We start from the raw sequence: 70,831 nt of genomic DNA, 5'->3' as shown, positions 1-70,831 counted from the left end.
TCACCCTTCCCTGCTCCCAACATCCCCCTCCCCTGCTCCCTGCTCCCCCTCCCCTGATCCCAGCATCCCCCTCCCCTGTCCCAGCCATGCTGCGCTCCGGCTGCTCCCAGCATCCCCCGTCCCTGCCCCAGCATCTGCCCTCCCCTGCTCCCAGCATCACCCTCCCCTGATCCCTGCGATCCCCCCCCTGACCCAACATCCCCCTCCCCTGATCCCAGCATCCCCCTCCCCTGCTTCCAGATCCCCCCCCCTGCTCCCAACATATCCCGCCCGCTCCCAGCGGGGCATTCACCTCCTTCCCCTGCTCCCTGATGCCCCCTCCCCTGATCCCCAGCGTCCCCCTCCCCGCTCCCAAGCATCCCCCTCCCCTGCCTTCCCAGCATCTGCCTCCCTCTGCTCCCAGCATCCCCCTCCCCCTGCTCCCAGCATCCCCTCCCCTGCTCCCTGCATCCCCCCTGTTCCCTGATTCCCAGCATCCCCCTTCCCCTGCTCCCAGCATTCCCCCCTCGCGCTCCCAGCATCACCCTTCCCCTGCTCCCAACATCCCCCTCCGCTGCTCCCAGCATCCCCCTCCCCCTCCGCTGCTCCCAGCATCCCCCTCCCCTGCTCCCAGCATCCCCTCCCCTGCTCCCAGCATCACCCTTCCCCTGCTCCCAACATCCCCCTGCCCTGCTCCCAGCATCCGCCTCCCCTGCTCCCAGCATCACCCTTCCCCTGCTCCCAGCATCCCCCTGCCCTGCTCCCAGCATCCCCCTTCCCCTGCTCCCAGCATCTGCCTCTCCTGCTCCCAACATCCCCCTCCGATGCTCCCAGCATCCCCCTCCCCTGCTCCCAGCATCCCTCCCACCCCGAGGGCAGCTGACACTGTCTGGGAGGAAAGAGCAAAGGGGAAGCCCCTGGAAAGACACCCATTTCTCAGAAGCTCTGGGTTGGAAGTCAGGGGGCCTGGGTTCAAGTCCAGCGTCTGCCTCTGACTCATAGTGTCACCTTTGGCCACTCACTTCCCCTCGTCTGGACCTCAGGTTCCTCATCGGGGAGTCAGGGGGTGGACCAGCTGGTCTGCCGAGCCTTCCCCATTTGACAGGCGCTGTTGAAATTGGGGCAGGTGATACCATTCCCCTTCCCAGCAACACCCCCCACAACTCTCCCAATAAGCGCCAAAGTCCAGAGACATTCCCAGCTGACAAACTCACGTTCCCATCTAACAGACTGCGATGACCTGTCCCCTTTGTATTTCTTGAAAACAGAAAAGCTGCAGGGAGGGGTGGGCAGGTGCTTTTCTTTAAGGTGCCAGTTCCAAAGGGCCCAGGCTCTGGGCTGGAAGTGAATCACCATGAGTTTGCACTTTGTATATTGTAGTCACTCATAACTGCAGTCTTTGTTTATAATAAACACCGTTCGAATGAAATTCAGATTCCTCCTGCCTCCGAGGCCCAGAAGGGCCCACCCCTCCCTCCTTCCCGACCCTCTGCCTCTCCCCTGCTCTGGCCGTGCCTTCCTATACTCGGAGCCCCTAACTTGTTCCCACCTCAGGGCCCTGGCCTCGGGGGTTGCTTCACCATGAACAGCCCTCTTTCAGGTCACAGCTGCTTCTCGGGGAGACACTCTCCGGCCACCCTACTTCAAGAAGCCCCTCTCCGTCACGCTGCCTGGCGTGTTTCGCCTAAACAGGCCCCACGGTCTGAAATGAGGCTGTTTGCTCACTCGTGCGCTGTCTGTCCAAAGGTGGGGATTGTTCTGTCTGTTCTGCAATTGGACCGTGACCTTCTGCCCAGGACCTGACACTCGGTAGGGTCTCAGTACATCCTGCTGGAGTGAATGAGCGAATGAAACCCGAGTCATAGAACTCATCGGCAGCGGAGTCTGCAGTCCAAAAAGCTGGCATTTGGTGAGCATCTACTGAAGCTCCAATACTCTGGCCACCTGATGCAAAGAACTGACTCCTTGGAAAAGATCCTAATGCTGGGAAAGGTTGAAGGCGGGAGGAGAAGGGGATGACAGAGGATGAGATGGTTGGGTGGCATCACCGACTCAATGGACATGAGTTTGGGTAAATTCCAGGAGTTGGTGATGGACAGGGAGGCCTGGAGAGCTGCTGCCATGGGGTCGCAAAGAGCCGGACAGGACTGAGCGACTGAAATGAACTGAACTGTATGCCAGTCACCACACTATTGCCTCATCCTCCCAGACGGTGGTTTTATGGTCTCCATTTTGCAGTTAAGGTCAGGAGTCCCAGGCTTCAGGGCCTTCAAAAGGACAGAGCTGGCCTTGAGCTCAGCCTGGGGCCTCCAGGGCCTGGGCTCCGTCTTCCCCGTTAGTGAGAAGGCTGGGGGAGGGGAGCCAAGCCCCGCCCTGCACATGCACCCCTTGTCTCAGACAGCGCCTCTGGAGGGCCTCACTGTCCCCTCCACCTGGTGGAGCCCCGGGGACCAAGCTGGGAGCCAGGTGTGTGGGCAGCCTGGCCTTACGCCAGTCGGTGCCGGGAACCAGCTTGGGGAGCAAAGGGTATGGACCCGTCCCGGGGCTGCTGACGGGGGCCACGGGCCCCAGGTGAGCTCCCGGGGGTCCCTGGGGCTCGGCCGGCGGCAGCGGGCACAGGGTGCTTCTGGGGACCCAGAGGCTCGGGGCCACCTGCCTTCCCCTGAGGGCAGAGCTAACCTCTGGGGCTCTAAGCGGAGGAGGGCAGGTAAACAGTGGCCGACAGGCAGCCTGTAAATCCCCAGTGCAGGCCCCTCCTTCAGCGCTTGCTAGCTGTGTGTCCCTGGGCAGGTCTCTTCACCTCTCTGGACCTCCATCTCTGGCGGGAGGGTGGTGTGGCTGATTCCAGTGGAGTCGCTGTATTTAAGGTCTGCTCGGGCAGCAAGGAGGAGAGAAGACAGCTGAGGAGTTGAAGGACAGGCTCCCGCTCAGGTGGAGGAAGCCCCCCCAGTCCACCTCCCATCCCAGGAGGAGGGGTCTGCCCAGCCGGACCTGGAACAGGGAGTGGGAGTTTGGCGCAGAGAAGTGGAGAGAAGGGTGCCCCGGGCAGAAGGCACAGCCTGGGCAGACAGCGGGCATTCTGCCCGGGGAGCCTCCTTCCTCACTCAGGTCTCAGCTCAAACGCCACCTCCTCAGAGGGGCCTCCTGCTGCCTCCAAGGGAGGGAGCCTGCCATCCAAGCAGCTTCCTTTCCTCCTCGCTCTTAGGGCCGTCTCCCGCATGAGTTTATTGCTCATCTGCCCTGCCAGCATCCCCGGGGCAGGGACGCGTCCGTCCTGCTTGCTGCTCTGCCCCGGGGTCCAGCACAGCAGCGGGCGCCCGGCAGACATTGGCGGGCGCCAGGCCCCCACTCCGTGCCTCACTCTCCTCGCCCGTGAAATGAGCGCCGTGACAACACACCCCTTCCTGGGGTGTTGTAAGAACTCACTAGTCCGCATTTGTGGAGCCCTTAGAAAATCCTGGCCCCCAGTAGGTGCTCTGCATAAGTGTATAAATAGAAAATATGGTCACTGCCTTAACACAATCACAGATGTGTAGATTAGAAAGTCAAAACACTGCAGACCACCAACCTGTATAACCTAACATGCTACAGTTTATGTTTACATTTCAGTCTCTGTTTTACCTTTTGCCAGCTTTTTATTTTGACAGATTTTAAATGCATAAAAAATAAATAAATAGAAAGAAAACACGGGGCCATGAAAGCCTACCATCTCACCAGTCGATTGACATGGCTCAGAAGGTGATGAATCCACCTACGATATGAGAGACATGGGTTTGATCCCTGGGTTAGGAAGATCCCCTGGAGGAGGGCATGGCAACCCACTCCAGTATCCTTGCCTGGAGAATCCCACGGACAGGCTCCTCCTCCCAGAGGAGCCTGGCGGGCTACCGTCCATGGGGTCACAAAGAGTCGGGCACGACTGAGTGGCTAATGCTTTCAACACCGACTTTTAGCCTCACGTGCTTCCTCTCACTAGACAGAACGAGAAAGACGGATATTTATACTTTTATTTTCTTGTCTTTTTCTTCCTTTCTGACCCATATGGGAGCCAGTTGAAGACACAAAGATAATTTATCCCTAAATTCTTCAGCTGTTGCAATTTTTTTTTTAACCTCTTGCTCAAAGAATGTATGAATTCTCTGGAACCAATTGTAACCAATTCTCTTACATATCTGTAATTCTACAAACCTGCTAACATGTGAATCCTTGAACCTGGGAACATTTGGTTCTAGAAACCGTCATCTGCTGCTTCTCGGAGTCCACGCATGCTTGAGGCTCTCTACCTCTTGCTCCCCTGGGATTCCCGGAGCCCTGCCGCTGTGGTCCAGGAAATCTGCAAGGCGTCTGATGCCTCTGAAGCCAGATTCCCACTTCCCAGAAGCCAATACCCGGGACTGAGCAAGGGGAAAACCCAGCCAGCCCCGACATGATGCCAAGCCCCAGGGATGCCAAGTGGCACAAGGGCCTGGGTCACAAGCCCAGGGGTGAGACCCCGGCCTGGCCGCACCCACTAGCCCTGCAGGGCCTCCCCAGGGTGCTCAGGCCTCCTCGGGCCAGCCCGGTGAGGGGCAGATGGGCGGCCCCCACCCCCGCCCTGCTCATGGAGCAATCTTCTGAGTCACCCCCACCCCATGACTGGCCTGCCCGCCACCACGGAGGCCTGTAATTAGCCTCCTCCGAGGCTGGGTCTTATCAGCCCATCGGGGCAGGCCAGGGAGGGGACGCCCCAGAGGTCCCTGCAGACGCAGCCTGTCCTGGGGCTCACTGGCACGCAATCCGGGTGTCAGCCAGTCCCAGGTCCAGGGGCTCACTTCAGGCTCCCAGCAATCCCCCTGTCTGTTCCCCAAAACTTGGCCTCAAGTTCCACCATTCAGGCCATGTTCCTGCAAAATGTAAGTGGATCACTCGCGTGTCAGAGTGATTTTGCCAAACCCCAGCTAGAGAACCACCGGTGTTAGCACCTGAGGGGTCAAGGAAGACCCAGTGGAGAGCCACCTGTGGTTGTGACTGTCATGCAGCCCTTGCAGGGGGTGCTGGAGAAGAGAGGAAAGAAAGGATGTCCCCTTACCTCCTCCCCTGGTTGGAGGCCCTAACCCTGCTGCCCATTCTACAGATGAGGAGACTGAGGTCCAGAGACAGTCCAGACCAACTCCCATCTCCCGGGGTGTGCTGACGTTGGGGGAGTGGATAGGGGCCTCTTCCAGGGAAGGGGGATCTCTCTACTCCCAGCAGAGAGGGCAGTGAGAGCAGTCAGGCTGCAACCCAACACTCTGAGTTCAAATCCACTTAAACCCTTGTGCCTCAGTTTCTTCAGTGGCGTCAACTGCAGATAAAAACACCATCCTCCTCATGTGACGCTGTGAGAATTAAATCTGGCACAGACTCAGGCGCCTCCTGAAGACCCAGAGTGGGCTTCTTCCTGCCTCGTCTTGATACTGGCCGACTCCTCTAACTCAGGTTGATGGGAGGCAGGGAGGCCCCTGTGAGCCCCAACCCGGGCAGGCTAACTCTGTCTCCCATCACTGTGCCTCCCACACACAGGCCCCTGGGAAGCTGCAGCCGATCCCCAGACTTCTCCCACTCCAGGATGGGGGTCCCTAGAACTAGCACCCCCAGCCCCACACCTTCACAGACACACACAGACACATCTCCAGGCCTGCAACAGGGCAGGTGACTTTGTGATTATTAATAATTTCCTCCCTCCATCCCTCCCCCAGACCTGCTCAACCAGTCTCCCCACAGGCAGCAGAGCTGGCCTGACATTTGAACCGACTATTATTCTCTCACTTGTGGGAGAAGCCAGAGGGAACATGGGCGCTGTGTCCTGAATCCTGGGGTGGGGGAGCACCCAGGCCATCCGTAGTCCCCCCCCCTCGCCATCCCGAGGTCCTGGGAACAGCATTCAAGCTCCCCAGGGCAAAGGGTTCACTGACCCTGAAGACCAGGTAAGATAGAGAGATTAAGCCCCTGGCAAGGGGCAGACTGGAAAACCCTCTTAAACAGGGCCAGGAATGTGGCGTGGTTAAGAGTCAAACTCAGGGTCTGGATTCACATCTTGGCTCTGCCTTTGACTCGCTGTGTGGCCTGAGACAAGTCTCTTGCACTCTCTGATCCTCTGTTTTCTCCTTTATAAAATGGGGTGGTGAATCCCCACATTGCAGGGTCAGTGAAATTTACAAAGCCCCAGGCCCGGTGCCCACCTGGTTCCCTGGGGCCAGGGCCTGCTCACTGTCTTTCTTCCTGGGAGCCCAGGGAGGCTGCACCCAACTGTGGCCCCTGAGACAGAACCCTGAGGCCTTTGGCCACTAAGACCTTGAGGTCTAGGCCCATCTCCAGCCATCTCTAAACTCCACCAGTGGGAACAGGCCAGGATATGTGTCCCCCCGACGACTCCCTTGCTCCATAATTAGCATTCATGGCTTCTTCCTTATAGTTAGGCAGCGCCTGCAGAACCCAGCACACAGGCCAGACCCGGCAGGGCCCTGGGCTGCCCACGGCACCCACGCTGGCCGGAAGAGCAGAGGCGGGCTCGGCACAGAGAGTCCTGGGGCCGTGGGAAACCACTGAAGGCCTCGGAGAAGGGGCGAGACCTGACCTGGGCAGGCCAGACAGTCGAAGCTGAAAACTCAGGGCCTCCCAACGGTTCCTCTCACCCTACGGAATAGCAGAATAGCCAAGCATGCAAGCTGCCTGGATTCAAATCCAGACTCAGTACCTGGAGCTTCGTGGCTATCCATGAGCAAGTCACGGTGCTCTGCGCCTCAGCCTCCATCAGTCAGAGAGGGGTGCTGACAGCCTAGAGGTGGGGGTTTACATGCAGCAACGACTCATGAGCACACGTCGTAGGTGATCGATAGATGGAAGCTGGTAGCTGTTTCTGCACCTGGCAAGTGTCACTCTTCATGTTCTTCCCTCTGCCTGATAACGCCCATCTCCATTCGTCTCATGTGAACTCCCAAGCATCCCTATGGCTCCACCTAAACATTCCCTCCTCAGAGGAGCCATCCCTGACCCCCTACACACACACACACACACACACACACACACACACACACAGAGGAAGTCCTCTCTTCTGGGCTCTCTGGTACCACCCTCAGCGCCTCCTTCAGCAGCTTGGCCACACTCTGGGCAGAATAGCTGATACTCTGGGGTTCACCATGGATCACCATCACCTGGCATGCGGGGATTGTGGGTAGAAGGAGTCCTCTCTTTCTCTCTCTCTCTCATTCACTCTCCCTCTCTCTCTCTCCCTCTCTTTTTATTTCTTTTATAATTTCAAGCAAAACAGACTCAAAAAAATCCCCGCAGAAGTGGGAAAAGGTTATAGTTTCCAGACAAACTGGAAAACTTTTCTCTGACCACCTCCAGAGCAAAGAACAGCAAAGATTCCAAAAAGGTAAATTCGAGATTGAAAAGCCCTTTAATGAAATGTGTTATAGATTAGACAAAAAGTAAGAAATACCGTGTGGAAAGATAAGAAGTATAGAGTAGATCTATGTGTGCCGATCTGGAACAGGGTCCAAGATAAGCTGTCAAATAAAACAAAAATAAAACGAGGGGCAGACTGAGGTATGAAAGACATTGGCTACCATTTGTGTGGGTAGGAGGGAGACAGGAAAGGACAATTTATAAATTTGTTTGTATTCCATAAATTAGCTCTGGGGGGGGTGGAAATTGGTAAACTGGCTGCTTCTTGGGGGAGAAAGTTGGAGACTGGGGGTCAGGAAGAGCGGAGACTTATTTTTCACTCCATATTCTCTTGTACTTTCTGGAGTTTGTATCTTTTACTCACAGGAGCTATTCAAAAGTAAGCACGTGAATAGAGTTTTGGGCTTTGGAAACATACACCCGCCTGATTCAGGAACACACTTCAGCACCCCTGACAGGCTCTCCTGCCTTGAATGCTCCCAGCGATGGGGAGCTCAGTAACTCACTAGCCAGTTAATCCATCCTGGGGTGGCTTGGAACGGGGAGGGGGGTTGGGCTCAAGGAGAGAAGGCAGAAATGTGCATCCGGGGCTGCAAATAGATGCCTCTCTCATGTCCCTGAAGGTGGATAGAAATGTGACTTTCCGACTAGGGACCTGCTCCGAGGGCCCGACTGTCCCGAGGCCCAGGCGGGAGGTGGGCAGGGTGGCAGGGCGTGCTCTACCGTGACTCAGGCCCCACGGGTGCCCGGGGCGCAGACAGCTTCCCAGGGCTCAGGGCTGTGACTCAGGGCCGCAGAGCAGGGCCAGCCCAGGTGGCAGCTGGCGGGCCACCAGCACACCCGCGCCCTTCTCAGCCTCGAACCCGAGTGCTCGGCACCCGGCTCAGCGCTGGCCCCCGGCGGAGGGTGGGACAGGGAGATGAAGGCTCCGGCACCAGGAGACCTGGGCTTAAGCCCTGCGTCAGTGTCTCCCTCTGTACCGGAGAGAGTCCCGTCGCCCTGCCTCCTCACGAGGCTGGTACAGAGATGCTCCGAATTCATCAGGTCCACGCCCTGGGCAGCCCCAGCGCGGAGCCTGCACTCAGTAAATGTCAGCCGTTACTGCTGTGGGTGCCCAGACTCTCGTGAGGGTCACTGACCCTGGAGCCTCCCAGGGAAGCCTGGGCACCCCAAGTTCACCCTGCATGGCCCGGTGAGCAGACCCAGAGGGAGCAGGCCTCCAGGGGCACCCGGCAACCCTGAGGGACTCCTAGGTCCCCACACAGATCGTCAGTCCAAGGAAGGCAGAAGTTTCCTCTTTCATCAGCTGTGTCCCGTGCTAGGAGTGGTATCTGACACACAGTCAGGGTGGGCTTCGTGGGCGTGCGACCAGGCCCCTCACATGGGGCCCCACGTTCAGACGCTCCCTTGCTGGCACCATCTTGAAATTCTTCCTTTTGAATAAGAGGCACTGCATTTAATTTTGCACAGGGCTCCCCCCCGCCAAATTCTATAACTAGTCACGTACATAGTCGACACCCAGTATGGACTTCTGGACTTCCCTGATGGCTCAGAGGGTAAAGAGTCTGCCTGCAATGCAGAAGGCCTGGGTTGGATCCCTGGGTTGGGGAAATCCCCTGGAGGAGGAAATGACAACCCACTCCAGTGTTCTCGCCTGGAGAATCCCATGGACAGAGGAGCCTGGTGGGCTGCAGTCCATGGAGTCGCAAAGAGTCGGACAGGACCGGGCAACCGACACAACATGGACTTCTGAATAAATGGACGGCCGGGTGAAAGTTGCCTGGGGCATCACTTTGTACCTTTCACCCCAAGAGTCGTGGATTCCAAGGCTCCTTTTACCGGCAGGGAAACAGACTCATGGAGGTGAAGAGACGCACCCCAAATCATCCAGAACCAGAGCCCTAAAGCCCTGGTGCCCGCGGCCACCTCAAGCGCGGCAGGCCGGCTTCTCTGTGACAGTGAGGACAGAGCCCTGAGGATCTCGGGGGAAACTGAGGCCCGGCTCAAGGTGGGAGCTGGCCCCGCTTGGCGCGAGTGCCTGCCCGGGAGGCGGCCTGGCCAGGTGCCCGGTCAGGAGGCGGGAACCTCTGTGAATCGCTCCTCAGTCCCCGCGACCACAAGCGGGTTGGGTGAAAGGCGGCGGCTCCCCGCCCGCTTCCCCGCCGACGTGGGCCCAGACAATGGGCCTTTGTGCCCAGCGTGGGCGGGTTGTCAAGGTGCGCGGCCCTGGCCCGGAGCCCTGGCCCCAGCCTCCATGCGGGCCAGGGGGCCGGAAAATCCAGCAGACAAGGAAGCAAGGCCTCTCCCCGAGACAATCACAGCCAAGGAGATCAGGGCACAGAGCAGGTGTGCCAGGCCCCCAGGGCCACACAGCGCAGGAGCGTCAGAGGCCGGGTGGCAGCCTGCAATGCCAGCCTCCCGGTCACGTGGCCGGAGGGTGCCTACCCTGCAGCCAGGGGCTTGCACGATCCTGCTGCTCAAACCCACCCTCAGGGGGTCGGCAGAGCCGGGCGCCCCCCTCCTCACTCTCCCCATGTCCCCTTCCCAAAGGAGCTCAGCTGGAAGTGACAATCCCCCCCCCCCAGTCTCTGGGAGATGCCCCCCAGACTGCCACAGCCTCAGTCCTGCTAGGAAAACCGTGACCCCTGGGGGCTCCATCGGACCCGCTCTAGAGCTCTTTCTCCTTTTGAGACCACATGCCTGGTGGGAAACCACCTGGTCAGGCCAGCACTGCCAGGAGCTCCATTTTACAAGAGAAAATAGAGGCTCTGAGAGGGGGCTGGGCTCTCCCAAGGGCCCCCAGCATGCAGCAGTAACGCGTAGCTGGACTCCAAATGTTTCCACTGACCTCCAGAGAAAGATGGGGGCAAAAGATGGGAGCCTGGCCCTCCCAGCACCTACCGTCTAGTGGGAAAGACGGAAGCCAACAAGAGGGACAGTGATAATACAGAGCAGCTACCAGTTACCAAGCATTCAATAAGTGCTTTACGTACAGAATCGCATTTCACTGTTGCAAAATCATGGGGAGGCGGGTATTATCCTTGTCCCCATTTTACTGATGAGGAAGCTGAGAGGTTCAGAAGACACAATTTACCCAAAGCCAATCAGCCAACGAACGGATCTAAACCCTGACCCTGAATGTCTCTGCTCACTCAGCCCCTGCCAGGCGGAACGAATGATGCCAAATTACAGATGAAGACGCCGAGGCTTTGGGCCGCAATGTGACATGTCCAAGGTCACACAGCCAGAAAGTGGGAGGAGGGCTTCAACCCCGGGCTTCTGGGCCCCAGAATCCAAGTCTGGTTTGCTTCCTCCTCTACCTCAACCGGGTCTGTGAAACGTCCCTCGGATCCATCTGCACCAGCGGCTTCTCCTCCTCATCTCCCACCTGATTGGATGCAGCTGCCCCTCTGCCCCCATCCCCGCTGGCCTCTCCCAACACAGAACAGATGCTTATGAAAATCCGGAAAGAGAATCCCAGTCAGGAGCGAGCTAAACGTCCATGCGCGAGAGCTTGCAGGAGAGCGCTGTGGTCTGTTCGCAGGACAGATCCTACACCAAAAATAAATAGAGGCACCCGAGCTGCTGTACCAACGGGGACGGATCTCGAGAACAGAACACTGAGTGGAAAAAAAAGCAAGTTGCAGAAGCAAAAGTACAAGTGACACCATCTGTTGAATCACACCCACAACCAAAACAGCACCCCAGATCCCTAAGGTTGTGTGTGTGTGTGTGTGTGTGTGTGTATAGAAGCAGAAAGATGTTGTACAACCACTTTGGGAAATTGGCCATAGCTATGAGGACTAAATATGTGCATCTATAATCTCACTCTTGAACATACACTAAAAGAACTGTGTTCTTATGTCTGCCAAAAGATATGCATAAGAATGTGCATAACAGTGCTATTTGAAATGCTGGAAACCAGGGAAAAAATGTACATCTCCATGGACAGTACAGTGATTGTATGAACTGTGGTTTATTTAACCAGTGGACTACGACACAGCAGTGAAAAGGAATGAACCACTGACACAAATACAGATAGATCTCACAAGGTTGAGAGAAAGCGCCAGGTACAGAAGCGCACACACAGAATGATTCCATTTGTATGAAGTTCGAGAATAGCGAAACCAAAGGCTCAGAATGGCCTGTGACTGGATCCGGGTAGTGATCCTACAGGCCATCAAATTACATGATTAAGATTTGTGGATGGTACTGTGTATACATTATACCTCCATCAAACAAACAACAGAAGGACAAAGACATCAGTGGAATCACGAACACCAAGCCAGGTTTGCAGTATCTTCTAGGAGAAATGTAACTGGGCAGGGGCAGGGGCTGGAAGTACCATCTCTACTGGGCTGTTTTCTTCTTAAGCTGAGGCGTGATGGCTGCATGAAAGCTGATTTTATTATCTTTTAAACGTTTTTCTGAATGTCTGAACTATGTCACTGAAAAAGCAAACCAAAACCAAAACCCATTTCCAAGGCTTCTCCTGCTCCAGAAGGCACCCTGGCTCCCCACTGCCTCCAGGCTGAGGCCCACCCTCCTTTTGCATGCCATTCAAGGCCTCATCCTGGGCCTCAACCTGTCTTTCCAGCCTCCTCTCTCGCTCCTCCCCACCAGCCAGGCTGGTCTCTGCACTCTGTCCCTAACACACCTTAAACATTCCCAGCTCCACGCCTTTCCTCCCACCTGGAATGCCCTCCCCATTCCTGTCTACTTGCTCTGTGCCAGGCACTATGCTTTAAGCTATTAACTCCTGAAACCAGAGGCTGAGCCCTGGGGAGATTAGAGCCCTGCTTTCAGCCCAAAATAATCTCCATTGTCACCCCCCAAAAGCTATCCCGGAGATCTCAAGCACAAGGAGTGGGCCTGGTATGCCACAGTTTCCAGACAAATTCTCCCACACCCCATTCCCAGAGTCCACCTCCCCGGTAGAGGAATTCTGGCCCACTATAGGATCTCATCTTCACTCATCCCTAAGGGCTGGGTCTTTATCATTCTCATTTTACACTGGGGGAAACAAAGGCTCAGAGTGGGCAAGTGACTCGCTCAAAACACTCCGCAAAGACTGTCTTTGAGGTCTTTGCATCCCCTGAAAGCTTGCAGTCATGACTGGCCCCAAGCTTGTTCCTGCCCCATGACCTCTGCACATGCTGTTCCAGCACCTGGAATGCCCTTTTCCCAGATCGTCCTGTGCCCAGCTCCTTCTCATCTTTCTGGTTTCTGAATTCAGAGCAGCCTTTCCAGATCCCACTCCCCGCCACCAGGGCAAAGTCCATGCGCGCTAAGTCGCTTCAGTTGTGTCTGACTCTTCGTGACCCTGTAGACTGTAGCCCGCCAGGCTCCTCTGTCCAAGGAATTCTCCAGGCGAGAATACTGGAGTGGGTAGACATTCCCTTTTCTGGGGATCTTCCCGACCCAAGGATAGAACCCGCATCTCCTGCATTGGCAGGCAGATTCTTTACCACTAGCACCACCTGGGAAGCCGGGGGCAAAGTAGTCCCACCCTCGTTTTATTCTAGTCCCATCACTTAGCATTATCTGAAATTGCCCTGGGTGTTTATTCACCCACTTCTCTTTTATCTGCCACACGCACAGCCCTAGGATATAAGGGCCACAAGGCAGGGTTTTTGTTGTCCAGTGTTGGGTACTGGGGTCTGACATTGTGGGTGCTCAGTGAATGGGTGAGAACACCCGTCATTGACTGATGGTGCCCACCGGCATCACCCAGGAGGATGCAACAGAGAAGGGACTTCGTGACCGCGAGGACCAGAATCTCTGCTCCTCATCACTCGGCTCTACCCAGGGCCCAAGGCTGCATGTAGGCCAAGGAAGCAGGAAAGAAAGGTGACGATGCTCTGGGCCAGACGTCCTGACAGATCCCATCCCAACCACCAAGCAGGTTGAAGGACCCCACATCCCGCTGAGAACATGTATTTTTTCTCTTGATATCTCTGAGTTTTATGTAATGGTATGATTTTGCCCTTATATTGTTGTTAATTTTTAGTTTGGGGTTTCTTCTTTGTCTTGTAGCCCCATTCCCCCAGGTTTTTAGCATTTTCATAGATGCTTATAAAGCCTGTATGGCCCCCAGAGGGTAAAGATAAAAAGAGAGAAACACTAAGAAATGGGGAGAAAGAGACAGAAATGAAAGAAGGGACACAGAGGCAGAATAAAGAGAAACAGGTGGACATGGAGAGGCAGGTACAGAGAAAGAAAGACAGACAGAAGGATGACAGAGACAGCTAGAGGAGAGACCAAAAGGCAGACGGAGGCAGGGCCTGACGCCCGCACCTCCTCAGTATGTGTGCGCCTCGCGAACGACGACAGTGTTTACTGAACACTTCCCACGCGCAAGCACGTGCTACCCACGGTGACGTGAACAATCGTGTTGGATTCTCACTCACCGTGAGGTGAGTGTTACTCTCATCCCTGTTGTAAGGATGGGACGCAGAGAGGTCCCCAGCTCATGCCCGGTCACACAGCCAGCAGATGGTGAAGCCAGCTTCAAGTCTGCCCCAGGCCGAAGGCCGAGCCCCTTCCTCTAGTAACGGGTCTTGGGGTTTCTAGATTTGTTTTAGGGCAGCTCTTCTCAAACTCGGCTGTGCCAGCCAAAGATGGCACAAGTCCTGATTCGACAGGGCTGGGGCCCAAGACGGCGTTTCTCACAGCCTCTCAGGTGGGCCCGAGATACCGTGCATCCCAGATCACACTCGAGCCGCAGAGGCCTCTGCTAATCCGAGGATCTGATCGGCAGCCCCCGGATCCCCGTCCAGGCCGCAGGCCCTGGGGCTCCCTCGGCCCCTTCGGGTCAGTCTTCTGTTCTCAGCGCTTCCTGTTGCTCTGCCTTCAGATGCCTGGGAATTCCCCATAAGCCAACTGCTGCGGCACACAAAGACAGCTGCACAAAGATGTCCATTGTGGCGTTGTTTATGGGAAAGACAAACTGGAACCACCTCAACGTCCACCAGTCGGGGACTGTTCAGTCACACCGGGATTCACGCAGCCATTGAAGACGGTGGCAGAGCAAAGCTGAAAACATGCGTGACACCTGACCCACAGTTCCACTTCTAGGAACACATCCTCCAGACTTGCACATGGGCACACAGAGGTTTGCACAAGCCTATCTGTTGCAATTTGTAGTGGTGAAAGCCTACAAGTAACTTGATATCCCTGAATAAGGAACTGGTTCACCAAACAGTTCATTTCCATAAGGGCCTACCACATGGGCTTAAAAACAAACAATCAAAAAAGCCAAAAGGACAGTCCTTTATGCACCTATGTGGTCCTTCTCCAAGGTCTACTGTTTGGTGAAAATAACAAGGCATAGAAACAGCGTGTAGGGTCTTCCAATGTCTATAAGGAAAACAAGAAGAAAGAAATTATATGTTTCTTGTTTATCTATGCATAGAACTCTTCTGGAAAGCGAAACAAGAAAACATCTCAGCGAGGAAGTGAGGGAACAGAGACAGGAGGGAGACAGTTTACTGCGCATTGCTTGTATCTCTGGAATTTGGCACCATATAGATGCATTATTGATCAACAAAAATTAATAAATGTTTAAAGAAGTTTAAATGATAGAGAGTGCTACATTTGGGGATGTGGGGAAATGCTTTGGATGAACTATTGAGGGGAGAAAAAGGAGACGACCCAATCTTTATAAGACAGTGTTCACATAAACCCATGGACGTAGATACAGGGCGAAATGTCTGTCCGGAAACTGTTAACAAGCAGAGTCGCTGCTGTTGATGCACTCTGTTAATTCAGTAATCCTCACAAAGGTGGGGGGAGGAGGATGGGCTGGTGTTGACCCCATTTCACAGATGGGGAGACTGAGGCCCAAGAGGGGTGGTCTCCCGGCCAAGGTCTCACCGTCAGGGCAGGCAGAGCGAGATGAGAGCCGCAGTCACAGGGCCACAGGGCCCCTCAATTCCACTTGGGTGATTTTTAACTTTTGCTTTGAATTTTTCAGCATTGCTGGAATCTAAAACAACGAACCTGCTTATCTGTCTCTCTGTCTGTCTCTTTTTCTCTTCCTACCTCCCTCTCCTTTTAAACAAAACTTTTAAGAAAAGGCCTTCAGAACTCCTATGTCCCCATGGCAGCCATCCCCCTCGCCTAGCACTCATGTCCCCCTCCCCCTGGGACTTGCCTTTGAGCTCCAGGTATGAAGAATCCTGGGGGCAGCTTTTAAGAAGAGTACATTTTAGGACTTCCCTGGTGTTCATATTAGGGCTTCCCTGATAGCTCAGTTAGTAAAGAATCTGCCTGCAATACAGGAGACCCCAGTTCAATTCCTAGATCAGGAAGATCCCCTGGAGAAGGGATAGGCTACCCACTCCAGTATTCTGGGGCTTCCCTTGTGGCTCAGCTGGTAAAGAAGCCGCCTGCAATGTGGGAGACCTGGGTTCAATCCCTGGGTTGGGAAGATCCGCCGGAGAAGGGCAAGGCTACCCACTCCAGTATTCTGGCCTGGAGAATTCCATGGAGAGTCCATGGGGCTGCAAAGAGTCGGACACGACTGGGTGACTTTCACTTTCACTCACTGGTGGTCCGGAGGATGGGAGGCCGCCTGTCAATGCAGGAGACACAGATTCAATCCCTGTCCAGGAGGATTCCACATGCTGCGGAGCCACTAAAGCCCGTGGGCCGCAGCTATGGAGCCAAGTGCCTGTGCTCCACACGAGAGAAGCTGCCACAGTGAGAAGCCCACACACCGCAACGAGGAGCAGCCCCCGCTAGCTGAGACTAGAGAAAGCCCGCATGCAATAAGGAAGACCCCATGCGATCAAAAAAAATGTAAGTATATTATATATCAAGCCAGGGCAGAGAGAATGTTCCAGATGAAAGGAGACCAAAGAGATCCTATCAAATGCAGGGCCTGATCCTTGATTAAAGTCCAGACAAGAAAAATAAACACACACACGCAGAGCTATCGAGGACACTTTGGAGCAACCTCAGTAATTTGGACACAGACTGGATATTAGGTAACATGACCAGATCAATGTTAATTTTCTTGGACGTGATCATTGGGGTTGAGCCTGGGAATGCCCGCGCTCTTCAGAGGTGCTTGCTGAAGTATTTAGGGTGAAGGGTCAGGATGTGCGCAACCTACAAGCATGTCATGCAGACAAAAAAGTCATGCAGACAGAGACCAAGAACGCCCATGGGGCCAAGTATTGAGTGTTGATAGTCGGGGCATCTGGATGAAGGCACCACAGCGGTTCCGTGTAAGGTTTTTGCACATTTCTAGAAAGATTGAAAATCTTCAAAATAAAAATTGGGGGGAGATCACTGGTTGTCCGCATGCAGTGGTATCAAAAGAGACTGACCACAAAGGAGCACCAAGGTACCTTCTGGAGTGACGGGAATCTGTGTCTTGATCATGGCTGTGGTTACGCAACGGAATTCATAGAGCTGTGCACCAAAACAGACTGACCTTTATTGTAAGTTAATAGAGTGACCTTTATTGAATTATACTTCCCAAAAGGTGACTTTAAAAAAGAAAAGTTGGAGAAGACAAACAGCCAGCCAGGCCCCAACCCACACAGGCTCTGGGAACACAGTTGGGTCCTGCCTTGAGCCAGCCATGCCTGAGTGTGCTCCACTGTGGACCCCAGGGGTTCAGCAATGCACTGAGGCTGGCTCTCCAGATACTGGGACCCGCAGCCTGGCCTCGAGGAGCACCCAGGCACCAGTTAGATGCTTCCCGCCTTACCGCCTCGGCCTGACTGCAGGGCCTCAGTCTCCCCAGGACCAGCAGGGACATACTGAATAACTAACTCCCTGTGTGTCCCAGAGAGAGCGGGTCTGGGTGCCCCTCAGAGGAGTGAGTGACCACTCATCATCATCACTTGGCCCACCCTGCCATCACTGGGTACAGCTGGATCTACAGGGGCCCAGAGGAGGGAAGCAACTTGCCCAAAGTCACCCAGCAAGTCAGGTCGCTCTGTCTGGGATGGATCATTCCTAAAGCTTTGAGCCTGAGGTCGTCACATCCAAGCATCCCCATTTCTCAGATTGGAGGGCTGAGGCCCGAGACAGTGTCAGCGTGCAGGTGAGCCATGTCTTGGGAATCCCAGACCCTGCTGCCCTGGCCCTATTTGGTGTGGTTCCCACAGGCAGGCCTCGTGGGGTTGCTGGGGAGGTGGGGTGTGAGCCTCCGGTCCTGACCACCGTCCTCTGTCATTCCTGCTGCCCCCTCCCCGGCGTCCTCTGCCCCCACCCCACAGGGGCAGAGGGAGGAGGCAGGGGTCCCACGCCAGCCCCCCACCGCCCCAGGGAGCGCCCACATGGCAGAGAGCCACGGATTCTGCCCAGCCCACGAAACTCACCTCACCCAGAACCTGTTTCAACTCCTCCAGCTCTCCTTGGCAGCTGTGGAGGCCTCATTAAGTGATGCCAGTGCCTCCCACACACACCTGAAGAAGGGGAGGGGGCACACACCATAATGGAGTCCTAGGGCACCTGCCCCAGAGACCCCCGGCTCCCCGGAGGGCAGAGATGGCCCAGTACCCTGCCAGCTGGGGCCTGGGTATCAGCGGCCTCGCTGCGAAATGGCCAGGCAGCCTTCTCCCCAGGCAGGCCTGCGTGGGTCCTCTGAGCTGTTTAGCCTCCTTAATTAACCGGCAGTGATTAAGAGGCCACCTTGGAAGGCCCCTGGGGCTTCGGGGAAGGCTGGGGGCAGGGCCCCCCAGCCACGGCAGACTTGGAGGCTCCCCACTCAGCGAAACAGAGAAGAAGCCCCCATCCCACACTGGAGAGCTGGGGGCAAAATAGCCCATCTGCACCTCCCACCCCCTATCAGCTGTGTGATGCTGAGAACGTGGCCTCGCTTCTCTGGGCCTCGGCTTCCACTGCGAGGAAGGCAGGGTGGCGGTGAGACCTGATTAATGACTGTTTGTGAAAAGGTCCCAGAGATGCTGCTGATAACAGGCCCAGCTATTATTCTGGGAAAGGCATCGAGGAGTGTCTGAGCCCATAATTACCGAGAGGATGAAAACAGTGAGGAACGAGGAGGCCTCGCCCAGTCCTGCCCGCTGCCCCCCGTGCCTGCCCTCCTGCTCCTCCCAGGACACGGGGACCTTGGGAAAGGAGGTGTTGGACCCCAGCCTGGGCCCTAAGATGTCTGCTCCTCTTCTCAGCACCGAGATTGCTGAACTGTGTCCATCCATTCCTTCACTTATTCATTCATTCACAAAGCAAGGAGGGCATGGCAACCACCCCAGTATCCTTGCCTAGAGAATCCCATGGGCTGAGGAGCCTGGCGGGCTACGGTGCTCGGGTGGCAAAGAGTCAGACACGACTGAAGTGACTGAGCACACAAGCAGGCAGATGTCAGCACTGCAGCAAACGAGACAGACGTGGTCATGCCCACAAGAGCTCATTCTACTAGAGGAAGTAAACGATAAACAAATAAGAATCCATCAGAGGAGTAGGGTATTTTTTTAAGCTGATGTGATAGGGAACAACTGATCTCAAGGGGTTACAGAGGACTTCTCTGGAGACGTGACATTAGCGCTGAAAACCCAAGGATGAGATGGAGCTGCCACGGGAAGAGGGTTCCAAGCAGAGGGCAGTGCATGTGCAAAGGCCCTGGGGCGAGAAACCGGCGTGTTGGAGGAAGCTGGAGCAGGGAGGAAGAAGGGGAGAGTGGTGGGAGGAGAGGTCAGAGAGGCAGGCAGGGTGGGGAGTGGATCGGGCAGGCCCTGATGCCAGCGTGAGCCTGGATTGCATCCTCAGGTCAGCGGGCAGCTGCGGGAGAAGTTTAAGTGGGGGAGGGCCCCGAGCGGGATCAGCTTGGGGTGCAACGTGTAGGGCCTGCTCAGGACACAAGCGCAGGTGCAGTTAGCGTCCAGACGGCTGAAGACCCCGATGATGACCCCCTTGCCCGTCTGTAGAACCCTTTCCCCCTGGGGAGTCAAAGCTCGGCTCTGCCACGCCCTGGCTCTGTGACCTCGGGCCTCAGTTTCCTCTCCTGCAAAACAAAGATAGCAGATTCTCCCTTTGAAATGCGGACGGACCCCCCAACCCACGTGGAGACTATGATCTAAATCCCCGTACACTGACACAGCACGAGTTTCCTGAGCACCTACTATGTGGAGTGAGAATCTGCAGGATGGACCTGCCAAGAGAACTTTGAAGGGGATGCTCAGTCCTCCTGAGGGCTCTGGAGCATCAATGCCCAAGTTCAGGTCCCAGCTCTGCCCCTGAGAAGCTGTGTGCTGGACTTCCCTGGGGGCTCAGTGGATAAGAATCTGCCTGTAATGCAGGAGACACAGGAGACTCGGGTTCGATCTCTGAGTCATGAAGATTTCCTGGAGGAGGAAATTGCAAGCCATTCCAGTACTCTCTCCTGAAAAATCCTATGGACAGAAGAGCCTGGCAGGCTACAGTCCATGGGGTCTCAAAGAGTTGGACACGACTGAGTGCCTAAGCATGCTTTCATGCATGTGAGGAGCATATTTAGACAGTTTTTTTTTTCCTAATTGCCTCCCTGTGAAGTTTTGATGCCTGTCTTCTAATCTACTATTGTATATCTGTTTATTTTTTTGTATGCATATCTGTGCTTTATACATAAAAGCATTAAGAGATTTTCACCTCACAAGAATCAGTTTCCACCCTCTTGGGGGCAGTATCATCCCCATCACCACCACCCCCTTGCCCTTGAGAATGTTAAGTTAGGCTGAGCTGAGGTGAACACAGTTGCAGCTCTTGGAAGGGATCTATCTTGTCTTCCTGAAGGTAGAAGTTTCTGGGACAAGGGTTGAGACTCCTGCAAGACTGAGGCAGAGGCCAGGCCAAGCTCAGTCCCAGCTCCCCTTCTGCCCTGCCAAGTTCCCTTCAGCCCATCCCCACACCTGTGTAAAAGAAGAAAAAGGAAGCACACAGCCCTGAAGCAGGCATGAGCTCAAAGTGTTGAGCTTAGCTGAGGGATGGCCATGTGACTGGAGAACTGAGGCGGAGACGGCTCGGGGGAGGTGAGGTTCTTGTGGGACATGGGGAGGAATGTGGTTTTTATCCTAAGGCAATGGGGAGCCATGGAAGATTCTGAGCAGGAGAGGGACATGACCTGCCTGGAACTAGAGTCTGTGGATAGAGGCAGAATTGACTCCCTCCGGGTCCAGGATGGTGCATCTAATTGGCTGAGCCCAGTCACATGTCCATACTCTAGCTGCAAGGGAGGCTGGAAACCTAGCTTCATATTCCCAGCATCCTTTGTGGAAAGTAGAATCTGCTCATACAGCCGGGAATTCTCCAAACATCAGAAGGAGATTCAGGTTCTGGACAGTTGAAAAAAGTGGCCCAAAGTGACCAATAGTAACAAATAATAAATAGAGTGCTATGAGGCTGGTTGGGTGGGAGTTGAAAAGCCAGGCTAAACCTGGTAGCAGCTGCCCCTGTCCCAAGACCTTGAGCCAGCCCTCATATATGCAAAGCTGCTTCCTGGTCCCCAGCCTGGGACAGGGACCCTGGGAACACACTGCTGGATCTCGGGATCTTGGGCCAAGAGTTGCTACTTTCACTGCTTTATCTAACCTTTAAAGGCTGTAAAGGCTGTTTTAAAGGCTGTTCCATCTGGAGCCATGGTGGCCCTAAGGGGCCCAGTGGGACATATACCAACAATGTATGCACCTAGAGACTCCCCTGCTTACAAAAAGACAGGCTCCAGAGCTGAGCAGACTGAGGGTTCAACCTCTGGCTAATGACTTAACCTCCCCGAGCCTCCGTTTCCTCACTGAGAGAGCAGTAGGAACATCCGACCTCACAAGGGAGGTCACCTCCCACCCGGGATGTCAGGGTGGTCTCACTCTGGTCATCAGGCACGCAAAGACCCTAATTTCATTCCCCCTGACCATGCACCTACTAAGTGCCAAGTGTCAGACTGGACATCTCACACCTCCAGTCCTAAGCCCCGCAGTAAGCCCCAAGGGCTAGGCGGAGACTCAGACCCCAGGCTGCGGGACACTCCATCCGCAATACGGAGTCTGTGCTTCACTGTGTGGCTGGCCCTGCTCAAGACACTTAATCTGCATCGCCTCACTCAGTCCTCGCCACCCTCTATGAGTGGAATGCTATGATTATTATCTCACTTTCTAAATGAGGCTCAGGGAGAGATGAGAACTTGACCATGTTCACCTACTGGGAAAGGGGGCAGAGAGGAGATTAAAGCCCAGCTGAGCTGACCCCAACAACAAACCCTTCATCTCCCCTCTGCATACCTGGCTCAAGACACGTCTCCTCCATGAAGTGTCTCCAAACCCAGTCGCCCCCACCACCACCAAGCTCACCCCCATCACTGCACACCCGCCAACACCCAGTTTGGCTTGACTGTCTAGTTGTTTGCCATGACTGTGAGCGCCATCGTTCCTAGAATTCCTCCCTTGACATCCTTCCTCCACCCCAGGTCCCACCAGCCTGGCCCCCACCCCGCACAGGGGGCCCTGGACCAGCCGGAGCCCCACCTGCTCCGTAATGATTAATGAAACGCCAAACTCTGACCTGCACTCTTGGGCCAAGCCTCGTGCCTAGTGATCTCAGCTTGCGTGGTGAGGGTGGGAGGGATGAGGAAGCAACGGAAACATTCTGTGGGATGAAGGGGTCTCCCCACCCCACCCGCCAGTCCCTGAGAGGACCTTTGGCAATCAGAGAAGGCAGTGGGTTTACCAAGAAAAGGAGGAAGAAGAAAATCCAGGCAGAAGGCAAGAGGCGCATGGCATGGGTGAATCAACACCCAGTGGGCGGTGGGTGCCTAGAAACCAGACTCTGTGGAGCGGCTGACCGAAGAGGGGGTCCACAGCCCAGGAGGAGGGCCAAAGTCAAAAGGACCCGAGCAGAGAGAGGAGGCGTCCATGAGCTCTGAGCACCGTGTGCGGCTGTTATCCACTCAGACCTCCGTAACTCCGCCCAGCAGCCCTGCAAGGCAGGTAGCCACACTCCCATTTAATGTAGCAAGACCCGGAAGTTCAGAAAGGTACAGCGGCTTGCCCCAGGCCACACAGCATCGAAGTGGTGGAGCTCAGACGCAACCAATGTCGATGGCTCAGAAAAGGAGTTCGAACGAAAGCCCTCGTCATCATGCCTGGATTCCAGTGTGGGCTCCCCTGCTTATGACTGTGTGGCTTTGGGCATGTCACACCTCCTCTCTAGGTCTCGACTTAGCACAATGGACAGGGCAACACCCCAACCTCATTCATTGTCGGGTGACATCCGTGAGCCGGCACAGAGTCTGTCTCAGATCAGAGACGGGTACCGTGGGGCTGGCGGTGTGCACCCTATTTGAACGTCCCCATTACCGGGGAGCCCAGTCCCTTACAGAAGTGATTTTCCAGCCTTAAAACTTCTCCTTATTTTGAACTAAATAAAACCTGCCTTTCCCAGGACCATCCCAGGCCGGCGGTGGAGCCCTCACTACCTTCCGCTCCTCCTTTGCTGACCTTGCAGAGAGCGCTCGGTCAGTTGACACGCATTTACTGGGCTCCTACTGTGTGCCAAGCCTTGGTCTTGGCACTAGGGACACAGAAGTAAACAAGACCGAGAAAGTCTCTGATATCACAGGGCTGGTGTGCTATGGAGAAGAGACAGACACTAACCCTAGGAACCCTCAGGAAATACAACCCCTAGATCAGTGTTCATTGGGGAAATCTAAAGACAAGAAGCATCCAAACAACAGAGAACATTTTGAATCTATTATTCTGATCACCCAATTTTTAAATGACGTCATTGTATGAATGAGATGATATTCCTTCTTGGCTCAAAACCTTGTCTCCCCATGTCTTCAGGATCAAGTCTACACGCTGTACATACAACCAGTAGGGTTCCAGGTGACCCGCCCCTGTGGCCCTCTCTGATTTCACCCCCTTGCTGACTCCACTCAAGCCACACTGGGCTTCTCACTGCTCCCAGAATGTGCCAAGCTCTTTCAGTTCTCAGGGCTGCCGAGAGCAGCAAGCTGTGCTCTCCATCTGAAGCCCAGCCTCTCCTTCTCCAACTGGCCGACTCCTCCTCCAACAGTTGCCATCCTGCACCCCAGGGAGACGCATCTGGGTCCAGTCTTGCCTCTGTGTTTGGCACGCTTGGCCTCCCTCCCCCTGCCCCTACGAAAATCCACGCAAAATGGAAAGAAAAATAGCCAGGAAAGAGCGTGAGTCATTTGTTTACAGGCTAATTAACTACTAAGCTCAAAAACTTGATTTCCATTCTTCCTTTTTTTCCCCTCTCTGCCCTTTGAGAATGTTTGGAATCCACATTGTTTCCCAACGCAAAAGTATGTCAAGTTTATTTTTAGCAAACGCACATGACGGCTGGGACTGTTGTTCATCGCCCCCGCCCCGCATCAGTAGGGAGCCACTCCACAGAGCGAGCGGGCAGCTGAGTGCTCGTCACATGTGGCTCCTGGGAGGCCCGCAGGTCTGCTATAGCCTCCATGGCCCTGGGCTCCGTGAGACCCGAGCCGGGTCCAGGACTGAGGGGCTGCGGAGAGACGTTCCCGGCTGCAGTTTCTCCTCCTGACCAGGGCGGGCACTGTGGCGCTGGGGTGGGAGGAGCGATGTCTCGCAAGCTGGCTGAGCAAACGCCTTTTTCCTGGACTGGCACATGGGGTAACCTGGGTGTCCCGGTGACTTGTCCGTCCACTTTTTGTCTTTTGAAAGGGAGTGGGGAAAAAAAAAAAAAAGAAAGGGAGTGGGAGACGCCTGATGGATTCACCTTCGGTTCAGTCGGGATGGACAAGTCCTCCGATTCTGTCTAGCTGATACTCCTGTGCCTTCTCTGCCCACTTCCCCACCCAGCACCCTCACTCCCACCCTCCACGCCTGTCAGCCGACCCTGTCACCCCCTCTGCTCTCTGAGAGCCCAGATTGGGAAGTAGGGGCGGCCTTGTCCTGGGAACGCTTCCAACGGTTTCCTTCCAAGATGGCTGCTTCCACTTCCTGTCCCAAGATGGAGTCCAGCAGCTACGAAAAAGCTACTTGCAGCTACTTCAAGGGAACAAGAAAGAACCTGTCTCCAACAGATACGTCACGCGGCAATAAAGACGACATTATGGCCGTGGAGAGCGGAAGACTGTTACCTCTAGATGGCGGGATGGTATCTGTCACACTCTCGCAGTATGTGTCCCTGGGCCTGGCATACACTAGGCGCTCAGTAAAGACTTAGTAAAGGGTTGTGACCTGAGTTCTGGGCTCACGGTGCAATATTAGTTAAGTCACTCGCTCCTTCTGAGCCTCAGTGTCCCATCTCGCAAACGGGTAACTGACCTCTAACCCTACAGCTGGGGTTGCAAACTCAGCTGCCACAAGAGTCATGCAGGGACACAAAAGTGAAACAGGTCAGGGGCAGCCGCGGCCACATAGGGCCCTTGGCGGCATCCATGCCTCGGCTCCAACACACAGCACTTACGAACCCGGGATTCCTGGATCTTCTCGTTTCTCAAGGGAAGCCAGAAGTCTGGATGTTTCTGTGCAATATCCTTAATTTTCAGGGTTGGCAACTTGTTTTGGCTTTCAGCAAAAGCACTGCACAGGCCAAACCCAACGCGCCTGGAGGCCGAGCAGGCCCATGGGCCCCCAGTTTGAGCCCTAGGTGGTTGGCGCTCATGGTTCAGGAGGCCTTGAACAGGCCTGTCCCGCCCAAGCCTGCGACAGGGGTTTGGGATGGAGGAGGCGGTGGAAGCCTCGCCCCGTGTGGGAGCAGCTATTATCCCTGCTTATGGGAGGGCTGGGCTAGACTCGTTGAAGCTGGGGCTGTGGGCATTGCCTGCAGAGCTCTGCCTTCCACTTAATTAAGGAAGCCGATAATAATCTAGGTGGAGCGTGGAGATAGGTCGAGAATGAGTTAGCAAACTACAGTCGGTTGATTGTATCTATTGTAAAAAGCCCAGATATAATATCAGATTAGTACAGTTTGTGTGCCGTTTATAATACCGTGTCATTATGGGACGTGTTATAATTAAGGCCCCAGCGGGCCCCCTTCTCTTCCTGACTTTGCAGGTCCGGGCACCATGTCTCCGCTTAACTCCTTCCTGGCCAGTGGGCTCTGCCCATGGGGTTTGTAACACAAATCTGGATTAGCCAGGCCCTGACACATCCCGCAGGGTGCCAGACTCCTTGCTGGGCACTGATGGGCAGCGGGAGAACCAAGGCAGCCATGGATCTGTTCTCACAGAGCTCCGAGGCTGGGGGGAGGAGGGCTGAGGGTAGACAGACACAAACAAAACAAGTCAAGTTCACGGTGAGCGCTGTCAGGGAGCTGGGGAGAGGGCAGTCGAGGGACCATCTGACAGGCTGGCCAGGGAAGCGTCTCCAAATACAAGCTGAAGAGGGCAAAGCATGTTCACTGGCCCTGGTGAGGTTCACTGAGGCATAATCTAGGCCGACATGGCCCTTCTTGCACACCCATGCTCTGATTCAGCAAAACTTTGTGGAGCACCTATGATGTGCCAGGAGCTTCCCAAGTGGCTCAGTGGGAGACAGTCTGCCTGCCAATGCAGGAGATGCAGGAGAAGCAAGTTCAATCCCTGAATTGGGAAGATGCCCTGGAGGAGGAAATGGCAACCCACCCTGGTATTCTTGCCTGGAGAAGGAGGACAAGAGGAGACATGGACAGAAGAACCTGGTGGGCTACAGTCCATGGGGGTCACAAAAAGTCAGACATGACTGAGCATGCACGCACACACGCGCTATGGGCCAGGCCTGGGCTGAGCATCAGAGAAGAACCGTGAACAGAACAGACAACAGTCCCTGCCCTGAGGAAGGAGACACATATTAAACAAATAAACAAATATATAATATGATAGCGAGTCAGGAAGAAAGAAGGGCTGAGGGTGATACTGGAGGTGACACTTCAGCAGGGTAGCCAGGGAAGGCGTCCTGGAGGCAGTGACATTGAGATGAGATCTGAATGCCACGTGGGACCCAGCTATGTGACACAGCTGGGGGAAGAGCATTCCAGACACTTGGAACAGCAAGTGCAAAGCCCTGGGGTTAGATCACACCTGGTGTGTTGGAGAGATCGCAAGGAGGCAATTGGACTGGAGAAAAGTGAGTTAGGAAGAGAGAGTGGTGATGAGGAGGTCAGAAAGGTGATGGGGCCAGACGAAGCAGGGCCCTGTGGGCCTTGGGAAGACTTTGGCTTTTGTTCTGGACGTGAGCCACGGGGGGTCCTAAGCAGAAGGGCAAGATCTGACTTAGGATCCACCTGGGTTTAGCAGGATCCTTTGGGCTGTGTGGAGAATGGTGAGATCGGCAGGGAGGTGCTTTGAATCCAGGTGTGGAAGTGAAGGGCAGCCTGGCTGGGTCTGTGTATTTCAAGGGTAGGACTGAGAGAATCTCCTACCACGCATTGGATGCGGGACAAGAAATGAATTGAGAGACCCCAGGGTTTGAGCCTGAGCACCCGGAAGGGTGGGACTGTCATTTCCTGAACGTGGAGAGCTGTGGGTGGGCCCAGTGCCCAGGTCTGCCCTCTGCCCAATCCCTGAAAGCCCCCTGCTGGCCCCTAGCCCACCCCAGCCTCTGCGGGGTCAGGGCATGGAGGGAGAGAGTGAGCACTTGGCCCCACCCAGGCCTCCAGGCAGGAAGGGGGTGCCCAGGGCCTGGCCACAGGGTGACACAACAGTTAATAATTTTGCCACTGAGTTTTGCAATGGGCACTCTTTATCGACTGCTAAAGCGAGTGGGATTTTGCAACCATCCCAACGGGTGATATGGCTAATGCCAGGCCAGAGGGACATGGGACCAAGCCACGGGCATCTCCTTGACCCACAGGGACTGACGCTCCAGCAGGCCATCCAGGGCTGAGCCATCATGGCGCCATGAAGGGCTGGCAGAGAGCTCTGGCCTCTGGGTCACGAGATTCCAATCTCAGCTTGTCCACTTGGCCGGGGACCTTGGGCAAGTCACTTCCCCCCTCTCTGGACCTCAGCTCTTCCTCTGTAAAAAGGAGAGCAATTAAAGGGATTGTTTTCAAATTACTTTAAAACTATTACCCAACCTACCATTTAACCTTTATTGAACATTGACTGTGTACCAGGACCCGTGCTTAGATGCTTTCTCTACATCATCTCATTTAATCCTCATGTCTTTTAAATTTTTTAAACTGCTGTTTTCCTGTTTTACAAATGGGGAAACTGAGGCTGAAAGAGAGGAGTCCCAGGTCAGCCAGCCTGTGAGGAGCAGGGACTCAGACCCAGGCCTGTCTGAGTCCAAACCGAAGCTGTCTTGGGAAGCCACTGCGGGTCTCTGAGGCTGTTTCCTCATCTGTACACTAGGAAGCACAAAATGAATAGAATCAAGCAGCATCGCCCTCAGAGGGTTGGTGTCCAGTACTTGGGCTGCCCTGAGAACACAGGGGCCATTGGCATTATCACCAGGATTGCTGCCGCAGCCAGCACCACCCCTCAGGGTGCCCAGCAGCTGGGATGCCCCTCCTTCCTGCTCCATTCAGCCCTGCAGGGCACTGACAGGGCACAGGCTTTAGGATCATGGCCAAATCCCTCCTGCCCTCCTGCTGTGACCCTGGGCACATCCCCCCTGTCCCCTGGGGCAACAATTCCCAACCATTCCAGCCATTTACAGGCCAAAGGAGGCCACTGAGGCAATGATAATCCCGGTATGCTGGGCCTGCCAAGCAGTCCTATGGAAAGGGGTCGTTTACCCCATCAGCAGAGGAGGACACCAAGGCTCAGGCTGGCACATGACTTGCCCAGGACAGCAGTCCAAGCAGAAGGGGGCAGAGATGCTGCTCCACCATGACAGGGCCTCTGCCTGCTGAGGCGCAGATGCAGAAGCTTTCCTGCGAAGTCTCTCTCTGTTTGTCTCCTTCTGTATCTCCCTGCCTTTCTCTTCCCTCAGTGTCTCTGTCTCTCCCCTGTCTCTCTGTCTCTCCCCATGTCTCTATCTCTCCCCATCTCTCTGTCTCTCCCCATGTCTCTGTCTCTCTGTCTCTCCCCCATCTCTCTGTCTCTCCCCATGTCTCTATCTCTCCCCATCTCTCTGTCTCTCCCCATGTCTCTGTCTCTCTGTCTCTCCCCCATCTCTCTGTCTCTCCCCCATCTCTCTGTCTCTCCCCATGTCTCTGTCTCTCCCCTGTCTCTCTGTCTCTCCCCCATGTCTCTGTCTCTCCCTCAGTGTCTCCACCTCTCCGTCGTTTCTCTCTGGCCCTTCCTCAGGATCTCTGACCCAGGCTCCCTCTTCCCCTACATTCCCTTTGGGCCTGCCCACCTCCGCTCCACTCCTGGCTCTATCAGTATTTACTGAGGTGAAGGCGTCTGGCCACCTAATTTGCCTGACACCGTCACCCAACCATACGGTTCCGCTCACAGCCACCACCCAAGGGTTCCCTAGAGAGGGAAGGCAGGGTGGGGGGCCCACAGCCTCAGTGATGCTCAAAATGCCCCCAGTTCAGGCTCCACAGCTCCGGGCCCAGACCAGGCCCCAGCTGGATTCTCTCTTATAAGGCAAGGGCAGACTCTGCCCACAGTGCCCTGTGGGGCGAATGCTGATTGGCCCAAACCAAACGTGGCCCTCTCTCTCCCCTTGCAGTGATTGGCTGAGATTAGATGTGGAGTGTATCTGTGGCCAGTGAGATGCGGAATTCTGCCAGGGGACTTCTGGGAACAGTTTCTTCATTCTTCAGAGGACACGTGAAGGCCTTTGCCTGCCTTGACCATAGCCACAAGAGATGGCAGGAGATTTGGCAGCCATCATGGAGCTATCAGGAACTGGGCTGAGAAGAGAGGACAAACCCACGAGGTGGGAAGAACATGAGCCCTCAGTGACGCCCAGCCCACCCCAGCCTCCAACTCACCAACCATTTTTCTTTCACTCATTCGACAAATCTTTATGTTACACCTAGTGTGTGCCAAGCCCCGTGATGGGCACTGGGGATAGAGAGGGAAACAGAATTGACACGGTTCCTGCCTTGCATTCTGGAGTAGGGAACAGACCTCCATCGACTGAGCAAGTGTAACCATATGGCCATAATGATGGCTGCAAGGGGAGATCCACAGAGATGAGGCCAGCGGAGGCGGGGTGGGGGGAACGGGGAGGAAAACACTCTAGCAGTGAGCATGAGAGGGAGCATGGCAGGAGCCTGGGGGGAACGTCAAGCAGCACCTTCGGGTCGTGATGAGGAGGTTAATCCTTATTCTGAGGGCAGTGGGAACCACGGGAGACTGTTGAGCAAAGTTGCTGTACGGAGATCCTGCCTACATTTCCTGAGGCTCCATCGGGCAGCACGTGGAGAGGAGATGTAGGGATGAGGCCTGGAGCAGGAGAGCAATCGTCCAGACCTGAACGGTGCTGGGATGGGAAACCCTGAGCAGGGGGGCCGGAAAAGGCAAGACTTCAGAAGGTGGTAGTAACGGTCCTTATCGATTGCTTCCCACCGTCAGGCATGGTTCCGAGCACTTCACAGACAGTATCCCGTGTAAGCACATCCCTGTGAAGTGGGAACTCTACAGTCCCTGCTTCACAAGGAGGAAACTGAGGCCATCGTGGGATCAACGCCCAAGAAATAGCTCAGACCCTCACTTGCCAACACTTTCTGCCCCCACATCAGTGGGACTCAGGACACTGTAAACCTTGGGCATCCAGGGCTCCTTTGGGCTGTCAGTCACCCTGGACCCTCCCCGCCCCCATGGGGGACACATGGGAATCTCGTCATGTGTCCCCCCTTTCCTATTCCACTCTCCTTGAGAAGTCACTGCTATCACATCCAAGGTCTCCCAGCCATAGACCCCATTTCCCCCACGCCCCTCACTCTTCTACAGGGCAGGACCCCACCCCCCGTGACTTGGCAGCCCAGCGGAGGGCAGGGACTTGCCCGAGGCCACCTAGCATGTCCTTGGTGCAGGTGCCTACAGCTGAGGTGAGGCCACCGGGGCCTGTGCTGTTATCTGCGGCCAGAGGCCCAGTGGGATAGCTGGGGCCCCTGATACAGTGGCCTGTGGTCCCAGCCCCCTCAATGTCAGGCAGGCCAGGCACAGCCCAGAGATAATCAGGACCGGATTCTGGCCAGTGATTGATTACAACATCACAGCCAGAGCCGCCCACAGCTGTGAAGACTCAGAGGCAGGATCTGCTGAGGCTGGGACTGCAGGAGGGGCAGGGATGGTGCAGGGAGACCCAGGGGTTCCTCTCAGATCCCTTCCTAGGAGGAATCCACACAGCAGAAAATGTCCAGGCCACTTCTTGACGGTCACTGGCTGGCTCACGGCGGGACACAGTGGTGACCAGGCAGAGCGGGTGCCTGTCCTCAGAAAGCTGACACTTGCGTGGAGGAAAACAGGCATCAGAGCTGGAGGCCCACTAAAAGGAAGGAAGAAGAGGGGCTCCCCTGGTGTTCTGGTAGTTAAGACTCCAAGCTTCCAATGCAGGGGGCATGGGTTCAATCCCTGGTTTCAGGGAACTAAGATGCCACACACTGTGTGGCTTGGCCAAAAGAGTTAAAAAAAAAAAAAAAAAAAAAGAAGAAGAAGAAGAAGAAAAGGAAGGAGAGGTGCAGGAGAGGCCTCCCAGTGAGGTGACTTTGAGCTGAGGGCTGAAGCGTACATAGGACAGAGCTCTGGGGAGAGGATGAGGAAGAGAATCCCGGGAGCATATGCAAAGGTCCTGTGGTGGGCCCAGTGTGGACTATGTGGGGTAAAAGCGTAGAAAGGGAGGGTCAGGGTGATGAGGCAGGACCAGAAACACATCAACAGGCACCTCTAGGCCAAGGTGAGGGGCTGCGATTTTAGTTTATGGGCCACTGGGAGCCACGGAAGGCTGTAGGCAGGGCTTAGATGTGCTCAGACCAGGAGTGCAGGGCATCAGATCTGCAGGATGGCCTGGAGGGGCCTGAGCAACTTCAGGTTCTCAGATCTGAGGCTCCAGGCCTCCGGGGCCCTCCTCAGTCCAATATTCAGGGCTCTGGCAGCCTGCAGGCAGAGGCCCAATGGAGCCAATCCCAGGGACCCATGGCCCCTGCCTGCCTGCCCCCACCTGGACCTCCCAGGGAACATTCCAGGCAGCGATTATCTCAATCTCAGGTTCGAGCACTAATTAGCCCAGTTTCACCTCAGGCCTCCCCAGCTCTGCTCTGAGAGGGCCCCGTGGAGAGGCAGCCTCCAGGTACAAGGTCCCAAGGGAAGGCTGGAGGGGCAAGAGAAGGGGGCCCCCAGAGCTGGTTCCTAGGAACACACAGACCTGCAACTGCAACCCTGAGGTGTGGAAACAGCCCTGCTGGCGATGCCTGCAGCAGCTCCACCCCGTGCCCACACCCTCCCGCCTCCAAGCACCCTCTACCTTGGGCAGCCCCAGGCTCCTGGCCACCCCCACTCCTGCCCCGAGATCCCCACTGTGTCTCTCCTGCTCTCCGCCCTCTCCCTCTCTGTCTCTCCCCATCTCCTTGCCCTCTAGCCCCAGCTTAAAGCCCAGGCACTCTCCCCTTCCCCGCTGGTCTCCAGCCCGAAGCCCCAGGTTGAGGGACGCCCTTCGGGTCCCAGCCCCTCGGGGGCACAGGGTGGGAGTGAGTGACGCTGAGAGGCCCCAGGCAGACGAGTGAAGACCGTGTCTGCGCGCTGACTGCTCCAACCCTGCCGGTTTTTCCAGCTCAGCTCCACCCTGCATGGGGCCGCCCCCTCCCCAGGGACCTACCCTCCTTAGGCCAAGTGGGGCCTGGAGAGGAGCGTCCTGGAAAACAGAAGGGGAGGCAGGACCAGCTCGCCTGGGCCCTCCAGCCAGCCCAGGCTAGGGCTGGAAACTTACCACCCTATGAGCATGTGGGGGAAACTGAGACTCAGACAGGGCTTAGGACCACACAGCTGAATAGGGTCAGACTTTGAACCCAGGACCCAGGAAGGGGTGCAGATATAAACAAAGGTCCCCTTCTTGCTCCTGACCCCTGGGTCTCCTTCCCCAGAGGTCACCCTGGTCCCAGTTTCTTGTGTGTCCTTCCAGAATCATCCAGGCACATCCATATGTCTCTTCTTTTACAAATGTTTTAACACAAGTGGTGGAACAATAGGAACTGTTCTGCACCTGCTTTTTCCCTTAGCCGTATCTTGGAGATCTTGTCTTATCAAAGCCTTCTTCCTTATTTCTAACGCCTGCCGTGTCCTCCAGGGAGTAGACCAGCCCCAGCGAACTTGCCCAGCCCCACTAATGGGCATCCTGGTTGTTTCTAGTCCTTTTTCTATATATATATACATGTAAATATATAGAAAATGTCACAGTGAACCGCATCCTCCCAACACACACATGTGTATCCACACAGGTTCACCCACTCGCTGGGCTGCTGACCCGTAGGAGCCAATTGTCTAGGAAGGTGGCGGTGACTGTAAAACCCAGGGATAGGCTCAGAAATCATCACAGTTGCAGACTTCTGGATGCTCCAAAGCACCCGAAGTGGGAGCTTGGGTGAAGGACCCTAGAATCTGCGTGTTTAGCAAACACCTCCCAGAGAAGAGGGACTCGTCGAGCTGAGAGGCTGTGGCAAAATCGTGGACGGTCCAGCTGTGTTTTCCAGCCATGCTTCCAGCTCGCAGGGCCCAGGGGTACACCCTGCCCTCCATCTCAGAGGCTCCCTTTTGTTCCATTCATGTGGGGCTCTGGAAACATTGGCAGGGGTGGTAAAAAGGACTCTGCACAGTGAAACGTAAGCAATAATGAAGCTGAAAAATCAATAAATGGGGAAACAGAGGCAAAGAGAGGCAACTGGACAAGGCTGAGATTCCACAGGGCCTGGTGTTGATGTGCGGCCAGGCTGAACTTGAACCAAGGTCTCCTAACTGTCAGGCCCCAGGTTTTCTGTTGCATGCTACACACCCCGGTCCATCTCCTGTCAGTTAGCCAGCACTGATCCAGCCACCCACCCAGGGATCTGCCTACCAGCCCATCCCTCCTCCCCCTCCTGTTCACTCTTCATGTCATCACGCAGCCCACCCTACCCATCCAAATCCATCCATTCATCTATCCATCTAGCTCCCTGTCCACAGACCCTCATCCAACCACCCACCCCCAACCTCCATGCAGGATTCGGAGCACTACCAAGTGCCAGGTGCCATTCTAAGCGCTGGGGGCCCAGGATCCACGAGACAGACCGGTTCCTGCCCCAGGATCTCAGCGCCTAAGGGAGAGAGTGAGCACAGATAGAGAATCACACACATGCAGACCCTGAACGGGGTCCTGGCTGTGAAGACCATGCAGAGGGTGGAAGCGAGCACGTGGAGGGCGAGGGAAGGCCTCTTTGGGTGAGGACCCTCTCCAGTGAGGGTTAGGTCAGGAGTAGGCAGGAACCTGGGGGAGAGGGGAGGGAAAGGCATTTGTTGACGAGGCAGCAGCATGGGCCGAGAGTTAGAGACAGAGGAACAGTGAGCTGGGAGCTGGAGGAGTGGCCCTCCAAAGAGGAGGGAGGGTGGGAGATGAGCAGGGCTGAGGCGTAGCTGTGAGCAAGGACGTGCTGGCCAGGGAGGACAGAACTGATGGGAGACCCAGCTACGAGGTGTGCAGGAGAGGGATCCTGAGAGGCCTGGGAGGCCTGGGGCAGGAGCCACAGAGCAAAGACCACAGGCCAGGAATCAGACTCCCAGGAAGCCATACAGAAGAGGCCCTGGGGAGCCACAAGGCGCTTCAGGGGACACGGTCTGCTTCCTGCCTCTCCCGCAGGAGAACCAGTCCCGCGCGTGCACCCAGTCACAGCACTCTGCAAGCACCCCCACCAGCTCCCAGCTCCCTGCCAGCCCCCGCCTGGCCCCTCCTCCCACTCACCAGCCACTCCTGCAAGGGAGTCTTCCCCTGCCTCCCCCCTACCCAGTTCATCAGAGGGCACCAAGCCTTCCATAAGGGGCCCCCTCGGGCCTCACCCAACCTGCAAGGACTCCATTAAACTTGCAGGTCACTTCATTCGAAGCCTCCTCATCACTTCCACAATACCATGATGCTATTTATCGAGTGCCTACTGTGTGTACCAGGCCCTGGACTCAGCACTTTCCACTGTCCTTTTGTTCCAGTCTCTCCTCTCCCAGGCTGCCACCACCTGTAACCCTGGGGGGAGAAATCGAATCATATCCCCCTCTGCTCAGAATGCCACCTCTCCATGACCGCATCCACGCACCGCCTTCTAGAACCTCTCCTGCTTCTCCCCTCACTCCCAGCAGCCCCCAAGCAGCCTCCCTGCTGCTCCCCCACAGGGGAGGCCTGACCCCACCACAGGGCCTTTGCAACATACTGGTCCCTGTCCCACTCTCCCTCCTCCTTCAGGCCTTCGCTTAAATACAGCCTCTCTCACTGAGGCCTTCCTGACCTCTGCAGTTAAACGCAACATCACACACACAAGGGCACACACTCACACCAGCATCCCTTCTCTCCTTTTTTAATCAAAGTGGTTTTTTTTTTCTTTTTAAAAAATTATTTTGGCCACATTGCAAGGCTTTCAGGATCTTAGTTCCTTGACCAGGGATGAAACCCAGGCCCTTGGCAGTGAAAGCATGGAGTCTCAAACCCTGGGCCAGCTGAGAATTCCCTCTCCTTCCTCTTCTGTGGACTTCCCCAGTGGCTCAGGCAATGTGGGAGACCTGGGTTTGATCCCTGGGTTGGAAAGATCCCCTGGAGGAGGGCATGGCAGCCCACTCCAGTGTTCTTGCCTGGAGAATCCCATGGACAGAGGAGCCTGGCAGGCTGCAGGCTCTTCATGTTTCTTCACAGCGCTCACCATCTGACGGGCTGCATCTCCCAGCATGAGGCTGCAAACACCATGAAGGCACAGTCTGGGACTGTCTTGTTTTCTGCTGTATTCGGGGGCTTAGCCCAGGTTGTGCTCATTCCTGGAACACATCCTCGGGAGTCTTCTGTGGGCCGGACACGGGGTCACAGACACAGCAGAGAACAACGGGGAAACGTGGAAAGCGGCATCAGAGGCTCTGGGCCCAAGACTTCCCAGTGGTGGGGCCTCCGAAGAACACGGGAGCCCTGAGGTTCAGCTGATCCCAGAGACTTGGGCCCCCCAGGCCCCCCACCCCCATCCAACGCCATCCCGTCAGCTCCTCCAAGGACCCCGTGACAGGCAATTCTCTGGAAGACGCTGCGCTCCGTTACCAGATGGTCTGTACTTTCACAACAGATGCCAGTTAACCAAAAGCCGCCTCGATGGGGCCCTCAGTGACCAGAACTGGGTTTTGCTGTTGTTTGTTTTTCCCTTTGTTTCCGTGAGTTCATCTACCAGCCATTTACTTATTGGGCACCAAGTGTGTGGCTGTCATGGAGGATCGTGGATGCTCCACTTACAGACGGGATTAATGACTAATACACGGGGACTCAGCAGGAGAGACAAGCTAGAAAATGGGGAGGAGGTGGGAAGCCACTAGGAGGCATGCCCACGGAGTGGGCTTTGGGTGGATGAGGCTGGTGAAAATGTACCATCACTTTTGAACCCAGGTCATACTTCCATAAAAGATTTACCTTTTAAAAAGTATAACAGGAGAAAAGAAAGGAAGGAAAAGACACTTTGTGAAAGTGTAAGTTGCTCAAATGTGTCTGACTCTTTGCGACCCCATGGACTATAACCCACCAGGCTCCTCTGTCCATGGACTCTTCCAGACAAGAATACTTGAGTGGGTAGCCATGCCCATTTCCAAGGGGTCTTCCCAACCCAGGGATCAAACCCAAGTCTCCTGCATTGCAGGCGGATTCCTTGCCATCTGGGCCACCAGGGAAGCCCTATGAGTGCTCTGTCTGTGTGTTAGTCACTCAGGCATCTGACTTTTTTTGATCCCATGGACTATAGCCTGCCAGGCTCCTCTGTCCATGGACTTCTCCAGGCAAGAATACTAGAGTGCGTCGGGGATCAGACCTGGGTCTCCTGCATTACAGGCAGATTCCTTACCATCTGAGCCACCACGGAAGCCCAAAAAGTGAAAGTGTTAGTCGCTCAGCTGTGTCCGACTCTTTGCGACCCCATGGATGGCAACCTACCAGGCTCCTCTGTCCATGGAATAAAAGGCACATTGGCACACACTTTTTTTTTTTTTTTTTCGGCCATGCCACACAGCATGCAGGATCTTAGTTCCCCAACCAGGGATAGAACCCACACCCCCTGCAGTGGAAGCACAGACTATTAACCAGTGGACTGCCAGGGAAGCCCACATTGGCACACAGATTGAAGTAATGCATAGACCAAGGTCTGGAAGTTTGCACCCCAAAATCATAAAACCCTCCAAGGAGGGTGAGGAAGGGATCAGCCCTGGGGCAGGTGAGCCTCATCAGAAATGTTTTCATGTCTTAAGAGGATGAATGTGTGTCTTACTAGCATCATTTGAAATCTCAGTTTAAAAAGGCAAAGAGGTCACTCAGGGCATCAATGAGCAACTTGTATCTATTAAGCACCTGCTCTGTGCTCCAGGGGCACATGGCTAGCCCTACAAGCCCTAATCTTCCTGAGTTTCACCTTAGCTCAGCCACTGATGGCAGCCGGGAAGCAGAAGACGGAGTTCCTCTCCTGTCTCCCTGTAGCCTTGCACAAAGTACTTCTTCCTACTTCCCAAGTGAGGAAAACTGAGGTCAGCAAGGTTAGTGATGGTGCCACCTACACTCAAAGAATGTTCCTGAACGTCTAAGGAGAAACTCAGGTGAAAGTGCTCAGTGACCTCCCTGGACGCCACGAGCCCGGCTCCATGAAAATGAGGAGACTCGGGTTCTGAAACCACCGAGAATCTCAGGACACAACAGCAGAGCGTGAAACTGGGATGCAGGCTGGGGAAGCCCGCGCTGGTCTCACCTTCGCTTAGAGCTTCTCAAAACTCAGAGTGATTCATCCACTTGTACAGAGTGAAGTAAGTCAGAAAGATAAAAACGAATATTGCATATTAACACATATATAAGGAATCTAGAAAAATGGTACTGATGAACCTATTTGCAGGGCAGGAATAGAGACGCTGACACAGAGAACAGACGTGTGAGCACATCAGGGGAAGCAGAGGGTGGGACGAACTGAGAGGGTAGCATTGAAATATATATATATATATATATATATATATATTACCATATATAAACTAGAGCTGCTGGGAAGTTACTATATAACAGTGCTCCCCAGTAGCTCAGCTGGTAAAGAATCCGCCTGCAATTGCAGGCGACCCCAGTTTGATTCCTGGGTCGGGAAGATCCGTTGGAGAAGGGATAGGCTACCCACTCCAGTATTCTTGGGCTTCCATGCTGGCTCAGATGGTAAAGAATCTGCTTGCAGTGAGAGACCTGGGTTCAATTCCTGGGTGGGGAAGAACCCCTGGAGGAGGGCATGGCAACCCACTCCAGTATTCTTGCCCGGAAAATCCCCTGGCGGGCTGCAGTCCATGGGTTCGCAGAGAGTCAGACACAATGAGCAATTAAGCCCAGCACAGTGATGACCTAGGGGGGTGGGATGGAGGCAGGATGAGAGGGGGGTGGAAGGGAGGGGATGTATGTGTATTTTTGACTGGTTGACATTGTTATATGGCAGAAACCAACACAGCACGGTAAAGCAATTATCCTCCGATTAAGAATAAATTTTTAGAAAAAACCTCAGAGTGGGAAATAAGTGAGTTTTCTGAGTAATCTTCAAAGCGGTCTGAATCAAGCTCCTTTCTCCAGAACTTTCCATCCCATGCCAGCTGCCTTACCACACTGGTGTTGCTAGGGCTAAGGGCAACACGGACTCCCTCCTTCCTGCAAGTAGCAATAACAACACCAACAACAGCGGCTACTATGATCGGGTGCTTGGGACGGGCGGGCATTGTATCGAGACCTGCACACGCTGAGCTCCCCGAGTCTGCTAGATGCTCTCATGGGCAGCCTCTGGAAGTGGCAACTGAGGCACAAAGTGGGGAGCCGCTTGGCCCGGGTCACATAGGCAGATGGGGACAGAGCTGGGATTGGCACCAGAGCCCACACGCTGGCTCAGGAAGGAAGGCAAAGGCCGGCGGGACGCGGGCGGAGATCGGCAGGGCCGCCCCGGGCCGGAGAACCAGGCGCCCGGCCTGGGAGTCGCAGGCGGGGCTGCCCTCTGTCCCACTGCCTCCCCTCCGCACTTGGAGCCCTGAGCCTGAGCTCTGGGCTGGAGCAGCCTCTGCCAGGCAGAGGTTTCATCACCCGCTGCCAGGCCCCGGGGAGCCTGTGGGAGCCCAGCAGGGCTGTCCAGCCCGCCGAGTCCGGGCCAGAGCACTGGGTAAGGATCACACTCCTGGGCCCCCCAGTCCTGCCTCTGCCACACCCACCAGGCAAGGTCGTCTCCATCTCTGAGCTCGTGTGGATTTTCTTGGTTGTTGTTTCTCCTTTTGAACCTCAAGGACCAAAAAGGCCAGGTTATCTGAGCGGACTCCTCAGTTCACAATGGTGTCCTCATTGTCCACGCAAGGCTCCTCTCTGGTTTCATTTTTTATTCCCCTTAACCCCACTCTCCACTCCCTGCCCACCTCATTCTCCTACGTCTGATATATGTCTCTTTTTATTCTTTTACTTTTACTTTGAGTTTAACTTACATAGGATAACGTGCTGAAAAGGAACTTCTCCCAACAAATATTTGTCCATGAATTTTTATCTCAGAGCCTATTTATTTACCTATAAATGCATGTGACCACCACCCAGATTGAGACATAGAACTTTTGCAGCAGCCGGGAAGGCTGCTCCATGCCCCTTTTCAGACAATACCTCTGCCCACAAAAGGAATCAATATTTTGCCTTCTAGGTTTGTCTGACCAATTCTCGAACTTCGTATCAGAGGAATCACACACAGTACATGGGCTTCTGTGTCTGCCTTGCTTCCCTCCACAAGATTCTTTCAAGATTCATCCATAATGTGCACGAATCCACAGCTCACTCCATACCATTGCTGAATAACATTCCATTTATAGGTGGATTACAATGTGTTGCTCTTCTCACTTGCTGAAAAACATCTGAGTTGTTTCCAGTTTGGGGCTCCTATAGGCAAAACTGCTGGGAATATGCTTACAGGTCTTTTCGTGGACATGTATTTTCATTTCTCTTGGGTATACTGAAGGTCAGCTGTTTTTATTTGTTTTTAAACTTATTTTGGTGTAACCTTTCGACTCATAAAAAATGACAAGAGCTACAGGGAATTTTCAGTCAAGCTATAACATCCTTTACCCAGATTGTTTATATTTTGTCCCACTTACTTTGTCACTTCCCCTCTGTTTATATTTCTCTCTTATCCTGAGTTATTTGAGAGCCAGTTGTGGACGTTATTGTTTGGTCACTAAGTCGTGACCTCCTGGACTGTAGCCCTCCAGGCCCCTTGTCCATGGGATTATCCAGGCAAGAATACTGGAGTGGGTTGCCATTTCCTCCTCCAGGGGATCTTCCTGACCCAGGGATGGAACCCATGTCTCCTGCGTCTTCTGCATCGGCAGGAGGATTCTTTACCACTATGCTACCAGGGAAACCCAGTTGTAGACATGATGTTCTTTTATTTCTAAACCCTCCAGCCCTATCTTCTAACCCTCTCCCCTCCCCACCCACCCCCATTACACACCCAGTACTACTATCAGATTCAGGACACAGCATCAATGCAGCATTACTGTCAAACCCACACACCAATTCAATATGCTATAATCATCCTCAAAAAGTCTTCATGGTTCTTTTTTCTGGTCCAGAATGATTCCTAGCTTCCCTCAGCTGTATGGCGGCTCTTTCAATAGTTCCTCAGCTTCTCTGGGACGTTCTCGTCCTGCTTTTGAGGATGATAGGCTAGCTCTTTTGTAATATGTCCTTCACTCTGGATTTGCTCGATAGTCCCTCCTAGTTAGATTCAGGTTATGCATCTTTGCAGGGAGATAATAGAAGTGATGCTGTATTCTTCCTGTGTGTCCTGTTAAGCAGCACACAATCTTGATTTGACCTATTGCTGGAAAATAAAGATAATAAAAGTTCCCACCTCCTAGAGGTATTAAAAGGATTAAATGAGACACAACCTAAGGCCTGATTTTGTAATTATTATCTCTTGCCATTGGAGGGAGGGCCAGACATGGCTAGAAGAACAAACACAGGGCTATCCCCACCCAGACCTGTCTCCTGGGCTCTAATCCTCACCTTACCTCCACGAACTTGCAGCCAAGATGCACGGAGAGATGGGAGTACACGGGAGCCCAGAATTCTAGTCAGACCAGACTGGAGGCCCCTTTGTGCTGGTTCAGCCTGATGCCCTGAGGGATGGCACCCAAGGCCCTGAGCATGCACAGGACTTCTCCAGTGTCACACAGCAAGCCAGTGGGGACTCAGGCCAGCCTCTGCTCCCTCCACACCAGGGGCCCTAACCCTGGGTGGTTTTGCCCCCTAAGGGACTCTTGGCAATGTCTGGAGACATTGTTGGTTGTCACAGCTGGGGGCAGGGATGCTACTAGGCATCTAGTGGGTGGAGGCCAGGGATGCTGCAATACCCCAGACAGTGCCCCACAACAAAGAATGATCCTGCCTCACATGCCAATAGTGCCAAGGTTGAGAAACCCTGGTCCACACTCAACTCACAGCAGCAGGCACTGAGGGAGCCCTGGCCAACTCAGGCTGCCTGCTTTCTCCCAGGGCCCAACCAACGGCAAAGAAAGGGTGGTTTGGACCTTCAGCAACATCTGGGCTTAAAAAGAGGAGTCCCCACTGTACAAATGAAGGTTTGCTGCCTGAGTCTGATTTTCCCTGAGTTCACAAGGGTTCAAGCTTCCCAGGTGGCACTAGTGATAAAGAATCCGCCTGCCAATGCAGGAGTTGTAAAAGACATGGGTCCAGAAAATCCCCTGGAGAAGGGAATGGCAACCCACTCCAGTATTCTTGCCTGGAGAATCCAGTGGAGAGGAGCCTGGCGGGCTACAGTCCATGGGGTCACAAAGAGTCGGACACAACTTAGCATCTGAACAGCCCACGGGTGCAGGTCGGTGCTGCTGGAGAAGGTCGGAGGCTGTCACAGCCTCTGGAGAGCTGGGTGGTGGGGGCTTACGGGACATCAGGTGGATTGCTAAGTGGGGGTGGTTACACCCTGAGATCATGTCATCATTTCTGGGCTCTGATTTTATAGACTCTGAGGCTCCAGGTGGCACTAGTTGTTGGCAGAAAGAGACAGTCAACCCTGACATGTAGCAGATTCTCAGTAAATGGTTTGTTGGCAAAATCAATTGTGATAATAATTGATCTTTATTGAACAGGTACTATGTGCACTGCTATAAGCATTCTGCCCGTATCATCTCATTTAATGCCACCATGCCTAGGGACTATTATTGCCATTCCCATTTTGCAGAAGAAAAAACTGAGGCACAGAAAAGTTAAGTCACTTGTCCGAAGTCACAAGCTGTTAAAAGAAACGTAAATGAATGAATGGATGAATGAATGAAATGAATACCCATCCCCATCTAGATTAGCACTTTTGCTTCAAACGTTACCGAATTGGAAGTCTGGTTACAACACTTCTTGGCATCATAACAACCCCAGTTCAACACCCCTGATTCCCTGGTCCTCCCCCTCTCACTGCCTTGAGGGGCTGTGTCCCCAGAACTGAGCCCGAGGTAGAGATTGATGCCACAAAGATCTGGGGACCCTAATTTAAGGGGACCCTTTTGTTTATCAAGGGCTTACTTTCCACCAAGCCTCATGCTACACAACAGTCAGGAATGTGAGAGACCCATCACACAGATGAGGAAACTGAGGCTTAGAAGGGGGAGGTCATTTATTCCAGGTCAAACATCTAAGTGACAAACACCCAGTGACCCACACCCACCAGACTCATGAGCCCCACAGGGAGTCAGAAGAAGAAAGGGAAGAGAGGAAAATCTGACAGTGGCCAGGGGACCATGGACAGTCCAACTCAGCTCAAACTAGTTTCCAGAGAAAACTAGTTCCCATCCTTCCTCCCTAGGTCCCCAGAGACTCGCCCCTCTCCAGATTACTTGAGAAATAACCCAATTGTATTGAGTTTATTTTTTTCCTCTCCCCCCTGAATAAAGTCAAAAGTTACAGCAAAAAAAAAAAAAAAAAAAATCCCTTGATCAGTCTCCCCAAACTCCATCTCAGCATTCAGACAGTCCAACCTGCACAGAGACACATTCAATGACATCATTACAGTGTTTGTGGCTTTGGGGACTTGGAGGCCATATCAATGTCCATCATAAGGGAGAGGGCACATTAAAATGCAGCAGACACATCACAAGAATGGTATGCATCTGAGTAAAAGATAATGAAGGGACCAGAGCTGCATGGGGACATCTCTAAAACATTGTCTTCCAGGAACAGATTGGATATGGTTGTCCTCTGAAGTATCACCTGAGCTAGAGAAAGGTGGAAACAACTTAAATCTCCATCAAAAGAGGACAGGTTAAATGATTATGGTACATCCATGCAACAGAATACTGTGTGATCATTAAAAAGATCGAGACAGCTCTATAGTACTGATATGATACAGTGTTGAATGAAGAAAGCAAAGTACAGACCACATGGCAAGCAGTAAGATATGGTGTGTGGTGTAAATGCCGTTGTGCACACTCCAGCTCACACAGACCATCTGAAACAAGAAACACTGCTGGGAACTGCAGTGACCTCTGGGGAAGGGAACCGAGAGTGTGAGGGCTGAAATGGAAGGAAGACCAGCTCTTCACTGCAAACTCTTTCATATCTTTTGGAATTTTGAATAATGAGCATATGTTATATATTCAGATTAAACAAAAATTGAAAAGAAAAATGCATAAAGACCCTGAGGGAGTGGAACTGAAATCATCCACAAGAGAGGTGGCAGGGCAGGGGTCAGAGTAGGGTAAGGAGGCATCCCACTGGGGCACGTTGCGGGGGTGGGGAGGGCGGTGTGCAGAGATGGGAAATCGGTGACCGTCAAATAGGGAGATATACTGCGGGTAATGGGAGCCAATTTCCTCCCTGTTGAAAGGAGAGTTCCCAATTTGGAAAGAGAGACAAACAGAATCAGTGGTGTGGTTCCAGAGTGGAACTAGAGTTATCAGTTGGAAACTCATAGTCTTCTCTTAGATGATGGCCGATGATGATGATAAACAGGTGCAGAAATAGTGATAATATGTATGTAAATGTATGTCTATTTACATACATAAGTATGTAAAATATACGTGTTATGTGTGTGTGTGTGTGTATTTATAGACACACAGCCCTAAGACAACCTAGGAGTAGACACACTCCAGCAGCGATAAGCATACTTCCTGCTAAGATATTGGCTTCTACTGTTCTCTAGGAAAAGGAGCCCAGGATCCTTGGAGAAATGGCTGATTCCAGGGCTGGAGCAGGAAAAGCGCTAGCTAGAACCGGAACACCTCCTGCTACAGGGCTAGGGAAGTGCTTAAAGAATGGTGGCAACTGTCAAAAGGGCAAGAAAGTAACAAAAATAAATTAGTAATTGAAAGCTTGATGGGCAACAGGATAGTTACATGGTTTCAAAGTACCTCCCTTCAAACAATTATCAATTGCAAAGGGGAAAAAAAGTAACTTCACAGACATTCCTTGTGACAGATAATCTCTTCAAGTGATGGAAGTAAGCACCACCATCCTCACCACAAGGAAAAAAAATGTTATAACCATGTGAGGGGAGGGGTGTTAACTAAACTTACTGTGGTGATCATTTTATAATATATGCATGTATCAAATCATTCTGTTGTACACCTTTAACTTCAGTTCAGTCGCTCAGGTGTGTCTGACTCTGCAACCCCATGGACTGTAGCACGCCAGGCTTCCCTCTCTGTCACCAACTTCCAGACCTTACTCAAACTCATGTCCATCGAGTTGGTAATGCCACCCAACCATCTCATCCTCTGTCGTCCCCTTCTCCTCCCACCTTCAGTCTTTCCCAGCATTGGGGTCTTTTCCAATAAGTCAGCTCTTCACATCAGGTGGCCAAAGCATTGGAGCTTCAGCTTCAGCATCAGTCCTTGCAATGAATATTCAGGGCTGATTTCCTTCAGGATGGACTGGTTGGATCTCCTTATAGTCCAAGGGACTCTTTAAGAGTCTTCTCCAACACCACAGTTCAAAAGCATCAAACCTTTAACTTATATGATGCTATACATCAATCATTTCTCAGTAAAACTGGGGGCAAGGGGAGAGAATAAACACCATCAACAATGGGACAAAGAAAAGAACACAGTATCACTACTGTGATTTACCTGCATGGTATGAAGATGCACGACCTGAATCTAACCACAGGGAAACAAGGGACAATCCCAAGGTGTCGGATACGCTACAAAACAGCTGGCCAGTCAACCTCAAGAGAGTCAAGGTCATGAAACTCAAGAAAAGACTGAGGAGCCGTTCTAGACCAGAGGAGACTAAAGAGACATGGCAGCTAAATCCAGCATGTGCTCTGAGCTGCATCCTTTTACTGGATATTATTAGGACAACTGGTGAAACCTGAATGGGTCTGAGGACCTGGCAGCAACGCAGAATGTTAATTTCCTAATTTTGATGGTTAGATTGTGGTTACACAGAAAATATCCTGTTTGTAGGAACTATATATCAAAGTATCAAGGGGTGATTAGGCAATAGGTCAACAATCAATTCTCAAATAATTTAGGGGAAAAAATGTTCCTTTACCATATTTGTAACTTTTCTATAAACGTGAGATCTTTTTTTCAAAGTAAAAAGTGCTATAGACTGAATATTTACATCCTCCAAAATTCATGCGTGGAAATAACCCACTGTAAGGGTATTTAGAGGTAGGGTCTTGGGGAGATGATTAGGTCCCTTTAGGAATGAGATTAGCACCTGTAAGGACCCAGCATCTAGGAATCAGGACCTCATCAGACACCAAAGCTGCCAGCAACTTGAACTTCTCAGCATCTAGAACCGTGAGAGAGAGATTTCTCCTGTTTAGAGGTCACTCAGCCTATGGTATTCTGTTATGGCAACCAAACGGACCAAGACAGAAAGTATTTTTAAAACAGAAAAAAAAAAAAAAAGGTAAGAAATGGAATAAGAACTAGGACTGAATATGACTACCAGGAATTAAAGCACTACCCATAGCATTTCCTGACTCAGCAAGGAACTCCTGGGTATATGCCCAACTGAAATATGCACATATGTTCACCAAAAGACATGTATTCTAGAATGTTCACCACAGCCTCAATTCTGAAGACCTAAAAGCTGGGAACAGCCTCAATGCCCCTCAGCAATAAAATGGGTAAAGACATTGTGGTATTTGGTGTCCATGCATAGCGAAAAGGAACAGACGCTAATACACACAGCAGCTTGGATCAGTGTTGCAGTTTCAATACAGAAAGAAGTCAGGCACTGGGGCTTCCCTGGTGCCTCAGTGGCAGAGAAAGGATCCACCGGCCAACGCAGGACACACCGGTTTGGTGTCTGATCCAGGAAAATACTACATGCCGAGGACCAACTAAGCCTGTGGGCCACAACTATGGTGCTTGAGCTTGGCCACAAGAGAAGCCAGCACAGTAAGAAGCCTGTGCATTGTAATCTGAGAGGAGCCCCCGCTCACCACAACTAGGGAAAATCCCGCACAGCAACAAAGACCCAGCACAGCCAAAAATAAAGGAACAAATTGCTTAAAAAAGAAGCCAGACACACACACACCACACACACACACACACACACACACAGAGAAAGAAGTCAGACACAAAAGAAGGCATATTGTGTGACCCTGTTTATATAAAGTGCAGAAGCAGGCAAAATTAACATTTGCTGTTAGAGAGTGGGACAATGACTACCCACAGCGGGTGGAGGTGACTAGAAGGGGCTTCTGGAGTTCTGGGAAAGTCGTCTGGGGATCTCGATGCTGGTTTCACACACGGCTCCACAGGGAAAGTCCATTGAGCTGTGAACCTATGCTGTGCATACCTTCCCATATGTGTATATTTCACTAGGAAGAAAAGACATGAGACGATGAGATGCGTGACTAAGGATGGATATCAACCACATTAGTGTGTGTGTGGGGGGGGGGGTGCCTTGAGAATTGGGTAGAATGGATGCGGGGAGCCAGGATGGAGGCGGAAAATGAAACAAAACGCCCTGCAGAGCTTGAAGGGACTGACGGCCATCTCGTCCCAAGAACTGGGAGGCATGCTTAGCAAATGTGCTACACCGGAGTTCGAAGAAGAAAGGAAGAAAAGACATCATCTGTGTGTCCCTCCCCAACCAGCAGGCGATCTTGATGATTGGCCGCATTTGGCACGAGAGGCCTGAGGCCTGGCTTAGGTAAGGCGTCCCGGGCGGCCTGGGCGGCCCGACTCCTAGCCCAGTCCTCTCCCCTCCACAGCCTATCAACTCCCACCCACCGGTTTCTCCGGGGGGCTCGCCTCCTCCCCGGCCACCTCCCACCTCCAGGGCTCCATAGGCCAGGGCTCGTGAGGTAGGAGTCTGGGGACAGCTACAAAAATCCGAGCTCACCCGCCCAGCTCCCTGGCCTATAGACTCAGCTTGCAGAAAGCCCAGCCCGGCCAGCCCCAGGCAGGCTGGCTGAGGTGCGTCTCAGCCCCGGCGGACCACAGGCTCAGTGGGGCAGGCGGTGGTGGCGGCCGCTCGGGGCAAAGGGGTGATCTGGGGTGGCGTGGGGTGTCTGGTCCCAGCACAGCTGCCAGCAGGTTCTGTGAGCTGCAGCCGGGGGTCTGGGCCTCTCCGTTTCCAAACCGAGGCCCTCCCCCAGTGGCTCATGTGGGGACAGTGTGAGCGGGGTGTGAGCTCACTGGGGTCAGCAGAAGAGACTCCATCCACTCCAAGATCCTGATTCAAGCCTCTCCGAACAGGCGCTGAGATTCAGTCTCAGAGGAGACACCTGAGGACGGGGAGAACACTTTCTGACCAACTCCTTCATGCGTTACTTCTGGAACTGAAATGAATCGAAAGAAATCCTGCCACCCCCTTGTCTGTTGTTTAGTCGCTAAGTCATATCCAACATTTTTTGTGACCCCATGGACAGTAGCCCCACCAGGCTCCTCTGTCCATAGGATTTCCCAGGCAAGAATACTGGAGTGGGTTGCCATTTCCTTCTCCAGGGGATCTTCCTGACTCAGGGATTGAACCCGTGTCTCCAGCATTAGCAGGGATTCTTTACCACTGAACCATCTAAGAAGCCCCACAATTTAGGAAAGTGCAGTTCATCCTATTTCAGTTATAAACCAATAAAGCTGTTAAGAGATAAAATCCATAAAGAATTGGATCTCTCATTTCTTTGGGAAAATCAACCAACACTACATCAACACAACCATCTCCCACTTTCCATGTCTTGTGGTCAAACTTGCCACAGTAGCGCCTAACACTGGAGAACAATGAAGACCATGTCTACCTAAACACTGGCCGGGTCACAAGACCTATCCAAGACTACAGAGAATCGACCACATTGCATGGAAATTCTTCTTCCTAAGCAAAGAGCAGCCTCCTCGTGTTGAGCTCATGTGCAATAGAACATTCTCAGACAAGGAAGCACTGGGACACCACTAAGAAATACAGGTCACAAAACAGCCCACACAGGTTGATTCCGTTTTGGCAAACGTATCAGTTAGAAATAGATTCAGCTGCCGGTAACAGGAAGCCAAAATATCAGGGATCTCCATAAGCACAGATTTATTTTTCCAATCATGTAAACAAGTCCAGAGCAAGGCAGGCAAGGACTGGTGAGGTTGTTGCATTACCATCAAGAACCCAGATGCCTTTTGTCTTTTGGTTTCACCACTCTCAGCATGTGTCTTCCAGGCATCAATGTTTGCCTCATGTTCAAAATGGTCCTTGAAGCTCCAGCCATCACATATGAGTTCTAGGCAGGAAGCAGAAAGAAATGGGAGTTGGAGGAAAAGGGGAGGTGTCTCACACCTGAGTCAGCCCATTTTAAGTCTTCCTGGAAACCTCACCCACGATCTCTGTTTATATCTTATTGGTCATCCCGAGCTGCAAAAGAAGCTGGGAAATGTAGTCTTAGTAAGGCCACTTGCCCCTAGTAATAGAGAGGTCCCACTGTTAAGGAAGAAAAGCAGATGGTGTGTATCAAAGAGACATTTGCTATATTGAAGAAAAAAATACACATAGAACAAAATTTCTGGAAGAAAATAACTACTGTGTAGAGAAGTCTCTACCTACAATCACTCTGCACAAATTAACCTGTTAAAACTTTACAAAATGCTATAAAGAATATTATCCTCTTGTGACAGATGGGAAAACAGACACAGGGAGATACAGTCACTTGCTCCAAATCACACAAGCAGGAAATGGTGACTTCAGAACTAGAATTTTGTTGTTCAGTCGCAAAGTCACATCCGACTCTCTGTGACCCCATGGACTGCAGCACGCCAGGCTCCTCTGTCTTCCACTATCTCCCACAGCTTGCTCAAATTCATGTCCATTGAGTCAGTGATGCTATCTAACCATCTCATCCTCTGCCACCCCCTTCTCGTTTTGCCTCCAATTTTTTCCAGCATCAGGGTCTTTTCCAGTGAGTTGACTCTTGGTCTCAGATGGCCAAAGTATTGGAGCTTCAGCTTCAGCATCTGTCCTTCCAATGAATATTCAGGGTTGATTTCCTTTAAGATTGACTGGTTAGTCAATTGACTGACTCCTTTCAGTCCAAGGGACTCTTAAGAGTTCTTCTCCAGCACCACAATTTGAAAGCATCAGTTCTTCAGTGCTCAGCCTTCTTTATGGTCCAAATCTCACATCCATACATGACTACTGGAAAAACCATAGCTTTGACTAGATGGACCTTTGTCAGTCAAGTGGTATCTCTGCTTTTTAAAATACAATCTAGATTTCTCATAGCTTTTCTTCCAAGGAGCAAGTGTCTTTTAATTTCATGGCTGCTGTCACCATCCACAGTGATTTTGGAGCCCAAGAAAATAAAGTCTGTCACTGCTTCCACTTTTTCCCCTTCTATTTGCCATGAAATGATGGGACTAGATGCCATGACCTTAGTTTTCTTAATGTTGAGTTTCAAGCCAGCTTTTTCACTCTCCTCTTTCACCCGCATCAAGAGGCTCTTTAGTTCCTCTTCACTTTCTACCATAAGAGTGGTGTCATCTGCATACCTGAGGTTGTTGATATTTCTCCCCACAACCTTGATTCCAGCTGTGATTCATCCACTCTGGCATTTCGCATGATATACTCTGCATATAAATTAGACCAGCAGGGTGACAACATACTGTCTTATCATACTCCTTTCCCAATTTTGAACCAGTCAGTTGTTCCATGTCCAGTTCTAACTTCTGCTTCTTGACCCGCATACATGTTTTTCAGGAGACAGGTAAGGGGGTCTGGGATTCCCCGGAGGCTCAGACGGTAAAGAATCTGCCTGCAATGCAGGAGACCTGGGTCCGAGACCTGGGTTGGGAAGATCCGCTGGAGAAAGGAAATGGCAACCCACTCCAGTACTCTTGCCTGGAAAATCCCACGGACAGAGGAGCCTGGCAGGCCACAGTCCATGAGGTTGCAAAGAGTCAGACACGACTGAGCGACTTCACAAGGGGGTCTGGTACTCTGAACTAGAATACAGGCGGTCAAATTCTAGCATCTGGGCTCTTCACCCACCGAGTCGCTAATGATGTTATAAGTCACATCATTGTTATTGTTAGTGATGATGGCTATTTCTGACTGTGTGCTGGCAGTGTTCTCAAATGCTGCGTGGATTAACTCACTTAACTCTCGCAACAACTTTACCTGACAGGTACTATTATGATTCCGCTCTATGTACAAGAAAACAGAGGCTCAGAGAGGTAAACTAAATCGCCCAAGGCCGCACAGCAAGTGTTCAGAGGGTCTGTGTTTCTGGGCAGGAGGAGGACGGGTGCTTTGTACTCCCTTCTCCCGAGTGCTCCAACCCTCCTCCCACGATCGTGCGCTACAGAGGAAATCAAGTAAGAAAGCGCTCCTCCTGGAGTCCAGCTCTCGCCTCCCCTCTGACCGCCTACTGCCCCCCCCCCGCCCCCGCCCCGGGCCGCTGGGAGGCCTGCCCACCCCCGCCCCCCGTCAGCGCCCTCTCCCCTGCACTCACGGCTTCCCAGAGAACTCTCCCTCCCTTGGCCGCCCGCCTCCGCTCCTCCCAAGCCCCACTCCTGGCATGGCCTTCGCCTCATTCCTGCTTGGTGAGCAGCTCCCCGTGGCCCCAGGCCCTGGGTCAGAGGCTCCGCACCAGCAAGGTCTCCCGGGCCCGGCAGGCAGCCTCCGTGCGCCCTTCACCCACTGCACCTCGCCTCACCCAGAGGCCGAGGGACACGTCTCACCCCACTGACAAACTTGTCAAGAGCTTTCCAGGTGCCAGGCCCTGATGGGAACATCTAGCTGTTCATCCCCCGACAAGCCCTCTGAGCCTCACTCCACAGCCCTGCGTGAGGGACCCAGCCGCCCCTCCGTCTTCCCCTCTGGCTGCCTCGATGCCAGCCATACGGGCTCCTCACTGCTTCCCTAACACACTGAGCCTGGTCCTGTCTCAGGGCCTTTGCACCTGCCGCTCCTTCTGCCTGGAATGCCCTGTAAACACTCTCCCCGGCCACCCTCTGCCACGTTCCCCAAGGTCTTCCTCGTGGTCTGAAATTAGCCCGCTAACCCATCAACCAGCTCCCCCACCAGGTCAGCCCCATGGGCACAGGGCCTGCCTTGGGCTCACTGGAGGCCGGCTGAGTGCGTGAACAAGAGCTGGTACTACTCTCTGTTCTCGGGGGAGGAGGCCCCAGCCCACACTGGTCGAGCATCTTGCTGGAGGTCACCCAGCAAATAAGGGACAAAACTCGGAAGCTTTTTTCTCCCCCTGCCTCTTACTCAAAGATGAGCTAAAGAGGGCAAAACCAAGGGCTGCCCATCTGTTTCCCCTCTTACAGTCACTAACTCACCAGAAAGTGGCTTAGCCTGGGTCTCAGACAGACATGGATTCAAATTCTAACTTCGCTGCTTCCTGGGCAAGTGATGTCCCTTCTCAAAGCGTCGGGTCCCCACTCTTTGACACAGGACTCCTACCTCTTGGCCTCAGCGGGCTGGAGCCCCAGGAACCCCCCCGATTCCCCAGCCCTCCCTAGCCTCCATCACCCCACTATACGTGGCCATGGTCAGTACAAGGTTGAACACCCCTAAGGAGGGGCACCTAGCAAGCTAGCCAGCTGGGGCCACTGGGACTCCACCATTGGTCACCCAGGTGGTCAGCCAGGCTGAGAAAGGACTCAGTTTGAGGCGGGGTGGGTGTCAGGAGAAGCAAGCAGAGCAGAGGAAAGGCCTGGGGCCGGGAGAGGGAAGCAGGAGAAGGCTTCGTGCAGCCACTCCCCAGCCGTGGGGCCAGCGCCTTCGCCTCTCGGGGCCTGCCTGTCCAACTAGGGAAGGGGGTATCACACAGCACCTGCGTCGCTGGATTATCGCGGATAAAAGGCTCACAAGGTGATATCTGGAGTAGGCGAGGGCTCCGAAAACCAAGGCTCTTCCCGCCCCCCACGCCTCACCTGACTCGCCTCTGCGGAGGCCTTCCTGGACGCCCCCACGCCGCCCTGCCCTACTCGCCTTCCCTCCGAGCCCTTGTCCCCATCTGTCATTATCTTGTCCTCGCTGTCTGCTGTCTGTCCCCAAAACTCATCGTCTCCATTTTGGGAATGTGTCCCCAGCACCCAGCATAGGGCCTGGCACAGAGCAGGTGCTCAATAAATGCTTAAGGAATAAGTGAAAAAAAATAATGATAATAACTGGTGTGTCAGAAACAGGGACAAAACAGTCCCAGAGAGGTCTAGATGGGATTCAGGGGGAGGACACATTCTTTAGGTATTTGGATGGGCAAGTCCCCCTTCTCTTTCCCATCCTGACTATCACGATCCTTAGCCGTGCAACCTTGGACAGGTCACCTCCCCTCTCAGAGACGGCTTGATTGGCAGGAAAATGCCAATAACAAAAGCCAGGGTCTCCAAGAGGCTGATAAGCCACTACATGGTGAGCACAGGGTCCGGCACCCAGCAGTGTCTCCAGCTTCGATTTCTGACACTCACTTCTATCCCTGGTAAAAATCACCAGGCTGTGGGGCAACTGCCTAAGATTACGAGGCGTCAGAGTGTTCTGTCAACTCTCCTGTCCTAAGCAAACATTGGTCAGGGTTCCCAGCTAGCCTCAGTGGTCAACCCCACTAAATGGGTCTACAGTTAACATGACCGGGCAGCTGGGAGAAACCAGCAAATCCATCTGGGCGAAGGTCTTGGCGTGTTGTCTTGCTCACTGTAAGTCCTGAGTGTGCATCCACTGTGGTTCCCGCTCCCCGAGGCACACCCCTGGGCTCCTCCTGCTTCACCCCATCCTGTTCTCTCTCGTTTCCCAGCTTCTGAACAGACCCTCCCTCTTCCCTGCGAGCCTGCAGCCTGTCAATGCATATGCATAGGGTGGATGTCCCCCCATTTATGACATTTCCCCAACTCCTCTGAGCACAGCTCTGTCCACGGTGCCCCCACGTGCCGCCTGGAGCACCATCAGAGCCCTCAACCTGTTCACTATTTCTCCAAGCCCCCTTCAGGGGCCGTCAGATGGGCTCAGGTTCAAACTCCTTTAATGCTGCTTCCAAGCTGTGAAACCATAAGCAAGTCACTTAGCCCCGTCATTCGAGGTGCCTGAGCGGGCAGCAAGGATTCCTCCAGGCAGGGCCCAGGACTTGGGGTGGGGGCCGGGGTTACCAACCAGGCTCTCAGCCCCAAGCTTTCCCCAGAGACGCCGGAGCCAAACTTGGCTAACTGGCTCCACCCTTGTTCCTCCTGAGCAGTAACCCCGCTGCCGTGGGCCTGTTTCTTCCTGGCAAACCGCTGTGGCCCCTTCCCCGGGCGCTTGTGTCGATTACAGGAGGGTCTGCGTGTGTGAAGGGCGACATGCAACACTCTGCGCAGCGGCGCTCAGGATGTGGGGGCCTGGGGTCACTCTCAGCCCAGACTCCTCACCCCTCACCCCGTCTGCATCCTCTGGTGAGAAGCGCAGCCGCCAGCCAACTCTTCACGACCGAAGGAGCGGGACTGCAGAGGTTCCCTCCTCAATGGCAACTCCCTCCCCCCAACCCCGACCCAAAGACTGAGCTACCTCACTCCCGAGGTCAGCCCCCCAGCCCACTCTGCCCCTCAGCAGGGAAATCCCAGCGGCAGTTGAGCTGATGCGCTGGAGCTGGTAGCGAACACTTGGACCTTTCGGGTTCCCATCAGTCTTCCTGCCGCCCAGGGCCCAGGTTATGCGCGCCCAGCGCCCAGGCCACTAACGGGGTTAGGGCGGTGGCGTTTGCCTTGGTCCTCGGCTCCGTAACGGTGGGGGCTGAGTGTCTGTTTCCCACGGGCTTCCACGGGAAGGGTGGTGGGAAACACCCAGGCCCCCAAAAGGCAAGGGAGAGGAAGCGCATTGCCCCTTCTCAAACCACAGTATCAGCAACTGCTCCCGAGATCCCAGGCTGTCCCAGGTCCCCAGCAAACTCATCTATGAAGGCCCCCATTCCACCCTCCCTCAACCCCTGAATTCCTAAAGCAGGGCTCCTCCCACAAACACATTTCTCACCCTTAGGGATGTGATAGCCAAAAGGCAGTTTCACAGCTCTGAAAGCAGGCCGTGTAATGGTAGCAACCTCTCCGACGGTGGCTGTGAGATTTAAACGAGATGGGCAGGTCCAGGGCTTACTGCACACTGGCCCCTGGCGAGTGCTGGCCACACTCACGCTGCGCTGAAGATCCAAGTGCCAAATGCCAGGAGGCTCCCAGTGAAAAATAATAACAAGAGCAAACACTTATATAACACCTCCTGCATGCCAGGCACCGTGGGACGCTGTCCGGGTATCCACAAACCCCTCCGTCTACATCCTCTACTCTCAGGAATGCCGTCCAGGGCTGGAATGAGGTTGGAGGAGCCGTCCACAGGGGCAGGCAGGAGTGTAGCAGGGGGCAGGAAGACACAGGCTTGCCCGGGGCCATTTCTGTCACAGGGAATCAGGGACGGCAGTCCTGGGTTCACACCTGGGCTCAGCGTCCTTGAGCAGGTGAGCCTGGACCTCAGGGTCCACAGTAGGTACAAGCAGGACAAGTGGTACTAGGAAAAGGAGTGAACGTCTAGGAACCCTTCCCCCGCCTCCCCAACCTAGCCCAGATTCTCCCCTCCCTCTGGCCAGAACACACAAACAGGAGCTCACCCACACACCCAGGCTACTCTCTTAAAAACATACATATGCACACACACTTTTCTAGACACCCTGCCCCGCTTCACTTCCGAAACAGTCTGTTCCAATGTGGGCTCAGCGGGACCAAGATCTGCACCCCTTCTCTTTCAAAAAGAGTCACAGTCTTGCGGGCTGGGTCCCCAAGCACTGTGCAGAGATCAGAGCCCGCCAGGCCCCTCCAAACCCAAGCCCAGCACTCAGGAGCAGCCAGAGGCCCTGCAGGCCCTCCCCAAGCAAGGCGCCTAGTCACCCCTCCCCAGCACCCAGCAGCAGTGAGTCACCCTGAAAGCCTGACCCAGCACTCCTCTGCCCCTCCCCCGCGCCAGGCCTGATGCCCCCATCTCCAAGCACAGGCCCTGGGGGTGGGGGGTGGGGGGGCGGTTAGCAGAGAATAAGCAGCTGCAACACCCCCACCCAACCACCTAAAAAGCCAAAAATAATAGCAGCTCACACACACACACACAACAACAACCCCACACACACCAGAAAGGCAAATATAAATCCAAAATAAAGGGGAAGAAAAAAAAAAAAACCAAAGCCAACGACTGCCCCCAAAAGGCTTTGTAAACATTCTCAAAAAAAAAAAAAACCACAAAAGTTTATTAAAAGTGTTCTTAATGCTCGAAACGGAAAAGATTCCCAAATATACAGATGCCTCTTTTCTCATAGAAATAGATTATTTTTTATAATACAAAAAAAAAAAAAGACAAAAAAAAAAAACCAACAAAAACAAAAAAACATCAACAGTAACAACCCCGTAGGAACATCTTTAAGCGATTACTCAGGGCCCGGCTGACAGTTACACGTGGGTTGCGTCAGTCCGTGTACACACGCGTTCAGCCATGTTTAAACCGATTGCATCAACTTCGAAACCGGCCCGCCCGCCGGCGCCCGGAGAGGGGGGGTGGGCAGGAGAGGCAAGAGTTTATCATTCATCTGTACACATAGACATCTCTTCTTTAAATAACACCACGGGCGGGCGCCCCGTCTGCACGTGCGGCTGGTGTGGACAAAAATATAGATAGATATATATAATAAAATATTAAAATTACCGACGCGCTCCCCGCGCTGCCCAGTGCCCCAAAGCCAAAGTTCTGCCGGCGCCGCCAGGGGCGCGGGCGGGAGCGCGGGCGCTCCCCGGAGTCTCGGCGGCCGCGGCGCGCCGGGCCGCGCGGGGGCCGCGCGCGGGGGCCGCGCTAGCAGTGGCCGGAGGAGGCGAGCAGGGGCTCGGGCAGCTGCTTGAACAAGTTCCGCAGGGTGCTGAGCTCGCGCGACAGCTGCTCCACTTTCTTCTGGAGCCGCTCGTTCTCCGCCGTGAGCTCCAGGACTTTGTGCTGCGTCTCTAGGTTGCGCATCTTGGCCTTGTCGCGGCTCTTGCGCACCGCGATGTTGTTGCGCTCCCGCCGGATCTTGTACTCGTCGCTGTGCTTGTCCACCGTCTTCTTGGCCTTGCTCTTGACCTGCGAGGGCGCCGGCGCCGCCCCCGCGTAGCAGGCGGCGGCGGCCGGGGGCGCCTTGGCGTCGGCGGGGCTCGGCGTGCCGGGCGGGCTGGACGACGAGGACGTGGACAGGCTCCCGCTGCTGCCGCTCGGCACCGCCTGGTAGCCGAGGTAGGCGCGCAGCGCGTACGGGAAGCCGGCCGCCATGCCCGCGGCACCGCCGCCCGGCGCTCCGGCCTCCTCCTTCCGCTTGCAGTCCGCGGGCTCGAAGCCCGGCTCCGCCTTGAGCTCGGCCGGCGGCGGCGGCGGCGGCGGGGGGGGCGGCGGGTGTAGGGGCGCGAAGCAGCCCGGGTGCAGCGCGCCCTTGGCAGCCCCCAGGCGGCCCAGGCTCAGGTAGCCGTAGTCAGCCGCCTTCTTGCAGTTCTTGCCCCCGTAGTCGTCGGAGAAGAGGTCGGAGAGGAAGTCGTGGTGCTGCCCGGAGGAGGCGGGCGCGGGGGCGGGCGCGGGCGGAGCCGCCTCGAAGGTGTCCGTGGCCGTGGTGGGTGCCGGGGCCTGCGGCGCGCCCAGCGGCTCCAGGTAGGGGCTGAAGTCTATGGCGCGCTCGTGCTCACCGATGCTACCCAGCTCGCCGGCGGGGGGGCGCGGCCCGGGTCTGGCCGCCGGGGGCGCCGCGGGGGCCGCCTTGCCGCCGTACGCAGCAGCCAAGCAGTCCGCCTCGTAGTAGAAGTTGGCCACTTCCATGGATTTAAAGGCGGGCGGCGGCGGCGGCAGGGGGAGACATGCTGGGTCCCAGGCCACCAGGCGTTGCATGAACGCGGGTGCCCGGGGAGGGGGCCTGGGGCTGCCCGCGCCGGCCGGCCCGCAGGTGGCGCGGCCTCCCGACTCCGAAGGGTCGCTGCTGTGTCGCCGTTGATGCTGCTGCTGCTGCCGCCGCCGCTGCTCCGGGGTGGCCGCTATCAGTGCGGGGGGCTGCCGGCCGGACCCTCGGGTGGGTCCCCTTCCCGGTCCCGTGCGCGGCTCTGACTCGCTAAAGTTTCTCCCGAGCCCGTTTATTTATAAAGGCGGGCCATAGCAACGGCTGCGTCACGCCCGGCGGCGGCCCCTCCCTCCCCGGGCACGCAGAGGACACGCTGCGGCCGCCCGGGACCCCCGGGCGGGCGCCAGCGGCGCGTGCGGGCCGGCCTGGAGACCCGGCGCGCGCCCCCGGGGGTCCCTCGGCCTGCGGGGCCGGGGGGGGCGGCCTCGGGCCGCCCCCTGCCCACTCCCACCCGGCGGCCCCGGGATGGCGAGCGCGGAGAGGCGCGAGCCCGCCCCCGGACCGCCCCCTCTGGGCCGGCCGCCGGACGGGAAGGGAGGGGGAGCCCGGGGAGGGGGCCGGGCGGCCGCCTGCTCCCACCCCGAACGCGGCCGCCGCCCGCCCCCTGCTGGAGGAGGCGCTGGCCTTCGGGAGCCGCGGCCGCCGGGCCTAGCTTTCCAGGGAGGGGACGCGCCCCACCCCCCGCCAAGGGATGCTGGAGACCCCAGCCCCCCCAGCTCGGACTCCCGGAGGGTTGAGCCGCCTCCACAGCCCTCCCCTGAGTGCGGCCTCGCCCCTAAACTGGCACGCCTCCCCAGATCTGGACAGGAAGGACTGTCACACCTGCGGTGACTCCCCTTCTGAAATAGGAAGACCTAGGGTTGGTGGCTTGGGGAGGTGCAAGCGAGGGGGCGAGCGCCCATCCCCCGGGCCCGCCCCCTCGGACCACACCTGAGTCTTCTCCAGCCGCACCCCGCCCTGACCCGGGGCCCCCTCCCGGGAGGCTGGAACGGAGATGGGGTGCCCCCCACCACACGCTGTGTGACCTTGGGCTAGTCGCTTGGCTTCTCCAAGTTTCAGTCTGCGAGGGTGTCCTTACTGTTATCTTTATTAGTCGTCTTAACTGTCTCCAACGCAGACTCCCAAACGCTCACCTCTCTGGGACGCACATCAGAAAGAAGGGCCTCCTCCCAGGGTACAAAGAGGCCCAGAGGCCCACAGCACACCCAAGATCACACAGCTTCATGTTCCCCACTGTTCTCAAAAGAAAAGCCCTTATCCGGGCACCCTCAGAGCTATTTGTCACCCCCCAAAAAAACCTGTATCTGAGGCTGGTGGGGTGGGGGTCCAGCCAGGGCCCAGAAGGGGCCGTGCAGAACAGAGAGGGAGTTCTCCTCTTTCAGCAGGTCCCTGCTGTGCGGTGAGAGGGGTCTGGACCCAGAGTTTGCTTTTTCACCCTGCCAGGAGGATGCCCTCACAGCCCCTGGTTCACAGAAAGGGAGACGAGATGGCCCACCAGGATGGGAACGCAGGCCGCAGGCCCTCCCTGTCGAGGGGGTGCCAGCCGCCCCGGCCCTCCCCTGCACCATTCCAAGGCCATTTTGGCAGCCCCTTGGGCCTACTCCTCTGCCTCTCTCAGCCCCTGGACGCCCCAGGCAGGAGCTCCCAGCCTGCCTGGTGCTGACCCCCGACCCACTGACCCCAGCCCTGGCCCTGGCGGGCAGGCGGGCATTGCTCAACCTTCAGCGTTATCTGCTGAGCTGGGGTGACCTCCGCCCGGGAGAGCTGGAGAAATGACATCTCTGAGTGCCCTTGGGGGGTAGGGGGCAGGGAGGGACAGGGTGAAACACTGGCCCAGCCTGCTGGCTTTCTGGGCTTTCCCAGCAGCCTCTGGGCCAGGGAGGGACCTAAGGCCCTGGGGCCACCCAGCCAGACCTCCCGAGCTGCAAAATGGGACACTCGGAGCTGAGCTGAAGGGCCACTGCCCCCGAGAGGCCCTCCAGCCCCACCTGCCGGTGGACTTCCTTCCTAGCCTTTATCCCCAGCCACCATGATCCTTGCTGTCTTGTCTGCCTCAGTCCCCCCCCAGACTACCCGGCTCCATGAGCGCTGGCCCTCAAATATGGGAAATGGCGGGTCAGGCATGCTCAACATTTACCGGGGAACAGAATGCATTTGCTGTTGCCTCTGGACCAAGAACATGGTTTCCCCAGCTCTGCCCAAGGCAGGTGGCCCCTCAGGGCTCAGCCCGAACGTAACCTCCTCTGAGAGCCCTCCCTGACTTCTGGGAGGGATTTCTGTGCGTTTTGTTCACTGCTGTTCGCCCAGTGCCTGGAACGGTGGCTGGCACAGGAGGGGCTCAATAAATGAAGGCAGAGGAGAGGATGGTGAGGTCCCCCCAGACACTCTATTAACTGGACTCTATGATCTCTCTGAGACTAAGCACCCGCCCCCGCTTCTCAGGGTTCTGGGGAGATGCAGTGAGACGCGAGGAGTCTGCAGCTAATTGAAGGATTTGTGTGTGATCTCAGGTCAGTCTTTCACCCTCCCTGAACCGTATTTTAAGCCCTTTGCATGTATTAACTCATTTAATACTCCTGATCATTGGTAAGAAGCAGGTCCTATTATCATCCCCACTTTACAGATGAGGAAACTGAGACCACGCAGTTTCCTCAGGGTGTCTGTTCAAGGTCATCCCCAGGAGTGGGATGAACGTCTTCCCGGCCCAGCCTTCCCCTTTGGGTTTGTAATAAATCATAACAGGTCTGATGTGAGCCCCATTTTCCGAGTGGAAAAACTGAGGCTCAGAGAAGGGCAGTTGGGGGTTACACGGTGAGTCAAGGGGCCGCTCAGGCCCTGGGGACCAGCCCCCAAGGACAGATCCAGTCCCATCGGGGCCTTGCCCTCACCTACCAAACACAGCCTCTGGCTTCCCACCCTGCCACCCCCGACGCTGAAATCAGTGACGGTTCCCACCCCAGCGCCACCGCAGGTGTCCTGCAGGGAAGCTGCCGGCACGGGTGACGTAAGCCCTTGTTTTCACAAGGCTGGTTGCTCAACAGGCCCTGCCTGCTGCCCCGCCACTAGCGCTCAGCCTTTCCCCGAGGAGGGGGGTGAGGTGACCGAACCACTATGGCCCAGAGCCCTGGAGCACGCCCCAGTGGCCCTGCAGGCGACGAGGCCCCAGAAACCAGGACCCACCTGTCACCTCCCACGGCGACCTCTCCCAGTCACCGGTGGCGTAGGTGTTCCTAGGAAGCCGGGGCGGGGAAGGGTCTCAAGGCGGCAGCCAGCACCCAGATCCATCCCAGAGACAGGTTCGTCTTGACCCCCACGGTGATTTGCTTCGGATTTTTTTCTCTGTCTCGTTTTTTAATGACTGTGTTGCCAACATTTAACAAAATCAAGACATGTCACATCAAAATTCAAAATTCTAGCTTCACTTTTAAAACTGGAAGCTGTGAGCTGGGCCCACGTGGCTGCAAATGGTGGGCAGGAGCCCGGGGGTCGACCGGGGAAGAACAGGCCCTTTCCTGCCCCGGTCCGTGCCCTCCTCTGCCCCCAAACTGCTTTCAGAATTCCCTCTCCCAGCCTCTGCCGCTTTTCTTTAGCCCCGTTTCCAGGAGGAGGAAACCAAAGGTGTCCAATGTTGCTTCTTTGACAGACGGTGGTCAAGATGTTCTCAGTGGAGCTTAGAAGTCAGCCAGCAGGTCAAAAAGTAAGGCTGAAGGGGGAAGCATCAGAGAGGGTCCGGAGAGACGGTCTCTGGAGGCCTTGGAGCTGGGATGCTGTGGGGCTGCCCGTCTGTTCCTGCTTTTAGCCTGCAGGCCCTGGCACTCTGGCGTCCCTCATCCGGTCAACGGGGGTGACGCCATTCCCTCTCTCGGGGCGTTCTGGGCCTACGGCACCCCTCACACCAGCCCACCTTGGCACAGGAGAGTGAAGGACCTCCCCTGAGCCCCGCAAAGTGCCCGACCACGCATGCCCTGGAAACCTACCAAAGCAGGCAGGCCTGCAGGCCCAGGGCTGGTTAGGACTGCCCCCGGAATCACAGTGAACCGGTATAAGAGCAAAAGCCAGATCGCCCCTGATTCCTGTGCCCGACGTTGTCCCTCTCCATGCCTCCTCTGCCGGACCTCACTTTTCCACCTGCCTAGATTAGATCCCGGAGAGCTTCCAGGTCCAGTGTCCTGGGATCCGAAATTTTGGAATGGGTGGGAGACCCGCGGGGCTGCTAGTGAAACTTGTCTGAGCACAGGCTGCCACCACGTGGCCAGCTCTGGAAATGCAGTCAGTTCAGTTCAGTCGCTCAGACGTGTCTGACTCTGCGACCCCATGGACCGCAGCATGCCTGGGCCTCCCTGTCCATCGCCAACTCCCGGAGTTTACTCAAACTCATGTCCATCGAGTCGGTGACGCCATCCAGCCATCTCATCCTCTGTTGTCCCCTTCTCCTCCTGCCTTCAATCTTTCCCAGCGTCAGGGTTTTTCCAATGAGTCAGTTCTGGAAATCCAAGAGTGATTTAAATGAATCTTTGATGGAGGACCTAGTGAGTACTTGGCTTATGGGCACTGTGGATACTAATAGATGCTCACAGGGCATGAGCAAACCACCACTGAAAGAAATAAAAATGTCCAACAAGCAGACGAAAGGTACTTTCCTTTAGTCATTCATCAGATACTTTTGGAACCTACTGTGTCTCATGCCCTAGAGACATATTCACTAACAAGACATAAGTGATCCCTGTTCCCATGAAGCTGATATTCCTTTTGGGGAAGATAAACAGTAAACAAGGTAAATGAGTTAAGCATACAGTGTGTTACCTTCTGGAAAGTTCCATGGGGAAGAATGCAGCAGAGGAGGGGGATGGGGAGTGTTGGGGGATTTTATTTTAACTTGAGAATGGTCAAATAACTGTGCCGCGTGCTCCATCATGTTTGCGACCCCGTGACTGTAGCCTGCCAGGCTCCTCTGTCCATGGAGTTTTCCTGGCAGGAATGGGTTGCCATTTCCTTCTCCAGGGGATCTTTCTGACCCAAGGATCAAACCCGTGTCTCCTGCATTCATATTCTTTACCTGCCGAGCCATTGGGGAAGCCCGTTACAGTTATTAAGATTTTAGAATGGTCAGGGGAGGCCTCACTGAGGTGACAGATGAGCAAAAACATGAATGCAGTGAGGGAGTGGGCCATGCAGACAGCAGCAAGGAACACAGCACGCACAGAGGCCCTGAGGTAAGCGCGTGTCTGGCTCGTGTAAACAGCAGGAAATTATCTTGTAGGAACAGTGGGGGCCATATCTCACAAGGCTTTAGTTTCCCTGATGACTCAGTGGTCAAGAACTCATCTCCAATGCAGGAGATGCGGGAGACACAGGTTCAGTCCCTGGGCTAGAAAGATCCCCTGGAGAAGGAGATGGCAACCCACTCCAAATATTGCCGGGAAAATCCCATGGAGCCTGGCGGGCTACAGTCCGTAGGGTAGCAAAGAGTCAGACGCAGCTGAGCATGTAATGACTTTGGCTTTTACTTGGGGTTACGGGGAGCAAAGGCGCGTTCTGGGCAGAGGAGGGACAGGAGCTGGCTGAGGTTCTGATGGAATCCGTGGGCTGCCTATGGGGCATGGACTGCCCTGGAGGTAAGGGGGGAAGCGGGGAGCCCAGCGAGGAGGTAAGCAGGGTCACGCAGCCAGATAACAGGGGACTCCACCAAGCCATGGAGGCTGTGAGAAAGAGAGTAAGTCCACTTTAAAAGTAGAACCTTCAGGATTTGCTGACAGATCCAGTTACAAAACAACCACACAATTGAACCGTTCTATAGCCATTTAAAGGGACAAGGTATATGACGTCAAAAGCCCTAGCAACCAACAGGGGAAAAAGTAGATATATTTGATTCATCAAAATTTAAAACTTCTGAGCAGGAAAGGACAAAATCAACAGAGTAGAAAGACAGTCTACAAGACAGGAGAGAATATTTGCAGGTCACATATCTGATGTTGAAGCTGAATCTCCAATATTGACCACATGATGTGAAGAGCCAACTCATTGGAAAAGACCCTGACGCTGGGAAAGATTGAGGGCAGGAGGAGAAGAGGATGACAGAGGATGAGATGGTTGGATGGAATCACCGATTCCATGGTCATGAGTTTGAGTAAACTCCAGGAGATAGTGAAAGACAGGGAAGCCTGACCGGCTGCAGTCCATGGGGTAACGAGGAGTTGGACATGACTTAGTGACTGCATAACCTCTGAAAAGAGGTTAATATACAGAAAATATAAAGAACTCCTACAGCTCAACAGAAAAGTTACTCATTAAAAACAGGCAAAGTCTTGAAATAGACATTTCTCCAAAGAAGACGTGTGAATGACCAATAAGCCCGTGAAAAGATGTTCAAAATTACTAATTATTTGGGAAATCCAAATCAAAACCACAATGAGAGACTACTTCACATCCACTGGCTGACTACTGTAAAAAAAAAAAAAAAAAAACAAGCTGATGATGATATGGAGAAATTGGAACACTTTTGTGTTGCCATTGGGCATGTCAAATGGCACAACCACTGTTAGGAACACTAAGGTGCTTCCTCAAAAAATTAAAAATGGAATTACCATATGATCTAGCAATCCCACTTCTAGGTATATACCCAAAAGAACTGAAAGCAGGGTTTTGAAAATATATTTAACACCCATATTCACAGCAGCAAGTATTCACAATAGCCAAAAGGTGGAGGCAACACAACTATCCATTAATGTATGAATGAATAAACAAAACGTGGTCTATACATACGAGGGAATGTTCAGCCTTTAAAAAGAAGGAAATTCTGACATGGCCTACAGCATGGATGAACCTTGAGGACATTATGCTAAATGAAATAGGGAGGACACAAAAGGACAAACACTGATTGTACTTACCAGTCAGACCCACAGAGACAGAGGGTAGAATGGTGGCTGGGGAGAGGGGAGTGGGGAGTTGTTTATCAGGTACGGAGTTTCAGCTCGGGAAGATGAGACAGCTCCAGAGATGGATGGTGGTATTGCTTGCAACAGTGTAAATACACTTGATGTCCCTGAACTGCAGTTGTGTGTGTGTTTACACGCGTGTCCGACCCTTTGAGACCCCATGGACTGTAGCCCGCCAGGCTCCTCTGTCCGTGGCAGTCTCCAGGCAAGAATACTGGAGTGGGTAGTCATTTCCTTCGCCAGGGGATCTTCCCAACCCAGGGATTGAACCCGCATCTCTTGTGTCTCCTGAATTGGTAGGCGGGTTCTTTACCACTAGCGCCACCTGGATGCCTGAACTGCAGTTAAGATGGTACATTTTTTTGAACTGTTTTTTAATTGCTGGTTGATTTTAACTATTTACTTGGTAACAGTTTTAGATTTATGGGAGAGTTGTGAAGTCAGTACAGCATTCTCATAACATCTTTGTGCAGCCTCCTCTAATACTAGCATCTTACGTAGACATGACACATTTATCAGAACTATGGGTTATAAGATGGTCAAGTTCATAGAGCTACCATATGATCCAGCAGTCCCACCCCTGGACATGTATCCAGAAAAGACGAAAACCTAATTCGAGAAGATTCAGGCACCCCACTAGTCACGGCAGTGCTATTCACAAAGGCCAGGACAGTCTAAAGGTCTATCAACAGATGAATGGATAGAGAAGAGTTAGGAGATATATACATATGTATGCAGATGTAATTACTCTGTCAGCAAAAAAGAATGAAATAATGCTACTTGTGGCAACATGGCTGGACCTAGAGAATATTATACTTAGTGAAGTAAGTCAGACAGAGAAAGACAAATACTACACACGGTCACTTATATGTGGACTCTAGAAAACAATACAAATAAACTTATACACAAAACAAAAATAGACTCACAGACATAGAATAGAAACTTATGGTTACCAAAGGGGACAGGGACAAGGGATACATCAGGAGTATGGGGTTAACAGATACAAACTACTGTACATAAAATAGATGAGTAACAAGGATTCACTCTGAAGCACAGGGAACTGTAATCAGTATGTTTTAACGACCAAGAACAGAAAACCTGAGATGATATATGTAGATGTATCTGAATCACTTTGCTGTCCACATGAACACAACATTGCAAATCAACTCTACTTCCGTTTGTTTTTAATGATGGCAAACTTTATGCTATGTGAATTTTATAATACCAGAATTTTTTTAAAGGACAAGGTATCTTTTTAGGTCAGCTTGGAGAGACGAGCAGCAGGACTGTGAGTGAAAGAAGCGCCTGGCAGAGCAGCTTCCTGGTAGAGTCTTGTTTGTTGTGCAAACCTTCACCATTAGCTAAAAAAAAAAAAAAAGAAATTCTGAATCCCACATGCATTGATGAAGCCGCTTTGGGAAAACAAACAGGCTTACACACTTTCAGTGGCTTTGCAACGTGGTTCGACGTCTAGTACTTTGGCCATAGCTATCAAAATGGAAGACTTCATCGGGCCCAGAGATGTTGGGTATTTATTCTACAAAGACACACAACTGCAGAGAGACAGACGGACACTGAAATAGCGGATCTCGTGCTCTGGCATCTGTATTTCCAGGAAAGACTCTGCAGCTGCTAAAAATAACGGGGCAGTGCTTTGGGGGGGAATCCAGACCAGCACTGCCCCGCAGGACTGACTCCCTGGGCTGGTGGGAATATCCCACGTCTCTGCTCTGCCATGTGGGAGCCGGCTGCCGGCTGCAGGAGGCCGCTGAGCCCCCGAGAGGCGGCTGGTGTGACTGGGAACTCAGCGCTTTTATTTCATCCAATTTCACTGCCGCGGCGGGTGACTACTGTATGAACCGCACGCGTCTAGGACCATCCCTAAGGTCTGCGGTTAAAGGAAAAAGGCCAGGGACTTCCCTGGTGGCTCAGTGGTTAAGAATCTGCCTGCTAATGGAGGAGAAACAGGTTCGTTCCCTGGTCCAGGGAGACTTCACATGCCGGGGATGGGCAACTAAACCTGGGCACCTCAATTCCTGAAGCCGGTGCGGCCTGGAACCCACGCTCTGCGACAAGAGAAGTCACTGTGATAAGTCCGAGCATCACTGCTAGAGAAAGGCAGCGCGCTCGTAAGGAATCGACTTTTTAAAAAGTCGATGAACAGATGAATGACTTGAAAAGAGAGAGAGAGGAAGAGAAGGGCCGGGCCAGGACATGCGGTGTACGAGCCCCCACCTGCAGGCGGACAGACGTGGAAATGCACCCCCACGTGTCTGTGTGAGGGTGCGTCTCCTGCTGGGAGGGCCGGAAGAAACTCAGGGTGCTCGGAAGGCCGTGTAATAACTCACCCCACAACTTAGCCGCTTGCCACCACCCCCATCTGGTTTGCTGACAATCCCGTGGGTCAGGACCCTGGACAAGGCACGAGCAGGGGCAGCTTGCCTCCACTCCAGGGCTCATCCCCGCTTGTGGGACCACCGCTGGCTCGGCCTGAACGGCGGCTGGCTGCAGGAGCCTGTCTGCGGCGAGTCCTTGGTCCCCACTGTCCATTACCTAGTCTCTCCCTCCACACATGGCCTCGTCCACTGGCCCGCGGACGTGTCCGTGATGGTCACGGGGCTTGCTCGCTGGCCCCTGCGCATCCAGCTCTCTGCTGGAATGCTCTCCGTGGCCCCCAGGTGGCTCCTCCCGTGGGGTCCCTGCCGCAGTGGCCGTGCCCCCAAGCGCAGAGGTGAGAGCTGCTGGGCCTTCTCAGGCGGAGGCCCCACACTGTCCTGCCGGCCGGGCCAGGTGCAAGGCCAGGGGACTGCACGAGGGCGTGCCTACCAGGAAGCTGGTTCGTGGGGAGCCCTCGAGGACGTCCGCTACAACGGGCTGCGGTCCTGAGGTGGGAGGAGGAGGGAAACCACCTCCTCTTCTGACTTTAAAACGGGCACCACGGATAGGCACTCTTTTTGTTGTTTAGTTGCTCAGTTGTGTCCAACTCTTTGCGACCCCAGGGACCGTAGCCCGCCAGGCTGCTCTGTCCACGGGATTTCCCAGGCAAGAATACTGGAGCGGGTTGCCACTTCCTCTTCCAGAGGATCTTCCTGACCCAGGGATTGAACCCGTGTCTCTTGCATTGCAGGCAGAGTCTTTACCACTGAGCCACCAGGGAAGCCCTGGATGTGTGTCCCCTTACTACTGTTTGAGTTCGGAAAGCCATGCCTGGCATGGTCCTGCCGCCACACCTTTGCTCCTGCCGTTCCCTCTGCTTCTAACACGCTTCTCTTCTGCCTCCAGCTGAGAAATGCCCTGAGAAACTTCCCCTGAATGCCCAAGTCCAGTTACCCTCTGCTTCCTCTGTGCCCCCGACACCTTATGACTCCAGGATCTTATTCTGACCCTACTGGACTTAGCTTTGTGTAACCTCCCTCTCCTTCAGTCCAGGCGCTCAGCCGTGTCTGACTCTCTGTGACCCCATAGACTGCAGCCCACCAGGCCTCCCTGTCCATCACCAGCTCCTGGAGTTTACTCAAACTCATGTCCACTGAGTCGCTGATGCCATCCAACCGTCTCATCCTCTGTCGCCCCCTTCTCTTCCTGCCCCCAATCTTTCCCAGCTTCAAGGTCTTTTCCAATGAGTCAGTTCTTCGCATCAGGGGACCAAAGTACTGGAGCTTCAGCTTCGGCATCAGTCCCTCTCCTTGGACCCCTCAGGGTCAGCCCAACGTAGGTCATCTGTGTACACACACTCACACAGGGCTCATGCCGGCGCTGAATAGGGGCTCAGTACCTCAGGGACACAGCCCTGGAAAAGACACTCTGACCTGACCCCCAGTCTCCCTACCCAGCAGGACGCAGGGCTGGCATCGCTGGTTGCAGTTATCTAGAATGACCACCAGGCGCGACAGAGCCTAGCCTCCAACTTGCCCCGCTGTTGGCTGAGCCGAGACAGGAAAGAAGGTGTAGGGGATCAACTTGAAAGGTCAGATGTTCCAGGACAGGAGGCTCCAAGCCAGCTTTGAAGAGAAATTTCCCACCCGTATTGCCCGTCCCCCTCATCAACTTCAAATTTTGCTTCCCTCTCAAGCAAACTGACTTTAATCGTAGGCGTGCCAACCTAGGTGCAACCACCTGATCAAACCAGTCCATCCTAAAGGAAATCAATCCTGAATGTTCATTGGAGGGACTGATGCTGAAGCTGAAGCTCCAATACTTTGGCCACTGGATGTGAAGAGCTGACTCGTTAGAAAAGACCCGGATGGTGGGAAAGATTGAAGGCAGGAGGAGAAGGGGACGACAGAGGATGAGATGATTGGATGGCATCACCAGTTCAATGGACATGAGTTTGAGCAAGCTTCGGGAGTTGGTGATGGACAGGGAGGCCTGGCATGCTGCAGTCCATGGGGTCGCAAAGAGTCTGACACAACTGAGTGACTGAGCAACAACAAACCACCTCGCTATCTCTAAAATCTTGTGCCAAGTGAAAAGCACCAACACAAAGGAATACATCCTGCCTGATTCCACTTACGTGAAGTTGTAGAACAAGCATCATTAATCTATGCTGGAAAGTATCAGAAGTGTGATTTCCTCTTCTGAGGGGTGGGCAGGGTTTTGTGGGAAAGTAAGAGGGTACTTTGGGGGGTGATGGTAAATGTTCCATATCAGTTTTTCCAGGCTGTCATCACAAAGCATCACAAACCAGGGCACTTAAAGCAGCATGCGTTTATTCTCCAGTAGTTCTGGAAGCCAGCAGTCTGAAATCAGAGCCATGCTGATGCAGTCTCTAGCATTACTGCCTTGGATCCACATCACGCCATGCCCTGTCTCCCTCTTCACGGGGCCTTCTTCTCCTTGGGCACGTCTGTATCCACATCTCCTCCTTTCTCTTATAAAGACACTGGTCAGTGGGGCCCACCCTCATCTGGTATGCGTTCATCTTAACTCGGTTACATCTGCAAAACCTTGTTTCAGAAATAATCCAAAGTATACCTAAGATCTGTACGTCTCACTGAATGTCAGTTTTACAGACATGAAATATTTCATCTATCCCAAAGGAAAGATCTTTGGGGTGCATATTAGATATGTTAAGATCAGAAGAGCAATGGCCCCTGAATGGCTCACAGTTAAACAATCTGGCAGTCAGAAGTGCTTTACAAAGGAGAGGAACACTCTGATAATGAACATGTCCAGGGCAGCTCCCTTGGATTTGACGCCTCCAATTCTAATTTCCCCTACAGGAGCCCTGGAGAAGGAAATGGCAAGCCCACTCCAGTATTCCTGCTTGGAGAATTTCATGGACAGAGGAGCCTGATGGGCTACAGCCCAGGGGATCGCAAGGATCACACCCCACTGAGCAACTAACACTTACTTATGGAACTCTAGCTCCCGGTGTCCGTGCTGAAGTATCTAGGGGCGAGGTGTCCTGGCGTCTGCGACTTACTCTGCATTTTATTGCCCTATCTCTTTGGTGTCTGTTCATTGGGAAACAGTTCCTTGGTCTGTCTTTCCTAAAAATTGATGACCTTGACACTTTTGAAGAGGCCTGTTATTTCACAGAATGCCCCTCCTGTGGTTCCGTCCAAAGTTTCCTCGTGGTTGAATTCAAGCTCTGCACCTTCGTCAGGAACCGCCCAAGTGGTGGGGTGTTCCTCTCGGTGCTCCCACCAGGAGGACCTGAGAGCTACGTGTCCCCTTACAGGTGATGCTAATATCGATCACTTGGCTGAGTAATGTCGGCCAGGTTTCACCACTGCCAGAGCACTATATTTTCTCTTTGTAATGAATAGGCATCTCATGGGGAGATATTTTAAAACTATTTCAATATCCTATTATTCCTGCAATCTTCACTCATTTTCTCACAATTTCACTACCTTTAGCATCCATTATGATGCTTGCCTCAATCAGTCTATTGCTATGTGTATAATGACCCCAACACTTAGCAGCTTAAAATAATCATCATTCATTTTCTCACTGGTTTTTGGAGTCAGGAATTCAGTGTTGTTTGACCCGAAGGTTCTCCTTAGAATCTCTCAGAAGATTGAAGTCAAGATGTTGCCTGGGGGCTTCCCTGGTGGTCCAGTGGTTATGAGTCGGCCTGCCAACGCAGGAGACACAGGTTCGATCCCTGGTCTGGGAAGATCCCACATGCCCCGGAGCAACTAAGCCCGAGCACCTGGAACCGGAGCTCTGTCCACAACAGAGAGTGGCCTCCGCTCCCCGTAACTGGACGGATGACCCAGAGCCGCCAAAAATAAATGAATAAAGAAATCTAAAAAATAATAAAAGATGTTGGCTGGGACTAGAATTATTTGAAAGTTCGGCTGGGGCTGGAGCATCGATGTCCAGCGGGAAGAACAGAATGTGAGCCATAATGAAGACCCCATGGTTAGTGATTGATTTTAGTGATATATTTTACCGAGCCCACTAGATCTAAAATCTTACCATTTCAACATATTCTCAATATAAAAAATTATTAATGAGATATTTGACATCTTTTTTTTTCCAGGCTTCTTTGAAATTCAGTGAGTATTTAACACAGAACATTCCAATTTGGGCCAGTTACACTCAAGCCTTGAACAGCCCTACGTGGCTGGTGGCTCAGTGCTGAGGGATCTGCTTCCAAATGCCTCGGCTCCCAGAACACGGGCCGATTGCTAGGCCTGCTTGAGTGTCCTTGTGACATGGAAGTTGTCCTCCCCCAAGCAGAAACTGTCACAGCCTGGCTGGGAAGTTCTCATTCATCCACCATATTCACCAGACATTGCACCTTCAGAGTACCATTTATTTCAGTCTTTACAAAATTCTCTTTAATGGGGAAAAAAAAGTTCAATTCCCCGGAAGACTGTAAAAGGCACCTGGAACAGTTCTTTGCTCAAAAAGATAAAAAGTTTTGGGACAGTGGAATTATGTTGCCTGGAAAAATGGCAGAGGATAGTGGAACACAATGGTGAGTGAAAGAAAGAAAGTGAAGTCGCTCAGTCGTGTCCGACTCTTTGTGACCCCATGGATTGTAGCCCACCAGGCTCCTCCGTCCATGGAACTTTCCAGGCAAGAGTACCGGAGTGGGTTGCCATTTCCTTCTCCAGGGGAACTTCCCAACCCAGGGATGGAACCTGCGTCTCCTGCATTGCGGGCAGATGCTTCACCATCTG

The 70,831-nt window shown here is 53.9% G+C and overlaps 1 protein-coding gene and 1 long non-coding RNA gene across 2 annotated transcripts; both read right to left on the bottom strand.

The window, feature by feature from the left end:
* Positions 1-27,043: 27,043 nt before the first annotated feature.
* LOC122448878 lies at positions 27,044-31,765 on the bottom strand. Its single transcript, XR_006271802.1, has 3 exons — positions 31,695-31,765; positions 29,622-29,850; positions 27,044-27,339 (listed from the first exon to the last, which is right to left on the bottom strand). It is a non-coding gene; the product is annotated as an uncharacterized LOC122448878 (long non-coding RNA).
* A 23,314-nt stretch (positions 31,766-55,079) lies between these two features.
* CEBPB (CCAAT enhancer binding protein beta) lies at positions 55,080-57,233 on the bottom strand. Its single transcript, XM_043480021.1, has one exon. The coding sequence runs from the start codon at positions 56,751-56,753 to the stop codon at positions 55,701-55,703; it is 1,053 nt and encodes a 350-aa protein (XP_043335956.1). The 5' UTR covers positions 56,754-57,233; the 3' UTR covers positions 55,080-55,700.
* Between the last annotated feature and the right edge of the window lie 13,598 nt (positions 57,234-70,831).

Source organism: Cervus canadensis, chromosome 10 (genome assembly GCF_019320065.1).
Source record: "Cervus canadensis isolate Bull #8, Minnesota chromosome 10, ASM1932006v1, whole genome shotgun sequence".
In the NCBI taxonomy this organism is placed as follows: Eukaryota; Metazoa; Chordata; class Mammalia; order Artiodactyla; family Cervidae; genus Cervus; species Cervus canadensis.
This window is presented reverse-complemented; position numbering and strand designations above follow the sequence as displayed.

Coding starts and splice junctions, on each gene's coding strand:
- CEBPB (XM_043480021.1), bottom strand. CDS start 56,753: ATGCAACGCCTGGTGGCCTGGGACCCAGCATGTCTCCCCCTGCCGCCG.